Source organism: Sorex araneus, chromosome 3, assembly GCF_027595985.1.
Source record: "Sorex araneus isolate mSorAra2 chromosome 3, mSorAra2.pri, whole genome shotgun sequence".
Lineage (NCBI taxonomy): Eukaryota > Metazoa > Chordata > Mammalia > Eulipotyphla > Soricidae > Sorex > Sorex araneus.
The window spans coordinates 178,843,462-178,905,909 of record NC_073304.1 but is presented as its reverse complement, the minus strand read 5'-3'; the positions used below and the strand labels follow the sequence as shown (position 1 = coordinate 178,905,909).

Here is a 62,448-nt window from a genome sequence, read left to right as displayed (position 1 = left end):
CAAATATTACACATCGTGAGAAATATTCCAGATTAGTGGGAGCTGAGCGTTTTAATCATTCTGCTATCTCCTAAACCATCTGGTGACAGGGGGTGTATGTGTTAGCAGAGGTAAAAAGCTTCAGAACGGTACTTACAAATTTTCTCTTCACAGAGAAGCTTTTGAATTCTGAGTGGTTACTGTCCAGTTATATTCGTGGTATCTTTAGTCATGTCTGGTGGATAATAAATATTTCAAGAATAAGTAAATCTTTGTTTTAGTCATTTTGGTTTGGGGGCTACACCCAGGGTTTCTCAGGCTCTACTCCTGGCTCTGTGCTCAGGGATCAATCCTGGTGGGGCTTGGGGATGCAGGGATGAACCCCGGTCGGTGGCATGAAAGTTTGAAGAACCTGCTTTCATTTGGGGTGAAAGTACAGCTTCCAAGGTTTTTTTTCTTTTTGGGTCACATCCGGCATTGCACAGGGGTTACTCCTGGCTCATGCACTCAGGAATTACTCCTGGCGGTGCTCAGGGGACCATGCGGGTTGCTGGGAATCAAACCCCGGTCAGCTGGGTGCAAGGCAAACACCCTACCCGCTGTGCTATCGCTCCAGCCCCGGCTTCCCAAGTTTTTTTTTTTTTAATAATAAATTTATTTATTTTTAATTAATGAATCACCATGAGGGTACAGTTACGGATTTATACACATCTGTGCTTATGCTTCCCCCATACAAAGTTCGGGAACCCATCCCTTCACCAGTGCCCATACTCCACCACCAGTAAACCCAGCATCCCTCCCATCCTCCCCAATCCCATCTCCCCCCACCCCACCCTGTCACTGTGGCAGGGCATTCCCTTCTGTTCTCTCCCTCTAATTAGCTGTTGTGGTTTGCAATAAAGGTGTTGAGTGGCCACTGTGCTCAGTCTCTAGCCCTCATTCAGCCCGCAACTCCCTTCTCCCACATGGCCTTCGACTACATTATAGTTGGTGATCCCTTCTCTGAGTTGCCCTTTCCCCAGAATGTGAGGCCAGCCTCCTAGCCATGGAGTCAACCTCCTGGTAGTTGTTTCTACAATTATTGGGTGTTAGTCTCCCACTCTGTTATTCTATATGTCATAGATGAGTGCAATCTTTCTATGTCTGTCTCTCTCTTTCTGACTCATTTCACTTAGCATGAAACTTTTCATGCCGATCCACTTAAATAAAAAATTTGTGACCTCCTTTTTTCTAACAGCTGCATAGTATTCCATTGTATAGATGTACCAAAGTTTCCTCAACCAGTCATCCGTTCTAGGACATTCGGGTTTTTTCCAGATTCTGGCTATTGTAAACAGTGCTGCGATGAACATACATGTGCAGATGCCATTTCGATTATACTTTTTTGCCTCTCTGGGATATATTCCCAGCAGTGGTATTGCTGGGTCAAATGACCGGCTTCCCAAGTTTTTAACGTATCCTGTAGACGTGACTTGAGCAGCATGTCCTAGCCTGGTCATTTTACCCCTGTAACTTCCCCAGCAGACTGAGATTTCCCTTGGCGAAGCCGAAACCTGCCATTTCCTGTCCTGGGTTCCTCTTATTACAGGATTGCCCACACCCCAAGTCTGGCCCTCATCATGGACTGGCCTGAATGGTGTCACATTTCCAGACATCCAGACATTGCAAACATAGTAACAATACAGTCTTGTAAAATGGGACCCTAAGGTCCTTTTATCCTCAGGGACCTGGGTTTGGTACATGTCACGAGCCAGACAGAGCACGTTGACCCGGGGAGTGGAAGGGAAGTTCCTGGAAGGCTGTCAGGAGTGGGGCTGGGGGTGTGATGGGGAAGGTTTGGGTAGCCCCCACGCCCCCACCACTTCTCAGCTCCTCGAGGCAGTGACCAAGCCTGGCGCTGTTTGTGGCCAGGTACCTGGCTCCTTGTCGCCCGGGCATGCATCAGTACAGGGCAGTGGAGAGGGCAAGGGACTGGGAGTTTGAACTGTTGACTCAAAGGCAGTTTATCTCCTGGACAGCCCGCTCAGCTGCCTCCTGCCTGTCTCCTCACCTTTGAAACAGGTTCACAGAGGGGTCCTAAAAGTCTCTTGCTTTCAGTTCTCTGGGTTCCCCCCACCTCAAAGTACCTGTAATCTAGAAGAAAAGTCTGAGAGCACAACTATCCTAAGGAATGTCGCAGGATCTAGCAACTCTGCCCTGAGCGGCCAGCGCAGTGTCCAGTCAGTGTGAGTGTCCCCAAAACCATGAGCTGTCCTGCCAGTGAGCCCACACTTGCCTTCTGTACCCCTGCACAAAAACTCCGGAAGGGCGGGCCGAGAAAATCCACCTGCTGCCAGTGAGGAGGCGTCTTGAGAGCTCTGAGGGGGAAGGAGTGAAGGACCCCGAGCTTAGCGCAATATTCTTCCTTCACATGTGCGCGGGGCTGCATGTGTGAAGCCACAAGTTCAGTCCCTGGCACCATCTCTCCCAGCCATGGGGCATCCCTACCCTGCTGGTTTGCTCCTTGGTGGATGCATGTGGTCTGAAGCCACAGCTGTGTGATCCCAGCATGCTGCGACAGACGCCCAAAGTAGGGGCTGGAGAGGGAGGAGAGGAAACTCTCCCTCTTTCCTTCAGACTCCTGCATCTGCCCCTGCAGGGCAGATGCTTTTTTATATTTTTCATTTTATTCTTTTTTTGAATCACCATGTGGAAAGTTACAAAGCTTTCAGGTTTAAGTCTCAGTTATACAATGCTCAAACACCCATCCCTTCACCAGTGCACATATTCCACCACCAAGAATCACGGTATACCTCCCCCCAGGGCAGATGCTTTTGCGTGAGACCTCAGAGACTGCGGTCTGCTGACGCAGGAAGGCTGGAACAGATGCTCTCCTTCTGAGAACACCGCTCACAGCCTCTGTGGTCTGAAAGCCAGGGCCAGGAAATGGGACGTGGAGACGAGGGAAATGAAATTGATCCCCGAGACAAAAGATTAGGAACTTCCTATTTTTTTTTGGTCATCTTGAGAAGCATTAAAATCAAGTCTCAATTCAGAGCAGCAGTCAAGGGGAGGAGGGTACTGACAAGCGAGGGGACAGGCAGCATCGGGGATGAGAGACCTGGGTTGGGGGGAAACGGCAGGGCCGGGAGGAAGGATTGGGTGTGGTGCCCATCCATTGGCCACACACAGAGGTTGCCGTCTCTTCTGGCTCTAATGGGCCTCTTAGACCTGCCTGAGGGTGTGGACACCCCCACTGTCACTGGGATGACCTGTGGAATGTCCGCTCTGACGTGGACAACAGCCCTGCAAAGGCGACAGGGAGAATCCTGGTGAGGAAACGGGACTTTCTTCTGCCAGCGACTTCTCTGATCAGAGCGGTGCTGTGGGGGTGGCTGCCGGGACTGTGGTCCAGCACACAGGGAGAAAGCCCAGCTGCCCCAGGGAGTGCCCACCCAGGGAGCCCGAGGCCCAGCGGAGTCCCAGGGAGTGGCCAGTCAGGTTGCCCTCCTCCGGGGCCACTGCTGAGCCCGCGTGTGCTGTGTGAGGAGGGCAGGCGAGTCAGGGCTCTGTTCCAGGGGCTGCAGAGCCTCCCGAGGAATTCCCGTCAGAGACAGTCAGAGCGGGCATGGTCAGTCCCAGGGAATGAGGAAGCCATAAAAACTCGGGGCAGAAACCTCAAACACAACGAGAACAAAGGCTGCGGTTCCAGGAAGAGGGAGAGACACCGACTTTCTCCCCTGGGAAGGATAAAAGCCCCTTCTTCAGTCAGAGTCCAGGGGCCGGTATTATTTTACTGAACTACACAGAGCGATTCCTGAACAGGAGGCAGCAGTGAAGGAGTCCCCGACAGCAAGTTGCCCTGCTCCCAGCTTCTTGTCCCCTCCATTCCCTCCTGCCAAATCTCTAAATCTCGCTCTAGTCCCATCTATTATAGTCAGGCTTCAGGGACATCCCTAGACAGCTGGCAGCTGACTGATGAGCTGACAATGATTGATGAAGCTGACAGTTGACTGATGGAGCTGACACTGACTGAGGGAGCTGACAGCTGACTGAGGGAGTTGACTGACAGAGCTGACAGCTGACTGGGGGTGCTGACAGTGACTGAGGGAGCTGACAGCTGACTGAGGGAGTTGACAGCTGACTGACAGAGCTGACAGCTGACTGGGGGAGCTGACAGCTGACTGAGGGAGTTGACAGCTGACTGACAGAGCTGACACTGACTGCAGGAGCTGACAGTGACTGCAGGAGCTGACAGTGACTGAGGGAGCTAACAGCTGACTGACAGAGCTGACAGTGACTGAGGGAGCTGACAGCTGATTGATAGCTGTAGTATCCAATGAGGACATTGTCTGAATGCACCTGCTCTGGCAATAATGACCCTGAGCTAACTGGTCGTAAGCCTCACCCTGTCTCTGCTACTTTTCAGTTGTATCAGTTGGGACGAACTCACTGAGCTGGAAAATGAAGAAAACTAAGTAGTGAAGACTAAACAAAATGATGTGTGTAAAGCACCCACACAATCCTAAGCACATAGTATATGCTCAGTAAAAACAGCTGGTTTCCCATTCCCTTCCCTCCCCCCCACATTGAGACATGCATTTTAAAAAATTATTTATTTTTTTAATTAGTGAGTCACCGTGAGGGTACAGTTACAAATTTACCCATCTTTGTACTTGTGTTTCCCTCATACAATGTTCGAGAACCCATCCCTCCACCAGTGTCCATTCTCCACCACCAATGAACCCAGTATCCCTCCCACCCTTCAATCCCGTCTCCCCGCCCCCCGCCTCTGTGGCAGAGTATTCCATTTTGTTCTCTCTCTCTTTTTGGGTGTTGTGGTTTGTGATAGGGGTATTGAGTGGCCATCGTGTTCAGTCTCTAGTCTACTTTCAGCACGCTTCTCCCTTCCCATGAGGTATCTCCAAACACATTTTACTTGGTGTTTCCTTCTCTATCCGGGCTGCCTTTCCCCCAGCATGTGAGGCCAGCTTCCAAGCCATGAAGCCAACCTCCTTGTATTATATATTACTATTCTTGGGTGTCAGTCTCCTTCTCTGTTATTTTATATATTCCACAAATGAGTGCAATCTTTCTATGTCTGTCCCTCTCTTTCTGACTCATTTCACTTAGCATGATACTTTCCATGTTGATCCACTTATATGCAAAGTTCATTACTTCATCTTTTCTGACAGCTTCATAGTATTCCATCGTATAGATGTACCAAAGTTTCTTTAACCAGTCATCTGTTCTCGGGCACTCCGGTTTTTTTCCAGATTCTGGCTATTGTAAACAGTGCCATGATGAACATATAAGTACAGAGAAACATGCATTTTTTTTCTGGAGCGTCTGTCAGAACTATGCTTCTCAGGACACTTTGGTGTTATATATTAAAGCTGAATATGTGCCCAAATTGTAACCCATTGACTCATCAGTTCCAATTCCTAGGTAGGTACTCCACCCAATTTTTAACAAAAGATAATCATCATGGGAAATATTTTCTGGGTTCTGAAAAAAAACAACCAACAAAATGTTTGAAATGATATCCAATGATAACTTTGGCATGGGCTATACTATATTTTCTTAATAGTGATGTGGTTTAGGGCTTGTTGGTACTGAAATTCTTGAGTTTCACTCTGAAGTTGCTGGTACACCACGTGTTAGTCACACAGTTAGTTTTGGAATTTTGAGCTCTGTTATTAGAAAGATGATCAGCCATGGGCAGGCACTGGCTGACTTCCCCAACATAAAAGGACAATAGGCAGGTTCTTCTTTTTTTTTTTTTTTTACTTTTTTGGGGTGGGGGGAGGTCACATCTGGTGATGTACAGGGGTTACTCCTGGCTTTGCACTCAGGAATTACTCCTGGCAGTGCTCAGGGGACCATATGGGATGCTGGGATTGAACTGAGAGCAAGGCGTTTGCCTTACCCACTGTGCTATCACTCCAGCCCCACAATAGGCAGGTTCTTGGCATGACAGTGTTTAAGGAAACTGGCGGCTTTCACTGTTGAGGGAATACTTACTAGAGCGTCAATAAAATCTCACTCGGTGTTATTTCTCTCCTTTTTGGGGTAAAGGCCTTATCTGGCTATGCTCAGAGATCACCACTGTATGTTGGGGAACAACATATAGTATCAGGAATTCAACACTGATAGGCCCCAAATGCCCTTCCTACGATATTATTAGAATTCAACTTTCTCTTTGCTTCTGCTCAGTAGTATTTTTATATTTGGTTACAACATCTTTTACATAAGCCTTTACTAAAATGTTTTCTTTATATAATTACAAAGTTATCACTGTCACTGTATCACTGTAATCCCGTTGATCAATGATTTGCTCGAGCGGGCCCAGTAACATCTCCATTCGCCCTAGCCCTGAGATTTTTAGCAGCCTCTCTTTACTCGCCCTTCCCAAATTACAAAGTTATAGTCATATCAAAATTATATAATTATAAATTATCAGCCAATTCTAATTTTAGCCCTTCTTTCATCCCCTCTTCTTCATTACTATTATTTTTGGCTTTGGACCCACACCCAGTATTGCTCAGAGTTTACTCCTAGCTCCGAGCTCAGCAATCACTCCCGGCAGGGCTCTGGGGATGAAATAAAGTACCAGGGATAGAACCCAGATAGATCACATGCAAGGCAAGCACCTGTCCACTGGACTGTCCCTCCCAGGCCTCTCTTCTTTTTTATATTTCCATTGTGATCACTTTTTGTAATCTACATGCATATGTATTTACACATATATGTATCATCTCTGGTGGCTAGGGAAAGTCTCTGGCAGCTCTTCCTCTCACCATCTGATTTGGTGAGCCTCAGGCCGCTTCCCTACCCAGGGCAGCCAGAGGAGGAAACCAGGGCCAAGCCAGTTGGTGGTCAGTTGCCATTTATTCCATTCTCCCCACATGCCTGTTCCAGTCTCTCTGAGTCCCCCATTCTAGTCTCACACTGCACCTCATTCCTGTCTCCTGTCTCTCCTGCTCATCTCTCCTCGTTCCATCTCTCAGCCTGGGTTCTCTCTCCATGTGCCTGCTCCTGTATTCTTCTTCTACATTCTTTTCCCTCTGTCCCCCTTACTAGTCTCTCTGTGCTCCATCTTGCTGCCCTGCTCTCTCTCTCATCTCTCTCCAACTCTCTCCTCTCTGTCCTCTCTCTCTCTCTTCTCTTTCTCTCTCTCTCTCTCACTCTCACTCTCTCTCTCTCTCCAACTCCCCAGCACTGGGGGTAGATGCTACACCTAGTGAGCGGAAATACCGCCTTAGGTGTTCCTCTTCTCCTTAGTCCAATAACTTAATTAACATCTTAATTAATATCTTAATTCTAATTCTTAATATTAGTTATTTTGTATGGACACAGTAAGAGATACATTGAGCTTGTTGGGTGACTCTCCTGGAAACATCTTGCCACAGACTCAGACTACAGTGCTCAGGCCAGATTAATCTTTCCTAACCCTAGCTGGGTTCAAATCTAGTTATTACTTTTTGGATCATGACAGAATTTGTCCATGACCATACTTAACTTATAGTTAAGTATTATGGTACTTTGGCCAGGCCCATTTTGATGCCAGGGTAGCACATAGCTCACAGCTTACCCTGGTTCCATCCAGTCTCTTGTCAGGACCCTGCTTTTGGGGTGCTAGGAAGTAAGGGCAACTGAGTTTTAAGTTGAGAGAACAGATGTCCACAAGGTAAATATCATTCAGAGTCAATTAACTCAAAGCATAGCATTAACTGTCTTCTTGTGTCGACACAAAAAGGACGTTGCTCTGAATTAGCTATGCAAAAGACTCAAGGAGAAGAGAAAAACAATATTTACAAGTCAATAAAGCACAAAGAAAGAAGGTACAAATAAACACAGAGGAATGGGAGCACTGTGATGAGAATAACCCAGTAAACCTAAGCTCCCTGTGGCAAGGTGGAAAGGACAAACCAATGTTATCCTACACATATACACATATAAAAAACTACATACATAATATGCCTTACACATGATTTTCACTTACAGCATCCTCAGTTTAAAACCTGTCAACTAAAATCTAATCTGATAAAAAAATTGAATTTAAAGTACATTTAAATTTGAATTTAAAGTACATTATTTCAAATGACTATGCTATGAACCTATGTGACTCTACAGTTAAAACCTTGCAATAAAGAAAGTTTCCTGCCAGGCATTCTCACAAGTATATTTTATTAACACTTCAAAGAAATTCATAGACAGATTCCATCTTGTTGTAGCAGAGAGAAGCCTATACTTTTGACCTCATTTTATGAGACCGCCATAGAATCAAGAAAATAAAACTTCATAAAAAATTTTTAAAAGAAAATTTCAGATTGAGATACCTCATGTAGAGAGCTGCAAGCATTTTGAACAATATATTTGAAATATATAAAGATCATAACACATTGTGACGGCGACTTGTTCCAGGAACAAGAATCGAGTCAACTTAAGAATCAAAAATCATTTGGCTTAATTTATGGTTAAAAATAAACAAAAGAGTAAAAAAAGAAAGATATCGAGTCATTTCAATATGCAGATGTTTTTTTCAATAAAATTCAGTGCTCATTCATAACAAAATTCAGTACTAGTTTATAGTAGAGGAAAATTTCCTAATTTGACAAAACATCTCTATGGAAAATGTGCAGTTGGTGCCATACTTACTGCCGCAGAACTGGTCACCTTCCCTCTGAGGAAAGCAAAGGGGTGGGGACTGCTGGTGGCACCTTCAGTTAGTATTGTTCTGGAGGGTCAGGCACAGACTGGACAGGAAAAAGTAAAATATCTTTACAACAACATAACTGCATAGAGAACAAATGAATGCTGGGGCATTCATCCAGATTGGAGTCTTCTGGTCATCCAGAGGGACAAAACTCTCTTAGCAGGGACATTTATAACAATGGCCCCTGACACCCTCTTCCAGAAAATAGGACATTGGCAGCTCCCAGTTCGAATGACCTTGTAGACATAAGCAAATTCCTGTGCATCCGCAGGCACCTTGCCAGGACAGCGGGAGGAATACCTAGCTAGGAGTATTTCTAAATATTTTTCTTTGTCCTCTGTGAGCTAATCTGTAAAGCCCTTACTCTGACACAAACCTGTCACCCCCTTCCTTAGGGGCCGGGAAAACTCGTCTGCTCTGCATCCTTCACAACTATCCAAAGTGAAATCCTTAGAACTCACACTCTCCCTACTGCTCTTGAGTGTTTACCTATTTGATCTCTTCTCTGTCTTATCCATCATGAAGCTCTCTCCACATAAATATGAAATTTAAAAAATAAAGCGGACTGAATAAGAAAATCTAGTAACATCACTGAACCCATAAAAGTCAGTTGTTATTTCTACGTAGCAGCAATAGAAAATTGGAAATTGAAAGAAAGAATGCTATTTGAAGCAGGGTAAGTACTAGAAAGTACTTAGGGGTGAATATGATAGGACGGGTTAACACCTAAATTAACCCCTACACAGGGTGGGGGGCGAGGGAGGGAAGGAAGCAGCTGGAGGACCCCAGGGGATTTTGGAACCGCCCAGGCCTGTGTAGCCTGGGGGTCTGCAGTGGGGCCATTGACAGGGCTGTGACTTAGCCATCACATGTTGACAAGCAGTGGTGTCTCGAGAAGCTGATCTCTGGAAATTCATGGCCAGACACAAATGACTCTGTAAAGTCTGCCAGGAATGGTTGATTGGTACCTGAGCAGGCTGGACTCCCCCCAGGTAAGAAGTGTTCACGTGTCCGTGGGGGAGGGTCTACCCCTCTGCCCTGACAATGGGCTCTAAAACATGAATTTCAGAGTTTACATGAGCAAAGGCCATAAAGTTAACCATGTCCTCTAGAACATAAAATTTTTCTAGAACCCATGTCTAGAATAGGAGATATCTGAATTATTGGTATTCTTAAGTGGGAAAATAAATATCCTCATTGAATGAGTAAAGGAATCAATAAATGAATCGTTTCCCACGCCACCCCCAATATTGATAAAGATATAGCCGTGGTCTGGTGGTTTGAGGACAATGTGTAATAAAGATATATCAACAGATCCCCAAAGAAGAGTTGGATATTTTTGCTCTATACTTATTAGCTCAACCTTTACTTCCTACAGGAGCTTGAAGCCCATTCTTAATCTAGTGAACTTCCATGTGTGAAATTGCATGATAGGTTTCAGGGTTCTAAGCTAAATTTGATCTGAATGAACCCTTCTCAAAGTATTTTTGGTCATCTTACAATTAGCAAAGTGACAGAATGAGGAGATCCAGAGCAGCCTCGCGTGACTTGGTTTCTCTGCTCCTTAAAGACTATGACCCAGGAGGTCTACTAACCCATTTTGGCACCCAGAGACTTATAGAAATGCATCTAGACTGTGAGCTGAGCTATGACCCCATGCCACCCGGGAAGGGGGAAGGATTTTCTCTTCCAACACTTTCCTTCTACGGGGAAGAGAGCAGCAGCCGCAGCAGCGCCCATGTGGCATCCACCATTTTCTAGGACTCACAACCCAGAGGTACAGCTTGTAGTGGCGTGGCGTGCGAGAGATCATGGGAAGGGGGTGTTACCGGCACGCCCTCAGCCCAGATGAGATCCAGAGCAGCCGCGCACGATACGGTTCCTCTGCTCCTTAAAGACTATGATCCAGGAGGTCTACTAACCCATTTTGGCACCCAGAGACTTATAGAAATACACCTAGGCTGTAAACTGAGCTAAAACAACAGAAATCCAAAACCGCGGCCACGCGAGATCCTATAATCTTCATTCTCAGCAATGGAAAACAAACTATCAAATGATTCCTTTTTTGCAGGTTTAATTGTTGGGGGGTGGTAAATTCCAAATAATAATAGTCAGTCCTCTGTTGAAATATTGAATGTATCCAAAGTATAGAGAGAATAAAGTGAAGATCATTGGCTACTTGGGTGCGGGGTGGGGTGGAGGGAGATAGAAGGGGGGTATATTGGGGTTCTTGGTGGGGGAACAGGTGCACTGGTGAAGGAATGGGCATTTGATCATTATATGACTGAGACTTAAACCTGAAAGCTTTGTAGATTATCATGGTGATTCAATAAAATAAAATTTAAAAAAAAAGTGAGAGAGAATGAGCGAGAGAGAGAGAGAGAGAGAGAGAGAGAGAGAGAGAGAGAGAGAGAGAGAGAGAGAGAGAGAGAGAGAGAAGGAGATCATGCAGTCGTCTTGTCTGAATGAAGAGGTGGAAGGTCTGGCAGTTAAACCAATCAGTTAGAGCATCATGTTATGAAAATGACAGACAGGCAGCTGTGAAAATTGGCTCCCAACTCAAAAGCTTCTATTATTTATTATTGCAGTACAGGCCTGGGGCTCTCTGAGGATACACAAACGGCTATTTATACAGACATGCTTTCTCTCCAACTGCAGATGATCTAAAATGGATCTAAACATGACATTTCTCCATTTGTCTTCTGTAACAGTTCTCTCATCATTGACTTTTCCCATGCTCCTTTCTTTTGCTTTCTCTCCTCTTGTCAGAACAACATGCTGCACTTTGCAACTCGGGTCTACTTTAACCCTAAGGCTATGGAAAGATACATTGTATGTAGCACTGTCCTCTTGTTGCTCACTGATTTGTTCCAGCTGGCACTAGTAATGTCTCCATTGGAGACTTGTTACTGTTTTTTTGGCACATTGAATACACCAAGGGTAGCTTGCCAGGCTCTGCCATGCGGGCTGGATACTCTCCGTAGCTTGCCGGGCTCTCCAAGAGGGACAGAGGAATTGAACTCGGGTCGGCTGCGTGCAAGGCAAACTCCCTACCCGCTGTGCTAGCGCCCCTCTAGTGGAGCGATAGCATATTGTATGTAAGGAATTAAAATGATATGTTGATACTGGATGCAGATAAATAACAAAGACATAAGTTGAGGACAGGCATTTTCAAGAGTTCTCTTTGGGACGAAAAGTCGTTCTCTCATTTTCACCAGTGAGTTTTTTCACCAGCAGATGTCCCAGTTCTGTTCCTATCTCAATTCCAGGAGTCTTGGTGGTGGGAGCAAGGCAGAGATTAGGTATTTTGAGGCCTTCAGGATATACACTTTATTCTGTTCCCGTTGATAAGCCATTTGGGATGCCAGGGGACCACAGTCTTGGCAGATGAGAGATGATCAGAGGATACCACCTCTTCCTTTGACTGGATTCGTCAAGGAAAAAATGCAGGAAATCTTTGGACCTAAACTTTTCCATTATAGATTGAAAAACGGAAACTTTGTCAAATTACAGCAAAGGTAAAGATGTTTCCTAGAATCTTACAGCTGCAGCCAAGAGGGAAGAGCCAAGGAGCTGGTGCATATTGGGCTGGCTTCTCCAGACAGGGAGCATTTACAGGCAGGCAAAGGTGAGGTGGTTTGCCCGCAGCTCCATCTGCGCAAATGAGCTTTCCAGTCTGAGGAACTTTGCCGAAAAGTTGGTTAAGAAGTGATTGGCTGGAGCTGGAGTGATAGCACAGAGGGTAGGGCATTTGCCTTGCACTCAGATGACCTGGGTTTGATTTCCAGAATCCCATATGGTCCCCGTCAGGGGTAATTCCTGAGTCCAGAGCCAGGAGTGACCCTGTGTGACCCCCCCCCCCCCAAAAAAAAAGACGTGATTGGCTGAATTTCAATCCTGGGCGGTCTGTGTCATTCTGGATGTTGGTTCAGTACCTTTTCAGACTGGAGTGAGAGCACAGTGGATAGGACATTTGCCTTGCACGCGACCGACCCCAGTTTTATTCCTTCATCCCTCTTGGAGAGCCTGGCAAGCTACCAAGAGTATCCCACCCACACGGCAGAGCCTGGCAAGCTACTTATGGCATAATCGATATGCCACAAACAGTAACAACAAGTCTCACAATGGAGATGTTACTGGTGCCCGCTCAAGCAAATCGATGAACAACAGGACGACAGTGCTACAGACAGTGCTACCTTTTCAGAGGTCCTGTATTTGTGCATGTCTGCCCATGGCTGGGGATGCTTCTCAGGAGCCTCTCTGCCTAGTTATGAAGACTCGAAAGGCTCCAAATATTTCTTCTTTCCTATCACTATTCTCCACTATTAGAAGTTAAAAATCCAATCCGTTGATGGCAGTCCGTGGGTAATTTTAGTGATGAATGTTCACAAGGAAACTTTAATATCATTGCATGTAGAAGGAAACAATTGAAACAGGAACAGAGAGAGAATATATGAATAATACATGTATATATGTGTGTGTGTGTGTGTGTGTGTGTGGGTTATAAGTACCTCAGGACTCTGTGCTAATTAAATAAGTCATATAAAATTCCAAATTAAAAAAGAGCTATATAGTTTATTGGAAAAAGAAGGCCCAATTTATTTCCAAACAAACATTTGAAGAAAGAACAGAGAACTTTGCAGATGAAGTTGGGTCTGCCTTTTCACAAGGCTAAGGAAGAATGTCTGGCTCAGCCTAGAGAAGGTGATGTGGGGTTGCTAGGAGGATGCCTGATGCTGTGTGTCCATTCACCCTCTAGAGGATTTTCTGGTGCTTCCCAAGGGCCACACATGAATTGAGGTTAGCAGGACAGGTCACCGAGGTCAGTGAAAAGCAAACTGACCAGTTTCCTTCAGATCCCAGAAAAGGGAGCTCCATCCACATTTTGTTCAGAGCCTCTATGTAACAGACCATTGTTGGCATTCAATTATTATTCTGAAACCAAGTTGGCATCGTATATGAAACACTATTTGCACACAAAGTTCTGTTTCAAATGAGGATGTACCATAAATGTTTTGCCTAGGTTCTGGCCATGCAGTCCTACAGTTTGTGTTATCTCCTCGTCTCATCTTAAGGAAGACACACAAATCCTCACAAGTATCACGAATCATGAAATCCCGTTGATTGTCAAATTTCTTGAGCGGTCTCAGTAACCTCTCCATTTGTCCTATCCCTGAGATTTTAGAAGCCTCTTTCTACTCGGCCTTCCAAATGATGCCGCATTGGAGGCTCTTTCAGGGTCAGGGGAATGACACCCAGCTTGTTACTGGCTTTGGCATATGAATACACCATGGGAAGCTTGCGAGGCTCTCCCATGTGGGCAGGAAACTGTCAGTAACTTGCTAGTTTCTCCCAGAGGGAGAAGTAGTTTATAAGATATTGCTTCTGGGAGCTTGCTTTTAAGTCTCTGGATTTGGGCCGTTGATGGGATTACACACGCCTGGGTTCCTCTGCCGGTACCTTCATGCGTGAAGCTTGTCCGAATGTGTGAAGAGGGGCCTTGAGCATGGCTGTGGCTAGGTTCTGGAGGTCTTCGGCTGTTGGGAGCTCTGCTTGGGGCGGGGAGGGAAGCTGGAGCCCATCCCCTCCAAGGGGCCCCGGGGAAGACAGCCAGGTGTGCGGGCAAGAGACTCTGTATATCATCACAAGTGTATAAAAACAAAATGAATTCGAACTGCTTCAGAAACAATTATATAGTACTTGTTGGACACCTGGGACTCTTTTTATTCTGATTGCACAAAGGATAAAAAGGTGACACTGGGAAGTCTGACCAAAATCACAGCTAAACTCAGCACACTTTGAGCAGTCAGACCTCAGAGCTCACATACTTTTGCTTTGGCAATTTTCATGTGTTTGCTGAAGTGTCTCCAGTGTGAGCACCTGGGGCCAGCACTTGGTACCAGAAGGATGCTCGGCTGCTCAGATACACCAAGGCATCTGCGTCCTGCCCCAGTTGACCAAATAACATGGTTTTCACAGATCTACCTGGATCTCTTTGCATATTACTTAAAAAAAAACATAAGTTTATTGAGATAGAATTAATATACCATACAATTGAGTCATTTTCCATGAATACACTTTAGTGGCTTTTCTTTTATATTCACAATCACGCACCTGTCAGCACCGCCGCTTCTAGAAAATGGTCATCACCGCCAAAAGAGAGCCACATTCATTAGCTGTCACTTCCCATCTTTCTTCCTGCAGCTCCTGATGAGTGCAAGTCAGCTGTCTCTATGGAGGTCCCTATCTTGAAAACCCTGTAGAAATAGCATCATGCAAATGTGGCTTCTATTCCTGACTGCCTTCACTTAGTGTAAAGCTTTTTCAAGTTCATTTGTGCTGCAGCATTAATTTTCCCCCAACACCAAATAAAATTCCATCTTATAAGTTTACCAAATTTAATGTGTAATATGTACTTTAAAAATTTTAAAACATTCATTCACCATTTGGTGGGCGCCCACTCGAGCAAATCGATGAACAACGGGACGACAGTGCTACGGTGCATTCTACTTTAAGTCATTATGAATAATGCTGAACATCACTGGACATTTCTGAACATCTGTGGGTGTGAAATTCTGTAGATCCTAGGGCTCGAATGCCTGGATCTGATGTGGAGCCCTGCCGAAGACATGCCAGCCTGTTTCCCTGCCTTGCTACGTGCTAAGTTCTCTGCAATTGACTGTTTTGGCAAAGGCAACTTTCCTGCTATAGGCAGCTGATGTTGGGGAGCAGCGTGACTCGACTTTGTCTTCTTTAACACTCCAAGATTTAACATCTGGTCAGCTGTAGATAGCCACAGTCAGTAAAGGAAACCAAACTGAACACCCTTGTGATCTGAACATCAAGATGAGGTTCTTGAACAACGACCTCATCTCTGCCTGATGCTCAGCTTATTCAGTGAGTCTGTGAAACCAATGTAACAAGCTTTAGCAAACAATGGCAGCTACCACCAGTTGAACACTGGACATGTAGGCAGTCTAAGTAGTATTTTGAGTGTATTTAGCATCTAATTTTAGAAACACCAAATGATATTTAAAAAAAAATCAAAACAGACAGCTGTATTTTGTCTATGTTGATGACTACGTGGAGAAAAACAAGCTAGTCTTAAAGAAAAACTCAGAAGGAAGAGGAACTTCCCTCACTGGAATACTATTCAGGAAGATTCACTTAGATGAGCATAAAATACTCTGTGGCATTTTATTGCCAAGAAGCAGGAAACAGGGTGAGTTACTGTTGTCATGTCTGAGGTACACAAAATTTGTTGCTAAATAAAGTATAAAAGAAGCTAGCAAATATTAACTGAAAGAGAAATAAGGAATGTTCAAATCCAACATTTTTTATTGGTGTTTGTTAAATTCTTCTATTGCAAAATGCCCATCTCTTGCCTAGAATGAAGAGTCATTCGAATATTTTGCACACCATAACCTATTTCAAGGATGGCAAAAGCATGCAGAGTTAAACAAACCACTAGAAACAAATGTTATACAGCACTTTGTGACATGTTTAAAGTTAAAAAAAAGCCCAATATATTAATCACAACAAATATTAAGAACACAAAAGCCACCACTTACAGTGAGTAATCATAACTTACATGGTAATGACATTACCTATAAAAAGAATTCTAATGTATGTTACAAATGATAAGTAAATTTCTTCCTGGAAATAAAAAAAAAACCTAGCTTCAATTTGCTTCAGTATATTAGGTGGGGGAAAAAAATAAGGGGTAGCTAACTAACGAGTATATTGTGTTGATTCTGATTTTTGAATAAACTTGGTGAAATAGGAATTCCCCATTTGGATTACAATTCAGAATCCACAGCTATGTAAAAATGTAGAAGCATAACTAGTTTTCAGGGGACTTGGAATTGCCTTAGAAACAAAAGGCTGGGTAGAGTCCCCCCCTACTTGCTGCTCTCATCCTTCACAGCCCGTTATCAGCTGCGTGCAGGTGCCTTCAGTTCTGATGGGAGACTTGGCAGCTTCCTGTTTAGCAGCCAATCCAGGAGCTAGATTTCACCACACTGACCACATCCTCCTTCTCCACATCATATTTGTATGCTTTGGGTCCCGAGAAGAAGTAAATGTAGCCTAAACAAGAAAAACGATGAAATTGTGGTTGTTAAAAATGACTTGCAAGTTTCAAAGTGAGATGATTTGCAGTTGTAGCTTTCTAGAGGTGGCACCAAGGAATACTGGGACTTTGCCAGGAGGTCGTGAGCTGTCCCCTCACAGCTCTTGCCACAGCCTAGGACCTTCCACCGTCTCTCACTGCTCACTCTATTCCAGATGCTCCCTGGGGTCACTGACAGGACACACCCCAGGCTGGTGCTTCTGATTTAGACAGACAGATCACATGTATAAATACCCCTTCCCCTACCCTCTTCAACCCACAGACCACCTTTTCTATCACGAAGACTACCTGGCACCCAATTCAACACTCAATCATAGGTTCTCTTATTGTAGTGATTTCATCTGTGTGGGATGGAGGGGCCTATCCCACTGATATTAACCAGTCCACAAGAGCAGAGACCATGCAGGAATGCAGGAACTATTTGCATTTCTGAGCAGTGCCCTGTTATACCCTGAGAAGACTGTGTTGGCTTACTACTTCATTCAGGAAATTCAATCCAACTTACTCAGTTTAGTTTTATTCAATTCAATTTCCCATATTTCCAGGAATGGGGCAATGAAGTAAGGACAGACACCGGAAATGCTGAGAGAATGTGTATTCACGTGTGTTTTAAAGATAAACTTGGTCATTTTGATCTGGGTAAACTTCTGATGTAAATAGACTGAAGCTGCGCAATTAAAACATTAGATTTGCAAATGGAGATCCGCAATACAACTTTGTTCTTTCTAGAAGTTAATCTCGCCAAAATATTAGGAATTCCAGAGCAAAACAGGACCATCAGGGACTCTTATTGAAAGCCCATTTTTCTGCTTTATGAAAGCAGAGTCCAGACTTTTTATTACAGTTCCATGTTAACAGATTTGTGTGTCTATGTGTGTGTGTGTGTGTGTGTGTGTGTGTGTGTGTGTGTGTGAAAATACTCACCATTTAATTCTACAGCAGCATCTATTTGGCCATTTACTCCTGGAAATTCCTCTTCAGTATTCTTGGGATAATCTTTTTCCATTTTCCCTTTTCGTTCATCATAGCTGGAAGAAGTATTAACAGAAGGTTTCTTTTTAAATTGTAGATGACACAGTGATGATAAGACTCCCCGCCCCCCCCCCCCCCCACACACACACACATACTATTCTTTCTCTCTTAGATCTCTGAGGTTCAGGGGCTGCTCACTGGTTTAGGAATCACATCTAAAATGTCTCTTGTTATTGGAACCATACCCCACGGTGCTCCTGGTTGCATAGTTCAGGGCAAAGGCAGGGCTCAATGTGTGTATGTGAGTCATATGCCCCATCACTCAAGCTACATCTCTGGCCCTAAGGAATTTCTTTTCTTTTTCTTTTTCTTTTTCTGCTTTTTGGGTCACACCCGGTGATGCTCAGGGGTTACTCCTGGCTCTATGCTCAGAAATTACTCCTGGCAGTGCTTGGGGAAACGATATGGGATGCCAGGGATCGAACCTGGGTCAGCCATGTGCGAGGCAAACACCAAGATCCCCCATTTTCCAGTAGCCTGGCAGTCACACTCACAAACTGCCCCGGTGCCGTATAATTCCACCAATGGCCAACGTCCAGAGACTGTAAGACCAAACTCCCAGAAGAGAGCAACGCAGAGTCTCTTGCCCCTCGCACCTGGCTGTCTTCACCGGGGCCCCTCAGAGGGGATGGGTTGCCTTTCCCTCCCGGCCCCAAGCAGAGCCTTGACAGTTGAAGACCTCCAGAACCCAGCCACAGCCATGCTCAAGGCCACTCTCCACACGTCCAGATGAGCCTCATGTATGAAGGGACCATCAGAGGAACCCAGGTGTGTGGGACCTGGAGCTGAGATCTCTAAGCCTGCTTGGATTGGGACTGAGCCTTCTCCATCCAGACCCCCCCATTTTCCAGTAGCCTGGCATCCACACTCACAAACTGCCCCCGGCGCCATGTAATCCCACCAACGGCCAACATCCAGAGACTATAAGACCAAGCTCCCAGAAGTGTGGGGTCACAAAGTGGCCGCAAAACATCTAATAGCCTTGTTCTCCTTCTTGGAGAACCTGACAAGCTACCGAGAGTCTATTGCCCTCATTGGAGATCCTTGCAAGCTCCCCATGGTGTATTCATATTCCAAATACAGTAAAAGATATATACAAACCTCTTGGAGAGCCTGGCAAGCCACCAAGAGTATCCTGCCCGCATGGCAGAGTCTGGCAAGCTACCGGTATCGTATTCAATATGCCAAAAACCGTAATGCTAAGTCTCATTCCCTTGACCCTGAAAGAGCCTCCAATTGTTGGGAAAGATGAGTAAGGAAAGGCTGCTAAAATCTCGGGGCTGAGTGTAATTGAGATGTTGCTGGTGCTTGCTCGAATAAATAGACTAACAATGGGATGACAGTGATACAGTGATGATATATATATATATATATACATATATATATAAACTGAATGAAGGATTATAGGAAGTGTGAAAGAACAAAGGACTTTCATGAGAAAACAAGTAAAGCAACACAAGAGTTTTATTTGTTGGTTTCTGCCATGTCCAGAACATGCCAGGGACTCACACATTTGAGTCATGTGCTTTACCACATCCATGACCAAAAAATAAATTTCAAAGATAAAATAATGATTGATCCAATAGAAGTATTTGAGGATTTTTCTCTTTGAATGTCTGCTTGTTCATTTAAAGGGTGTTGGTGATCAATAGAAATTTATATATACTTATTCAAAGCATAATGGAAGTAATAATATAGGTAAATAAAATTTTAGAAGAAATTTTAGAAAACCATTGTTTAGCTAAGAACTTATATTATCAAGCACATTTGTAAAAACTTGGCCAACTGGGTAAAAGGGATCAATAGATAGACTTGTTCTTCTATAAATCACACCTTAAATCTATATAGTGTTCTAATACAATGTTTGTTTTTTTCTTTTTTAAAAAAAGCTAAAGCTACAGGTCTGGAGAGACAGTATAGAGGTAGGACATTTGCCTTGCATGCAGCTGACTGGGTTCGATCCCCAGCACTCTAGAGGGGCCCCCAAGCTCCTCCAGGGGTGACTCCTGAGCACAGAGCCAGGAATGAGACCTAAGCATCACTGGGTATGGCCCCAAAACCAAACAGGCAAACTAAGCAGACAAAATGGAAACGTTACCCTTTTGTTCCTATCTCTTTTCCAGAATTTATATATTGAATAATCCCTCTCTCTTTCTGTTAGAGCCGTCTGTCCTCCTACTTCTTGCCTTATACACCCCTGTCTTTTGCTTTCCAACGAGTATTAATGAATGATTCTGAGGGACTGCTCTAAATACTGTAGCAGCCCCCCAGACCCTGTGAACACTGCTTAGGAGGCCCTTCCCTCTAGAAGTGAAATTAATAAAACAAAGTATTTGTGTGACACAGAAATCACCATTTTGGGATATCTGATAGCATCATTAATAATTCATTTGGACCTTTTATGTAAGACAGAGCCTACATAACTAACAAAGGCTATATATTTTTTATTTTACCAACTAAGACCATGACTATCAAATCTTTTTTTTTTTTTTTTTTTGCTTTTTGGGTCACACCTGGATGCACAGGGGTTACTCCTGGCTCTGCACTCAGGAATTACCCCTGGCCATGTTCAGGGGACCATATGGGATGCTGGGATTCGAACCCGGGTCGGCCGCGTGCAAGGCAAACGCCCTACCCGCTGTGCTATCTCTCCAGCCCCTCAAATTATATTTTTAAAAGGTTCACCTATTTTCAACCTATTTGTAAATTATTATTTCATGAAGAAAAGAAACTTGAGGGCTAGGGAGAGCTCCATGGCCAAGTGCATGTTTTGCATGGAGGCACACAGGAGGACTGGGTTCCATCCCCGACACCCCAGGGTCCCTTGAGCACTGCAAGGACTGACACCAAAGCCCCGAGCCAGGAATCTCCCCTAAGCATTGCCAGGTATCACAAGAAAGAGTGAAAACAAAAACAAACAAACGCTTTAGCATTAACATAAGCAGACAGGATATAATCTCAGAATAAGAAGAGGTTCTTGCCAATATTGACACAGACCCTATACTTATTTATCCTACTGTGTTGTTCTTACACTGAAGTAGATTCGTGAGACTCTGTGAGAGCCTTTGCTTTGAGAACAGACTTGGGGATTTTTGTAATAGAGCAAACGAGCACAATCTGTGCAGGAAGTGCTGGGCTGGATCTTCACTGTTTCTGCTGACTCTGTAATCAGGGGAAAGTGCCTTGGTTCCAGAGAGTTCCTGGGGGGTAGGAGAAAACTAACACAGGCACAGTCTTGGGGAGCCTGGTGCAGGTAGACACCCAGGGCAAGCACGAGACACAGGACTTTGCAGTTTGTTTTAACCCCGAGAATCATTAACTCTGACTAGGGTGTCTGAGGTAGAACGGATTGTGTAATTTTATCTGAAATCCTAACTCCTCAAGGAATCTAATCTCTCCTAATCTTTAAACACACTTTATCAGGATAACATTGTGTAGAAGGCATGGGGAGGGTGGCAGGAGGGAAACCAGCGTCACCGGTGGTGGGAAATGTGCACTGGAGAAGGGATGAGTGTTGGGACATTGTGTGACTGAAACCCCAATCATGAACAACGTTGTAACTGTGTATCTCACAGTGATTCAATTAAAAAAAAAAACATTGTATAGGAGGAGGCAAAGTTGAGAAGGGTGAAGAAAGGAGGAAAAGAGAGTAGTGGAGGAAGTTCAGAGAACCAAGACAAATAAAGGAGTCAGATTTAGAAGATAGAGAGCTCAATTACGGATTTTAATGAGGGTACATGAAAAATATTCTAACAATGATTCATGAATACTTTAACTGGAATCATGAACAAATAGTTCAGGAATGAAGAATGACCACTAAGTAATAGAGGGAGAGAAACTTCAGAATTTAGACTCAAAGGAGAAGAGACAAAGGGGTACGAGAGTGGTCAAGGAACTTGTTTGGCAAGCTACAGATCCTGGTTCAATCTCTGGCATTATATGGTTTGCTGAACACTACCAGGAGTAATCCCTGAGCACAGAACCAGGAGTAAGCCCCGAGCACTGTGCCCCTCCAAAAAAAATTCAAGTGACATATTCTACAATTGTTTCTTTACCATGTGACCTTGATTTTGATCTCACTTAATTTTACACACACAGAGGCACACGATGTGCGCATTCCAAGCTGAAATATTTCACACATCCTCTGCTCATCCCATCCAGGTATCGGCCTGTGTCAGGGCTCCTTCCTGGAGCCGCATTTTTAACCAGTCCCCAGCAAAACCGGTTTTCAGCCTTGGTCTGTGGGGGATGGGAATTGAGCACACCGCACGTGCACCCCAAGCTGAAACGTTCCCGCGCATTCTCTGCTCATCCCATCCAGGTATCGGCCCATGTCAGAGCTCCTTCTCAGAGTTATTCCCTCCCCTCCATATCCCACAAGAACCATAAGTTACCCTCTTAGTTGGAACTTTCACCAGGTTAGCTTAACCACAAGAAACACATTAGCCAATAACTCATTAAGCCCATCTCAATTAATATTGTAGCATAAGCAGAATAGTAACAGTGAGTGTGAAGGGCTGAGCCACATAGGTCACAATGGTAAAGCAATGCAGATCCCCACCAAGCTTACTTATTGAAGAGGCTTGCCCAGAAGACCCCAACAGCAATGAAGTGCTATACAACCTCCCTGACAAGGAATTTAGAAGGGAGCTACTGAGGATGCTTAGGGAGCTAAAAGAAACAATGGAAAGCAATGCCAATAAAATACAAGAGGATTTGAAGGTAGAAATGTGGAAAATGCAAACAAAATTACAAATGGAAATATTAGACCTGAAAAACCTGGTAGGTGAATTAAAAAACTCAGTGGAAGGTCTCAGCAGCAGAGTAACAGCTGCTGAGGACAGAATCAGTGAGCTTGAAGATGAAGTCCAGAGACTCTAGAAAATAACAAAAAATGGAAAAAAGACTGATAATCAGGGAACAGATGGCAAGAGAAGATCATGATGAGGCCAAGAGGAGTAATATAAAAATTACTGGAGTCCCAGGGGGACAGGAAGAAAACCCTGATGAAGAAGAAACTGTCAAAGACATCATTGCTACGATGATCCCAGAGCTGAAGAAAACATGCGACCACATTCAGGAGGCCTGAAGGGTACCAGCTAGAAGAAATCCAAATAAAAATACCCCAAGACACATCCTGACCAAAATGACCAGAACCTTAGATAGAGACAAAATCTTGAAAGCAGTAAGATCAAAGAAAGAAATTGCCTATAAAGGAGCATCCTTAAGATTCACAACCGACTTGTCTGATGAAACCCTCACGGCCTGAAAACAGTGGTGGGATATGGTGAAAAAACTCAATGAAATAAACGCCTCACCAAAAATACTTTATCCGGCTAGACTCTCATTCATAACAGAAGGAACAACACATAGTTTCACAGATAAACAATAGCTCAAGAACTTCATAGACTCAAAACCATGGTTACAAGAACAACTGAATGGGCTACTTTAAGACAAAACAGGACCCTCAAATACACCAAATTTCAGCAGAAAAATGGGACAAAACCCCATAACAATAATCTCTCTCAACATCAATGGGCTAAATGCACCAATTAAAAGACACAGAGTGGCAGGATGGATTAGAAAATTGAACCCAACATTCTGCTGCCTGCAAGAAACACATCTCAACAGTCAGAGCAAACACAGGCTCAAAGTCAAAGGCTGGAAAACAATCCAACAGGTGAACAACTCCCATAAAAAAGCTGGGGTAGCCATCCTAGTATCAGACCACATTGATTTCAGACTGAAGAAGGTCACAAGAGACAGTGAAGGTCATTTCTTATTGGTAAAGGGATCTGTACAACAGGGAGAACTAATGATACTAAGTATATATGCACCTAATGAGGGACGAGCAAAGTACTTAAAACAACTACTCAGAGACTTGAAGAAAGACATTGATAGCGGATGAACCAAGAGCCGCGGCACGAGAAGCAGAGCCTCCCGCCTACTGACTGTGATCCTGAGGTCTCCTAACCCATTTTGGCACCAGAGCAGATTCTTGCAGCCATGCATTTTGACTGCGAACTGAGCTAAAGTATTAGAAACCCAAAACCGCGCGGCCGCAATAGCGGCCGCGCGGACTCAAATTCTTCACTTTTACCAAGGAAGAGAAATTATTAGATGATGCTTATTCAGCAGGCCTGATTGTTGGGGAAAATTTCCAATCAACAATAGTGAGTTCTGTATGGAAATATGAAATGTACTCAATATATAGAGAGAATAATGGGAATATCATCAACTACTTAGATGGGGGTGGGGTGGGAGGGGGGTGTATTGGGGTTCTTGGTTGTGGAACGGGTGCATTGGTGAAGGGATGGTGGTTTAATCAGTATTTGACTGTGACTTAAACCTGAAAGCTTTGTATTTTTTTTGTTTTCACGGTGGTTCAATAAAATATTTCTTTAAAAAAAAAAAAAAGAAAGACATTGATAGCAACACAATACTAGTGGAAGAGTTCAACACCGATTTATCACCTCTTCATAGATCAACCAGACTCAAGCTTAGCAAGGACATACTTCATCTGAGGGAAGAAATGGAAGAAAGGGACTTAGTAGATATATACAGGACACTTCATCCTCAAAAATCTGAATATACATTCTTCTCAAGTGTGCATGGAACATTCTCCAAGATAGATCACATGCTGAGCCACAAAACACACCTCCATAAAATTAAGAAGATATTGTATCAATATATATTGTATCTCAGCCCAACCCAAACAGGAGGAAGAAAATAAAATAATAAAACTCAGAGCAGAAATGAACAAGATGAAAACCCAAAAAACAATCCGAAAGATCAATGAAACCAAACAGGAGGAAGAAAATAATAAAACTCAGAGCAGAAATTAACAAGTTGAAAACCCAAAAAACAATCCGAAAGATCAATGAAACCAAGAGCTGGTTCTTTGAGAAAATAAACAAGATTGATAAACCTCTAGCAAGACTCACAAAAAAAGGGAGAGAGAAAACCATAATAAACTAAATCAGAAATGAAAGGGGGACATTACAATAGAAATTACAAAAATTAAAAAGATCCTCAGAGATTACTTTGAGAACTTTTATGCCATGAAACACAAAAACCTCGAGGAAATGGATAAATTCCTAGATTTCTATAGCCTCCCATGGCTGAACCAAGAAGACCTGGAATACCTGAACAGACCTATCACCATCAAGGAAATTGAAATGGTAATAAAAAGTCTCCCCAAGCACAAAAGCCCTGGCCCAGATGGATTCACTAGTGAATTCTTCCAAACTTTTAAAGAGGACATACTCCCAATTCTCTTTAAGCTTTTCTAGGAAATTGAAGTATCAAAACAACACTTCCAAACAGTTTCTATGAAGCAAATATCACCCTGATACCAAAAGCAGACAAAGATACCACAAAGAAAGATAATTACAGACCAATATCCCTTATGAACACAGATACAAAGATCCTCAACAAAATATTAGTAAATAGAATCCAATGACTCATCAGAAAGATCATACACCATGAACAAGTAGGATTCATCCCGGGGATGCAAGGATGGTTTAACATTCGCAAGTCAATCAACATAATTCATCATATCAATAAAAGAAATAATAAAACCCATATGATCATGACAATAGATGCAGAGAAAGCATTTGACAAGATCCAGGACCTGTTTATGATGAAAACTCTCAGCACAATGAGCATCGAAGGAACTTTCCTCAATATAGTCAAAGCCATCTACCACAAGCCCACATCAAGTATCATTCTCAATGGGGAAAAACTAAAAGCCTTCCCTCTAAGATCGGGCACAAGACAAGGTTGCCTGCTTTTGCCACTCTTATTCAATATAGTACTAAAAGACCTGGCCATAGCAGTTAGACAAGAAAAAGATACCAAGGGCATACAGATAGAAAAGGAAGAGATCAAGTTATCACTATTTGCAGATGATATGATACTATACTTGGAAAACCCTAAAGACTCTACAGAAAAGCTCCTAGCAACAATAGGTAGATATAGTAAAGTGGCAGATTACAAAATCAACACCCAAAAAAGTCCATGGCTTACAAATAATGAAAGAGAAAAGACATTAAAAAAAATCCCGTTCACAATAGGACCTCAGAAAATCAAGTACCTTGGAATTCAGCTTAATCAAAGAGGTGAAGGACCTATACAAGGCAAATTCCAAAACACTACTTCAAGAAATAAAAGAGGACACTAGGAAATGGAGACACATCCCCTGCTCATGGTTAGGGAGAATTAACATTATCAAAATGGCAATACTGCCCAAAGCACTATACAAATTTAATGTGATCCCTATCAGGATACCCATGACGGTTTTCAAAGAAATAGACAAAACATTCCTGAAATTCATATGAAACAATAACCCCCCCGCCCCACGAATAGCTAAAGCAATCCTTGGGGAAAAGAAGATGGGTGGTGTCAACTTCTCCAAATTCAAATTCTACTACAAAGCAGTAGTAATTAAAACAGCATGGTATTGGGTTAAAAACAGACCTGCAGACCAATGGAACAGAGTTGAATATCCTCTCACAGACCCCCAAATATATGGCCACTTAATATTTGACAAAGGAGCAAGAAATGCAAAGTGGAACAAGGAAAGCCTCTTCAACAAGTGGTGCTGGGAAAACTGGATAGCTACCTGCAAAAAATGAACTCTGACCTCTGTCTAATGCCAGGCACAAAAGTCAGATCAAAGTGGATTAAAGACCTCAATATCAGACATGAATCTATAAGGTACATAGAAGAAAACGTAGGCAGAACTCTCCATGACATTGAAGCTAAAAGCATCTTTAAGGATGAAACACCATTGACCATGCAAGTGGAAGCAAACATAAATAAATGGGACTACATCAAACTAAAAAGCTTCTGCACTTCAAAAGAAACAGTGACCAAAATATAGAAAGAGCACACAGAACGAGAAAGAATATTTACCCAATACCCATCTGATAAGGGATTAATATCCAGGATATACAAGACACTAGTAGAATTGTATAAGAAAAAAACCTCCAACCCCATCAAAAAATGGCGAGAAGAAATGAACAGAAGTTTCCTCAAAAAAGAAACACAAATGACCAAAAGGCACATGAAAAGATGCTGCACATCGCTAGTCATCAGGGAGATGCAAATCGAAACAACAATGGGATATCATTTCACACCACGGAGACTGGCACACGTTCAAAAGAACAAAAGCAACAGTGCTGGCGTGGATGTAGGGGAAAAAGGGACACTCCTTCACTGTTGGTAGGAATGCCGACTGGTCCAGCCTTTCTGGAAAACAATATGGACAGTCCTTCAAAAACTAGAAATTGAGCTTCCATATGACCCCACAATACCACTTCTGGTAATATATCCTGAGGATGCAAAAAAGCACAGTAGAAATGACATCTGTACCTATATATTCATTGCAGCACTGTTCACAATAACCAAAATCTGGAAACAACCTGCGTGCCCTAAAACAGATGACTGGTTAAAGAAACTTTGGCACAGTTAAACAATGGAATACTATGCAGCTGTTAGGAGAGACAAAGTAATGAAGTCATTGCGTACAAATGGATAGACATGGAGAGTATCATGCTAAGTGAAATGAGTCAGAAAGAGAGGTACAGACATAGAAGGACTGCACTCATTTGTGGAGTATAGAATAACATCACATGAGGCTGACACCCAAGGACAGTAGATACAAGGACCAGGAGGATTGCCCCATAGCTGGAAGCCTGCTTCATGAGCAGAGAGAAGAAGGCAGATGGAATAGAAAAGAGATCACTAAGAATATTATGACTGGAGGAATCAGTGGGGATGGGAGATGTGTGCCAAAAGTAGATAATGGACCAAACATGGTGACCTCTCAGTGTCTGTTGCAAGCCATAATGCCCAAAAGTAGAGAGAGAGAGAGTATGGGGAATATTGTCTGCCATGGAGGCAGGGGTGGGTGGGAAAGTGGGTGTATACAGGGGATATTGGTGGTGGGGAATGTGTACTGGCAGAGGGATGGATGCTTGATCATTGTGTGATTGTAACCCAAACATGAAAGCTTGTAACTATCTCACGGTGAGTCAATAAAATTAAAAAACATATATATATATAATAGTCAGTTATATTTAAAAAATCTTACACACACAAACACGCACACACACACATACACACACACACACATACACACACACACATATATATATATATATATATATATAGAGAGAGAGAGAGAGAGAGAGAGAGTTAGAGCCACCAAGTAGTGCTTATGCTTCACTCTTGGCTCTGTGCTCAGGGGTCACTCCAGATGGGCTTGGGGAACCTTATGTGGTGCTGGGAGTTAAACTAGGGTTGATCCAATGCAGAACAAGCATCTCAACCCCTTAACCCCTTAACCCCTTTACTATTTCTCTAGCCCCAATAGTGCTAGATTTCAACATGGATTTTTCTACGTCTATTGAGATGATCATATAGCTTTTATTTATTTGTATTCTATGAATATTGTTTATTACAGTAGGTGATTTTCAGATGTGAAGTCAACTTTTCAGTCCTTGGAAAGTCTCACTTAGTCATAATTTTCTATGATACTGGATTTTTTTGTAACTATTTTGGGCGGATTTTTTTGAATCTCTTAAGCAATGCTCAGGGGGTCCCAGGGCTACTACATGTAGTGCGTGACCAGCTGCACCAGGTGGCGTAATGTGAGGTCCCCAGATGTTGAGATGATCCAACTTTGTGGTGTGGGAGCAGTGTGTGGAGGCTTCTGTGGCTCTACCTAGAAGTGCTCTTGGGGGCCACATGGATCGGAGTCTGAATCAAAGTCCTAGAAGTGTGCAAAGTGCCCCCTCCTGACCACTCACTATTTCCTTTCCCCTTTGAAAGCTTTGAGTGTTCATTTTAACAAGAATTATTGGTCTGAGGTTTTTATTTCCTTGCTTCTTCAGTTGTTTTTTATTTATAAAATAAGCTATTCTTATTAGGGAGTAACACACACCTACAAACTGCCCCCGGTGCCATGTAGTCCCATCAATAGCCAAGATCCAGAGACTATAAAACAAAGCTCCTGGAAGAGAGCAAGGAAGAAGCTCTTGTCCTCGTGCCTGGCTGTCTTCACCGGGGCCCCTCTGGAGAGAGGCATGTTGAGTTTCCCTCCCCCCCTCCAAGCAGAGCCCCGCCAGTCGAAGATCTCCGGAACCCAGCCACAGCCATGCTCAAGATCACTCTCCACATATTCAGATGAGCCTCACGCATGAAGGAACCAGCAGAGGAACCCAGGTGTGCAGGACCCAGGGCTGAGATCTCCAAGCCTGCTCGGATTGGGACAGGGCCTCCTCTACCCAGATCCCCCTTTTTCCAGTAGCTTGGCAGCCACACCCACAAACTGCTCCTGGCGCCATGCAATCCCATCAACAGCCAAGATCCAGAGACTATAAAACAAAGCCCCGGAAGCACTTTGTTATAGACCTCGTATAGCCTAGTTCTCCCTCTCGGAAAACCTGGCAAGGTACTAAGAATATCCTGTCTGCATGGCAGAGCTTGGCAAGCTCTCTGTGGCATATTTGATGTGCCAGATACAGTAACAGTGATGGGGTCATTTTCCTTACCCTGAAAGAGTCTCCAATGTGGCACTCTGGGAAGAATGAGTAAAGAGAGGCTGCTAAAATCTCAGGGCTAGTGCCAATGGAGATGTTACTGGTGCCTGCTCGAGCTAATCGATGATCAACTATATGACAGTGATACAGTGATACAGTAATTCTTTTTAGGGAGTAGCACACACCCTGAGGCCCAGTGGCCACTCTCAGCACAGTGCTCAGGGCCACTCCTAAGGGGCCCAGCAGATCACGCAGGAGGATGCTGGGCGTGCGCTTCTGAATAATCCCCCTTCATTTTCGAGAACTGAGCCTCCAGAAACAGGGAAAGCTCGGCAGAACTGCGCATATCGTGTTCTCTGCTCTTACAAGAAGCTCCGAGTCTGTTCACAGAGCAAAAGCTTTCACAGAGCTTCCCAGCCTGCCTGACAGGCACACAGAATTTTGAATATGTTTCCCTAAAACTCTGTTTGTTTGTTTTTGTTTTGCAGTTACACCTAGCTGCACTCAGGACTCACTCCTGACTCTGTACTTAGGGATCACCCCTGGCAGGGCTGGTGGGGGGGGTATCTGGGATGCTGCAGATTGAATCAGGGTCAGCTGCATGCAAGGCAAGCACCCTCCCTGCTGTGCTATCACTCCGGCCCTTCCCAATAGTTCTGACTTACCTGGTTTCGCTCATTTTCAGTCTCATCTCTAATTGTCATATTACTCCCAGAGAGATAGGACGACAACACAGACAGTTGGGGTTGCTATGTTACTTAAAGTGTTTACCAACACCCACTTTTTCATGGAGTCAATCCTGATCTTCCTAGAAAGGCCCAGGCTGTCTCTGCCCTCCGGCCCGTGTCTCTTGTTCAAGCCCAGGCTGAGTCACAGCGAAAGCTTCCTGCACCTGCCCACAGCACAGCCATTCCATGCCTCAGTGATGGGGCTTCAGGCTGGCAGTTGCCTCTGCCCTCTCAAGGTGACAGGCAGCCTGACCGCCCCTCACTGCAGCCCACACCTTCGCCACCTCAGTGCTTTTCTTTGTTTTACCCACTTCTAGCAGGGTACTTGGGTTGCTCTTAATTTCTCGTTGGTGTCTTTACAAGCCTCAGCCCTGCCTGGCTGGGGTTGCTGGCGAGGGATAACTACCAGGTGGTAAACAGAGACGAGAAATAAGGGGGCAAGGCCCATCCCCAGTGAGCGTTGGCCTGTGAACACATGCTTGACAAGGAGCGGAGAGACGGCACCATTAAGGTCCCCACTTCCACACACAGGAAGACACTTTGCATCCCTTCCTCTCACTTGGGAAGGGCACGGCGGGGCCCGGGTTTCTCAGCAGTTCATCACAGCCGCCTTGTTGTAAAATACTGTGGGGTCTGCTTGGCAGGTACTGGGTGTTGGTAAGTAAATGGCTAGGACTGTCCCAGCAGGGATGGTTGGAAAGAAAAGCCATTGGCTTAGCAGTTCAAACATTGACTTGGGAAGGACAAGTTGTGGCCCCTTGTGAGGCTGGCAATGCGACCAGCACTCTTGGTGGCCCAGATTTGTCTGGCATTCATTCTTAAAAAGGAATTTCCTTTCTGAAAATATTTCTGTGTTTTAGATAGCTTCCTTCCTCTGCACAGTCTCGTCCAGGAAGATGACCAGTATAATCCATTCTCATCTGGTGGGCAGGGATAGAGCCCAGGGCCCCTCATGCGAAGCACGTGCCCTACCACTAAACAACAACCTTGTGCCTATAATTTTCTTTTAATAACCACTTAGAAGTACTGCAGTTCCAGACTTTTCCTTTTTTTTTTTTTTTTTTTTTTTTGCTTTTTTGGGTCACACCTGGCGACATAGAGGTTACTCCTGGCTCTGCACTCAGGAATTACTCATTACTCCTGGAAGTGCTCAGGGGATCATATGGGATGCTGACAATCAACCCAAGTCAGTAGCATGCAAGGCAAATACCCTCCCCACTGTGCTATCACACCAAACCCCGCGCCAGGCTGTCTTCACCAGGGCACCTCGGAGGGGGGCGAGTTGAATTTCCCTCCCTGCCCCAAGCAGAGCCCCGGCAGCAGAAAACCTCCAGAACCCAGCCACAGCTTCTCTCAAGGCCACTCTCCACATGCTTGGATGAGACTCACCCATGAAGAAACCGACAGAGGAGCCCAGGTGTGCAGGACCTGTGGCTGAGATCTCCAAGCCTGCTCGGATCGGGACTGGGTCTCCTCCCACCAGGTCCCCCATTTTCCAGTAGCTAGGCTGCCACACCCACAAACCATGTAATCTCATCAACGGCCAAGATCCAGAGACTATAAAACAAAGCTTCTGGAAGAGAGCAATGCAGAATCTCGCATGGCAGAGCCTGGCAAGCTACCCATGGCATATTCGGTATGCCAAAAACAGTAACAGTAATGGGCCTCATTCCCCTGACCCTGAACGCAACAGGGACAAATGAGACATTTACTGGTGCCGCTTGAGCAAATCGATGAGCAATGGGACAACAGTGATACAGTGATACAGTGAACCACTTAGAAGATTATTAAAAATAGGTGATATAAAACAAAAGCCTTGGGAAGCTGGGTGCTCTCTTGCTTTCATAGCCTAGATGAAAATGTTAGCATAGTCACTTGCTTGGATTCTGTTTTGCTTCTCTCTCTCTCTCTCTCTCTCTGTTGTTGACTTATTTTTCTTTTTGTGCCACATCTAGCAGTGGTCAGGGTTTATTCCTGGCTCTGCACTCAGGGCTTATTCCTGGCGGTGCTCAGGGGACCATATGGGATGCTAGAGATTGAACCCAGGTTGGCTGTGTGCAAGGCCCTTCCTACTGTACTATGACTGCAGCCCCACTTTTCTTTCTTTTACAAAACTTTAAAATTGTGATTCTGTGGTTTCAATGCTACTAATAATGGTTTCTCATGACATAATTCCAATGCACACCCTTCATTTGCTTCTCTCTGTTGGAGTTTAGACGAACAAATAATATCAATGTGAGAATGGGAATGTAGGGAGGGACAACGTGGCAGAAATTGGCAGCAAGGCACAGTTACTCCTCAATGCAGTTAATGAAATATAGAAATGTATCCATGAGAGGGTTGATCCAGATGAAGTGGGGAGCTCTTATAATAGGCCCCTGCAAGAGAGGACTGATGTGACATATAGTCCACATGGGGTTGAACGCCTTCGTGTTCTACACCAAGGCACAGGACTTAACAACAAGGCCCTTTCCAGCTAGCAGAGCTTCCCTTCACTGAGTGTGCTCCTGCCCTTCTTCCGTACAAAATCACCGGGACTCTGGAAGCATCGGTATTCACTGGCCCTGGGGCTTCTCTCACACAATTACTGCCAATGGATAGTTCTGTGCTGTGTTGGGAAGGCTACACCAGGCCACAGGGCAATCCAGTTAATGAGTGTGCACCAGAAGATAAGGGTATTCTTTCGCCTGGGGACTAAGCAATGCGATTCTGGAATGAACACTTCACCTCTTATTTGGAAGATGCTGAAGATGGCTTCAGTGATCAGGGCCTGATACTCCCAGGAAGGGTCAGGGTACCTATTGAATTTGCCTGCTGTTCTTTTATTCTCACAAAGTTTTGTGTTTCCCTTGGCATACACGTGCACCGTCGAGAGTAGAGGAGGCTGTACCTGTAGTATTCATCTCCCACGAAGAAGAGGGTCTTCTGTGTGTCCGGGACGTAGACGGCAGCATCGATCCGCTGCACGTATCTTGGGAACCCGAAGTCATAGATGGTCCGAGGAGGACCCTGCATTTGGAATCCTCTCGTTATCCAATAATGGGGCCCTGAAAATAGAAACCAGAGTTCGTAAAAACTCTGTACCTTATGGCGATGCACTTCACTCAGAGGATGCTATGGAGGGCCTGAGGGATGTCGAGTCTGTGTGATATCTGTCATGGTGATACCCAACAGGAATTATAAACTCCAAATCAGCTCAATAAAAGACTTAAAACTTGTCCTGAAGGCAAAACAAAACATAACAAAGGCTTTGTGATGCTTTAAGAACAGTAATACTATTGGTATTACTGTTCTTAAATTTAACACAGTATTATTTTTCATGATTCCTTTTACTTATAAATCTCAGTTTAGTCTCTAGCATATGACAAAAGGTTCAAGTATCATGGAAGTTCTATGATTCTGACTTAAATTAGTCCAAGCCTTTTGGGGAAGGTGAGGGCCACATCTGGCAGTGCTCTGTGCTCTTCCTTCTACTCTGTGCTCAGCGATCACTCTTGGTAGGGCTCACGGGACCACATGGGGTGCTGGGGATCGAACCCAGGTGGACTGTGTGTAAGGTGAGCACCTTATACATTGTACTCTCTCTCCAGACCCTAGACCAAACCTTTAATAAGCTAAAGTTTATCAGTCAATTTAAGCTAAAATTGGCAATTAATACTTCCTGCCAGCTCGCCATTCTTGTGTCTCAGGGTTGATAGTACTAGAATCATTTTGCACAGGATGAAATGAAGGCCCAGAGCACTTAGATAACTTTCCAAAGTACCTCAAAGAGCAATGGGCTGTAGCAGAGACTGTCTGCGAGTCCCCCTGCAGCCACAGGAGTCCCCCAGGAGCACTGCACAGCAGCAGCTGGACTCCAGGTTTGATGAAATGCATTTGAGCCTTTCAGAAGAGACTCTGAGCAGAAGTCCTGGCAGTCTGGGCCAGGTTTCCAAGCCCGTGGGCGCTGCCACTGAGCGACAGACTTGTCCTAACATGGTAGGTAGCATTCCTATCCAGCAGGGGGAGGGGGACACACACACAGACCCTGATCACTGAGCAGATGCGGTCTGTGCCATGAGTCCCCATCACATGAGCATAAGCACATGCCCGCTGTTCCCTCCCAAGAGGGGTTGGCCAAGTACCTTTGAAGAAGTAGGCAGTGCCCCGCTCAGCCACTTCATAAGCTGCATCCACGTTGGACATAAGCTGAGGGAAGGAGCTCGTGATGGTGCTGGGCCGGATCCCTGAGGGCAAGTGAACCTGTCGACGCCAGAAAATCCTATTGGGCAAGTCCAAGAGAAGTCAGTCAGGGGCTGATTTGGAGCTTAAACTGAACACGGATTAGAATGGGTCGGAAGCTTCTCTCCAGGGGCCATTTTTGAATACACCTTGCGCTCGGCTTGTTTTAAAAAAGAACACAGGTTTTCAGTTTTTGGTTTTGGTTTAAAGAAATAATTTTACCTTCTCCCTCTTTGTCTTCTTGACATCTATGCAATCCCTTTCATTTAATGAAGACCACTCACACATCCAAAAGAACAAAAGCAACCAATGTTGGTGTGGATGTGGGGAGAAAGGGACTCTTCTTCACTGCTGGTGGGAATGCCGACTCGTTCAGCCCTTTCGGAAAACAGTATGTATGATTCTCAAAAAATCAGAAATTGAGCTCCCATTTGACCCAGAAATACCACTCCTGGGAATATATCCCCGAGAGGCAAAAAAAGTATAGTGGAAATGACATCGGCACTTGTATATTCATTGCTGCACTGTTTACAATAGCCAAAATCTGGAAAAAACTTCAGTGCCCAGGAACAGATGACTGGTTAAAGAAACTTTGGTACATCTACACAATGCAATACTATGCAGCTGTTAGAAAAGATGAAGTAATGAAATTTGCATATAAGTGGATCAACATGAAAAGTATCATGGTAAGTGAAATGAGTCAGAAAGAGAGGGACAGGCATAGAAAGATCGCACTCACCTGTAGAATATAAAGTAACAGAATGGGAGACTAACACCCAAGAGTAGTAGAAATAAGGACCAGGAGGTCTGCTCCATGGCTTGAAACCTGCCTCATATGCTGGGGGAAAAGGAAGCTGAGATAGAGAAGGGAACACCAAGTAAAAAATGTTGTGAGGACCCATTTGGGTTGAAAGATGCATGCCGAAAGTAGACTATAGACTGAATAGGATGGTCGCTCAATACCTTTCTTGCAAACCACAACACCCAAAAGGAGAGAGAATAAAAGGGAATGCCCTGCCGCTGAGGCAGGGTGGGGTGGAGGCAAGGATGTTGGGAACATTGGTGGGGGAGAATGGGTACTGGTGGAGGGATGGGTAAACAATCATTGTATGACTGTAATGCAAACACAAACGTTTGTAAGTTTGTAACTATACCCCATGGTGATTCACTAATAAAAAATAATTTAAAAAATAATGAAGGCCATTCAAGACATGAAGGGATAAAGCATGAAGATGTCAGTGACTTACACTTTTCATTTGGACCTCCCTAAGTGTCACTTCATACAGACCTTCCTTACCATTCTGTTCTTTTGTTTTTGTTTTTGTTTTTGTTTTGCCATACCTAGCAGTGCTCAGGGCTTACTCCTGGCTCTGTGCTCAGGGATCACTCCTGGCAGGGCTCAGGGGACCATATGTGGTGCTGGAGAGAACCCAAGCCAGCTACACACAAACTCCCCTAACTGCTCTATTATTTCTCCACCCCCAACTCTGATCTTTAAAAAAATTAAGATCCCATAGATAAATATAATCTAGGTAAACATAGAAACGTAAAAATGAACTGTGGATGGGAGATGCTAATTATTCCTGTAAAAATAGCTAAAACGTTAACAATTATAATTCTCATGTGGCCATTCCTTTTCAATCACTAGTCTGCAGACTAATGCTGGTCTGAGGCACAAAAGGATTGGTAACCACTGGTCTAGATCCTCATCACTTGAAAGTATTTGTGTCTTTGAACCTGATGACTAATTAACAGAAATGTGGCACGCATAGTTAACTTGAAGCTTAGTATCTCATTTATCCAATCTTATTTTCATAAACTAGGCGCCATAGCACAGCGGGTAGGGTGTTTGCCTTGCACGCAACCGACCTGGGTTCGATTCCTCCGTCCCTCTTGGAGAGCCCGGCAAGCTACTGAGAGTATCCCGCCCACACGGGCAGAGTCTGGCAAGCCACCCGTGGTGTATTTGATATGTCAAAAACAGTAACAAGTCTCACAACGGAGACGTTACTGGTACCCACTCAAGTAAAATCCATGAACAATGGGACGACAGTGCTATGACAGTGCTACAGTGCTATTTTCATGAAATCAATGTCCTTCTACATGTATTGATGGAAACATTGATGCATATGTGACTCACCTGAGTCATGTCTCTGATGAACCTCAGCTGGCATTCTAGCAGCCATCTGAACACCCAAAGTTGGGGTGAATTTTCTTTTATGTTAAAAATCAGCAAGTAACTCTAGGTAAAGATTAAGCTCCATCTTTTTTTTTTAACTTACAGGACATTGATGTTCTTTCAGATTTAGTGTGAGAGGTGATAAAGTGTGGTGACTGGAGCCAGCCAAACTGAGCACAGACCACCTTCGGGAGATCCGGGTTTGATTCCCAGCATCAGAGGGCCTCTAGAGCATCACCTGGAGTGGACCTCAGAGCTCGGATTAGCCACGGAGCAGTGCGTAGTGCGACCACCCCCCCAACCCCCGCAGAAACAGCCCCTAAACCAAGAAATCAAAAATGCACTTTTCAACTTCTTATATACACAGACTCTTAAATCCCTTAGGAATAAATGCGAATATAGGGTGCTGTGGATGCTGTGAGAACTAGAGTTGGTTGTTCTAAACCCACCATGCATTTGTGCCCCATGGATTCTTAAACCTTTTCCCACTGGTGAATCCTTCCCACCTGAGAGAAATGCATCATGGGCTGGCACTGCCAGAAACACTTCAGATTCATTATGTGATTGGCTTGAATTAATTATTGGTCGTTGCACTTTCAGAAACCTTTTACTGTTGCCAAATTTTTTATGACCTCCCCACATGCAGCTATGCAGCGGCCCCCCTGAGTTGTGAGTCACAGCTTAAGAAGTTAGGTCTTAGGGAATTTTGGCGATGTTGGTGAGATTCTGGTTGTTGCAATTGAGGGTGGGCAGGATTACTGAAGTCTAAAAAAAGATTGTTCAAAGTGAAAGTAAAGTGAAATTTATTAGTTACACAGGCGGGGGGGGGGCTAAGGGTGGGGGGACTAGGGGCGTGGGGGGGTTAGGGGTGTGGTGGGGCGGGGTGGAGCTATACTGGGATTCTTGGTGGTGGAATATGAGCACTGGTGAAGGGATGGGTATTCGAGCATTGTATAACTGAGATTTAAACCTGAAAACTTTGTAACTTTCCACATGGTGACGCAATAAAAAATTAAAAAAAAAAAGACTTTCTTGGAATAAAAAAAAATATTCAAAAAAAAATAAAAAAAGATTGTTAAACATACTATAGTGCACAGGAAATGCCAATGCAATAAGGACTAATCTTTCTCAGAATATCAGCAGTGCCAAAATTCAGAAACTTAGTTTAAATGCTGTTTTAGCTTCTATGTTACATAATATATGATTGTAAATGTATATAATATATTATATGGTATGTTGTATAACATAATTTATCTATAATATATAATATGGTATATAATATGACATATAACTACATATTAATTACATATTATATGTCATGTAATTACATATAATTACATATTATATGTCATATTATATATATTGCAAATAAACATTACCCATCACTGAAATGGAGGATCGCTATTTCTAAAGGAATCATTGGAACATTTACACTACTCTGGAGAAGAAAAGTTATCTCTCGTGTAATGAAGCAATAGTATATATATCCAAAGGATTTTTTTTTTGTTTTTTTTCGGGTCACACCCGGCAAAGCCAGGGGTTACTCCTGGCTCTGCATTCAGGAATTACTCCTAGCAGTGCTCAGGGGACCATATGGGATGCTGGGAATCGAACCTGGGTCAGCCGCATGCAAGGCAAACACCCTACTCACTGTACTATCACTCCAGCACCCACCTCCAAAGGATTTTTAATCTTAGGGTTTAGATTATGGTAACAAAAGCATTACAATTGACAAATAAGGTATAGCAGGAGACCTCCTAGTAAATCTATAAATGGATTTAAAATGAGGAAAAGAGTCGTCTAGAGGCTAAGGATACGTAAGCTCCCTCCAGCTCAGCATGGCACATGCCCAGCATGTGTAAGGCCTTGGATTCCATCACTGGAACCGCACACCTCACCCCAGTATGTCAGAGAGTTGACCTTGGGACCACTGTCCCCAGCACCACCATTTAAAATAGGTGGCCCCATTAAAAAAAAAAATCAATGAGCCTATTAGAAAAGAATAAGTTCAGATTGTATTTGAACCAGACAATGAAAGTAGATAAACCAGACAATAAAAATAGATCTTGTATCAGTGCTTTGTAACAGGATCTTTGATAAGGAGAGCAAAGTAAAGGTGTGTCTTGAGAATACAGCCCTGCAGTTAGGTATTTATCTACAGGGTTTATCTTTGTGTGCCTCAAGCCCACTTGTCTCTCAGAGGCAGGCAGAAACCCCACCCCATACCACCACACAAATACATCTATGTCCCCCCCCCACCATGTGAGCGACTGAGAATTGATTGATTAGAATTTACTTGATTATTGATTTTCATATTCTCTGAAGTTTCCACTCCCTTTTATTAAAGCACACAAATCGATCATGGAGTTTGTGGTGGGGTCACTATTGACCTCAGCAAGGCCTCTTGCGGCTCTCTGCCAGCCTCTTGGTGTGGGCCAGGCCACTGGAGTTTGAGCCCCGGGTTTACGGAGTGCCAGGTCTGCTTAGGGACTTGGTCTCTTTTCGTGATACTTTTGGTCTTTCTTCTGTCTTCCCTAGCTGTCTTTGGCACCCTCCTGCCTAAGGTGACCTGGCCTTTCATTCTTAGGAACTGCTTTTCCGTCTGCTTCTTCGACTCTCAGGGTGCTTTGGTCTGAGTTGAATGAGCCCTTTCATTGTCCGCCACCTCCCAGCCCTTGCTCTCCTAGACTCTTTTTAATCTCGCCCTGTTCACTAAGGTCAGGTGGAAAGGCCTCTTTCTCTTTGATGCTCCCAATTGCCACTCCTCTTCCCTGAGATAGAGCAATGTGGAATGGGAGAAGAGACGTGGTAAGCTTGAAGCTTGTCTTATCACTGAATGGGTGACCGTGTGTGAGTCATTTAAGTTTTCTGAGGCTCAGTTTCCTTCTGTCAACTCAGAATGAGAATAGTAACACCTTGCCAAGACTTCAAAGGACTTTCAGTTGAGAGAACATATACGAAGACATTTTATATGCTCTGGAATATTCATTTTTCTTCTGAAATGTTATTTATAGACAGTTTAAAAAAGACAAAGTATCTCCCTGACCCCATTTTGTTGTGTTTATTTGGGGAGGGGGCCACACCTGGGATGTTCAGGACTTACTCCTGGCTCTGTGCTCAGGGATCACTACTGGTGGGGCTTGGGGCATAATATGTGGTGCCTGGGATTGAACCTGGATGGGCTACATGCAAGGCAGGTGCTCTTCCCATACTGCTATTGCTCCACCTCCTATTGTTTCTTAAATTAAATAAATTTTTCCATTGTATAGGTTTTCTATAGTGTCTGGACAAGAGTTTTGACTGGGAAATCTGACAAGGATACATGGACTGAGCGACCTAAACTTTAATCCCCAGATTTCCATTTTTGTTGTTGCTGGGGATAGATCTGGTGCCTCAAACATGCAGGCCAAACATTTACCACTGGGTCTCAATTCGGATCCTAGATTACTTAGTTTTTAAATGAAGGACTTGAACATGAATGACCTCTATGCTTACTCCCTTTGTAAGATGCTATTAGTAAGTTCTATAGTTGATTGTGATGTTCTTGTTTTTATCCTTAAAGTTATAGTATATAAAACCCAGAGATATGCAAACGTAATTTTGGTATGACTGCTGTTTCCTTCTTCTCTCCCTTGAGTGTCTAAGGAATTCTCAAGTCATCTTAATACTTTGGATTTTTTTTTTGGTTTGTTCTTTGGTCACAACTGGCAGTGGTCATGGATTACTTTGGCTCTGCACTTAGGGATCACTTTTGGTGGGGCTTGTCGGGGCCAGATGGGGTGCTGGGCATTAAACCCAGGTTGACTGCATGCAAAGCAAGTACCCTACCTGCTGTGCTATTGCTCCAACCCCATGTTTGGGATCTCTTATATGTGAATTAAATATTTATGGAAGTTTTGACTTTCAACTTAAGTTCATTTCTCTTCAAAGAGAACATCAGATTGTACCAATACACTTCATACACTAAGGAGAATACGTGACCGTGTCAAGGTGACTTACAAGAGTACTGCATTCCATTTTTCTTTGGAAACAAATCATGTGGTTATGACATCCACAGCGTGAAACATCCCATCAATAGGTCATTGTTAGTGATGGGGAATTCCAGGCTGGTGGGTGGCAGGGGACAGACAGGGAGCTCTTTCATAAGAGCCCCCAGGTTGCCACGAGACTGAGTCTCAAAAGAACTCCTTTGTTTTTGGTCCAGGCTCCCCAAGCACTTTGGGCCTTTGGTGACAGCCAGTAGGGGATCAGAGAGAGAGAGAGAGAGAGAGAGAGAGAGAGAGAGAGAGAGAGAGAGAGAGAGAGAGAGAGAGAGAGAGGAGAGAGAGAATTGTGGGATTGTATCTCTTGGACACAGCAGGGTAAGTGTCCAGGGAGTGAGCACTGGGCATCAATGGTGTGGCAGTGAGTCCTGGCTCCCCCATCACTATGTGTTACTGAAAAAGTGACAGCAGGATGGTGCTTGCCTTGCACACGGCCAACCTGGGTTCTGTCCTCAGCCCTCCACATGGTCCCCTGAACCCCTCCAGGAGTGACCTCTGAGTGCAGGGCCAGCAGTAAGTTCTGGCCACTGCCAGGTGTGTGCCCCATCAGATGAGTCTTCACTCAAAGGATCATTAAACTTTTCGAAAGAAGCCCCAAAGCAAAATTCCTAATATTAAAAAAGGCAAACCTTGAGGTATCTTAAGGAGCTCTAGTTGTATATCACTATATTACTGTCATTCCATTGCTCATCGATTTGCTCAAGTGGGCACCAGTAACGTCTCCATTGTGAGACTTGTTGTTATTGTCTTTGGCATATCAAATTTACCCCGGGTAGCTTGTCAGGCTCGCCATGCAGGCGAAATACTCTCAGTAGCTTGTCAGGCTCTCCGAGAGGGACAGAGGAATCGAAGCTGGGTTGGCCGCGTGCAAGGCAAACACTGTGCCTGCTGTGCTATCACTCCAGCCCCTAGTTGTATTTAACTAGAATTATTCATCCCTCTTTTGTCATTCTCTGTGCTGTCGACAGCTGACAGGTGGGGAGTTACAATTCTTGGGAAAGAGTGGTTTGGGCAGAGTAGTGACTCAGAAATAATTCTCCCTCTAATTATCCATATGACTATCAACCAAGCCAAATGACCAACTGCCCCTCTACCCATCAGACTGTCTATTACACCTCATCACTGAGCATTTGTTGAGCATATGCTATATCCTCTCACTGGGCAAACAGAACACAGCAGTAAACGGAACAGCCAGCAGAAAAATCTGGGCTGGAGTCATAACTCAGCCCCTCGATGAACCCCTTTCACCTCCTGAAAGTTACTTGTTCTCTTTCGGCTTCTTTCATCACTGTAAACTGGGGATTCTCTTCTCTACTTCCCAGTGGAAAGTGTTGGAAGAAACACAGTGAATGAGAGGGAAACGGTGCAGTGCCCGGAACACAGTAGGTACTCCTGAGCTCAAGCTCCGGAAGCTCCACATCTCCTCCCGGCCCCTCCCTCTCGCCCTTCAGCCCAGGATAGTGTTTACTCATGGTTCCCATCAGGCAATGGCAGAGACCTGGGACTCTTGGGCCCCCTAAATCAGAGCTGGAAGCCTGTTCTGAACTTACCGGTCCCTGAAGAACAGCAGCTCTTTCCCCAGCATTGTCACGGCATCGAAGGATGAGGTGGAGTCACACAGGTCGGGGTGGTGAGGGGGTGTGTGCGGTGAGGTGGGTTTTCCCAGGAATGGTTTTCGAGGTCCTAGGAAGAGAAATGGTCAGGACTGAGCCCGCACCCCCATGCCTCTCACTGTGGCAGGAAGGTAGATCTGGGTTTTAATCTGTTTGCTTGCCCACTGATTTGTGTGATCAGAGCAAATGATTTGACCTCTTCAAGCCTCAGTTTCCCTAGAGTGGGGAGGAGCAATATTAGCACCCATCTTAGAAGGTTTAAATTACATCATTTCTGAGAAGCATTTAGATTACAATTACATTTAATTAATTTGCTAGCTGCAGGTACTATCAATGCATTTAGAAGTCACAGGGATACAATATGAGCGTGGCTAATCCCACCACATTAAATATTTCAATGTTGCTCAGAGTAAATCTTAGCCCTGGGCAGAGAAAGAGAACAAAGGTTAGGCTGCTGGGCCCCTGGGTCTGTCCCCAACACTATCTGGGCCCTGCCTTATCCTCAGCACTGCCCTTAGTGCTCTGAATACAGAAACAGGAGTCAGTCAGAGTAAGCTGGGTGGCCCTCCAAACTAATTCCCCTCCATCAGGCTCCCCTCCCCCTGCCCCAAATCTCCAACCCTTTTCTGCCTTTGTTTGATTACACAATGGTAATTAGAATGATGATGATCAGTTATTAATGTTTAAGCAGTATGAACTAAGATACCATTATGTTGTGCATCTAAACTAATAGGATGTTTCTATGTCAATTATAACCCAATTTTAAAAGGTGAAAAAGGTGTTTCCACTTGTAGGTGTTGCTTTGTCCCCCTGTAGGTGTTGTTTCTGGGCCGTGCCTCTCCTGGAGGCCCAGGAAAGCCCTTGAGACAGTGTGGTCTTGACCGTGTGCTGAGACAGTTGCAATTCTAAGGTGTCTCCTGGCGAGGGGATCCGATAGTGCTCAGGGCCTGTTCCCGGGGAGCAGGTTGGAGAGTTTCATCTTTTTATGTCCTAGGGACCATTCTCTAGCTATGGAGAGCAAGCCGTCTGCCCTGACAGGTCCCTACTCTTGATCAAGTCTTACACCCAGAGGTGAGGGTCAGAGAAGGGCCGCTGGGAGTGAGAGATGATGAGGAGTAAGGCCAGCAGTGGGTGAGGCTTGGGGGAAATCAGAAATGGGAAAAGATGGGAAAACATCCCAGATGATGAATCTACAGTAGGTGTTGAGCATTTCAGGGTGGGCAGGGGTGCAGGCCAGCCAAGGAGAGAGTCTCTATGGCTCCTGGCAACAGAACATGGTTTTCTATTGTGTTCACCTGCTCTAGAATGACCACGAGAGAATGAATGCCCCCGAGAGACCTGGGGTATGACGAGGCTCCTGGCATGAGGCATGGCCTGGGGAGGTGTTGTTGGACTTGGGGCTTGATTCTTCTTGGCCCACCAGGACAGCTTCTCTCATGGGATCTGGGTCTCTGGACCCCTTGGACAAAGTGTTATAAAACAGACTCGTTTCAAGAATTTTCCTTATCCCTCACCTAGGAGGAGGACAGCGCCTTCCTGCTCTCTGAAGTGAGGGAGCTGCCAGGACACACGTCTGGACACCATTGCTTTCCCACATAACAGGAAATCTCACTGCAGAATTGTGTGCTAATTTCTGAGCAGCTGATGGAGAGGCTGATACATGGAAGGCAAGGGTGGTCGGACCACTGGGCTCTCCGGGTCCTTCTCTAGGCCGAGAGGATGGAGAGAAAGAAACTCCATCAAGGATTGACTGAATAAGCAGGCTTTGAAACTTAAGGGGAAAATCAGTTTTCCTTTTTCCCATTAAAGAAAAAGCTCCAAGGTCTAAGGATGTTCTAAGATTTCTTCTGGCCAATAGTTTTGTTTTTCTGTTAGAAAGATTAGATACAGATTTTCTAAACATCTTTGATTATATTTGAGTGAATGCTAATGCTTGAGATAATCTGGGATATCTTTCAATATGTAATGTCTGAGCCTCGACTTTTTTAGCAATTGAAAGAAGAAAACACTTCAAACACTATAGGATAACACTGGGTTTGTCCTTTCAGCCTTGGCAGAGAACTTAGTTTACCTTAAAGCAATGTCTTTTCTGTATGGACACAGGAAGACAGTTAGTACTATGCTTTGTAACTTGGGAGCTGATTGACTCCAATAATATTTACTCTTGGCATCTGCTTTCTCGACTCAGTTGTCCTTAGTTCCTAGCACCCCAAAAGCAGGGTCCCGGAAAGGGACGGAATGGACTCAGGGAAAGCTGTGAGCTACCTGGCATTGAAATGGGCCAGGCCAAAGTGCCACAATACTCAACTATAAGTTGAGAGCATGGTCATAGACACATGCTGTCATAATCCAAAAGTAATGACTAGACTAGGACCCTACTAGGGTTAGGAAGACTAACCTGGCTTGAGGACTGTGGTCTGGAATATATAGTGAATGTCCTCAGGAAGAAACAAACTTTAAGTCTGATATATCTCTTACTGTACTCATACAGAATGACATTTCTAGAAGTATTAGAAGTAAATTTACTGTAACTATTTAAGTGGATTACTAGCTGAGGAAAGAAGAAAGTGACACACCCTGGATGGGACCCCGCCCCTGAGCAGATCTCCTAGTAATCTGGAGTAATCTCTTTAGATGAGATTTTGTTAATCTCCTGGAGAAATGGTCTTACCTCTCTTTGTTGATTTGTTAATGTTCAACCCACCTTTGTGTCAACACCTCACATGATTGCTATATAAACTGATTCTAAGACAAGTAAGGAAGAAGACACAGAAGCAGGAGAGAAGACACAGTAGCAAGAGAGAAGACACAGAAGCAGTAGAGAGAGATTAGAAGAGGAGAGATTGGAAAACACCAGAGGAGAGACGACAGAGGCAGAGAGAGGTCGGAAGAGACCAGAGGAGAGTCTATAGAGACTGAGTCAGAGATAGAGAGACAGAAGAGTGCACAGTGGCACACACAGACGCGGAGCACAAAGGAGGAGCCATCCCGATCTGGTCCATACACAGTGGCTTGAGAGTACCAGATGTGAGTGGTGTGAGAGAGAGAGAGACAGAGACAGAGAGAGACAGAGAGAGAGCGCACCGCCCCCAGAGCCTGGGAACAACACAACACACACATCACCCCCTCCTGCGCACGCATTTGTGTTTTGTACAAAACACCAATAATGGTCTGAAAGGACTCATGTGAATGGCATTGTAAAGTGCATGCTGTGTAAAGGTCTGGGTGATGGATTTTTTTTTTAATCATCATCATTGTTGTTTCTAAGATGAGAGGGTAACTCACCTGCAAACGCGTAAGCGAAATAACAAATGGTTCCCAGGGATCAATATGCCCTGGAGAAAAAATGTGAATACACATCCTGTCTTAGGAAGCAATATTTATATATTGCAAATATGATCTTCCCAAGGGGACCTGGTGGAGACTGTGAATCTCTGGCCTAACCATCACCTCTGCAGGGATTTCTGATAAAGAACGTTTTCTCTAAGTTGCGGACCAAAACCTTTCCCTCCCCGTGCTAAGGTCAGAGTAACATCTGTACCGTACAGGGCTTGAATTCCTTTCACATCGTCCTTGGGGAGGTGGAACCCGTAGGGCCGCTGATACTTATAAGTTGGGTACATCAGGGCTGACGGGTCCGAGGAATGGGCCAGCCCCAGCGCATGGCCAAATTCATGAGCAGCAACTGTGAATAAGTTGAAGCCTAAACAACATAAGAAAGAGAAAGACAGCATCAGTATGGGGTTTCGTTTTCAGCATCATCTGTCTTCACTGGAGAATCTACATTCAAATCACAACACTTTCTTTTCACAACTAGACTATTACAAGTGTGGTGGGTTATTCTGCCCTGACCCTACAGACTTCAGTTTACTTCTTATCCCTTTGGCCAGCAGGGGCTTGTTAATGGTTCTTCCTTGACTGATGATGAAGGAAGGACTTGGACCTTGCAATGTCAGGAATACAGGAATGCAAGTCCATATTGTTACAGTCTACTCCTCAAGTCTACATCTTCCACAAGGAAGATTTTCAAATGTCCTGTGGCATATGTCAGAATTTTTATTTCCATCACCAGCCTACTTCCTCAGAGAGGATTGGCTCCCTTAGGTTTTTGTCTGCATGGAGCCTATTTGCAGAGACAAAACAATGAATACTATGTCATTGAAGAAACAAAAAAGAGCTGTGTGTTGAGAAGGAGATTGTGGCTCCTTGAGACCATGCAGAAGAAACAAGAAATAGTCAAGTGACAGCAAAACTGAGGGTAGCTCTTTCCCTTATGTGTTCCCTTTTGGAGTTTGAGCTTACTTGTTTGTCCTAGCCAGCCTCCCTAATTAAAGGGTGGCTTGGGACGTTGGACCTGAAGCTTCCATGAGGGAGGCCCAGAAGAAGGTACAAGAGTTTCCGGGTTATGGTGAATTGTGCATATATACCATTCGTTCCCATCGTCCACTTCTCAGCATTGTCAAAATGTGTATCTCCTCCCAGGCCTTCTCCAGGTGCAAAGGCATGGGCCAGAGTCCCTCGAGGCCCATCGAATGGGTAGGAATCCCCGTGATCTAAAAGAGTTGGAAAATGCCAAGGATTTAGTTTTTCTAGAAATGTTTGAGTGGTACCTGACAGTAGATAACTTCTCATATAGTTTTATTTCTTAACATTTCTTTGGAATTACAGAATCATACATATGTGAATAATCTTGAATTAAAATAAAAATGGTTTTCAGTATTTAAGGGATATTAAGTATTAAAAATAAAAAAGTTATTTTGCTACTATTATTTTTGTTTTGTTTTGGGGCTACACTGTCCATGGCCAGGAGTTACTCTGAGTGATGTTCAGGGACCAAAGGGGATGCGGGGATCAAACCTGGGTTGGCTGTGTGCAAGGCAAGCGACCTACTTGCTGAACTATCTCTCCAAATCCCCTTTGTGATTATTTTTAATGTGATGTCTATTAATTGACATATATTATTGACTATGTCCTAGGCTACTAAAGGAGAAAGATCTCATGCTCATTTGATGAGTCTCATCCACTGATTGGGATGTAATGTGTTGGTGGAGTGTGGCTTATGATTCAGCTATAAGATTCATAGTATAATGAACATGTATTTGCTTTCTGTTGCTACAACATATTTTAGTATCATTTAAAGATATGCAAAAAAATCTTATCCCTATTTTCTCTCTCTGTGTGTATGACTGTGTGTATGTATAAAAGTCATGAGTCATAAAGGTATTTGTAAGCCTATCATTCAAAAATTTACATATTTTGGAGCCAGACAAACTTACAGGGCTTAAAGCACTTGCCTTGCATGCAACTGACCCTAGTTCATTCTCCCACCCCGTGTATGGTCCTCTGAACCACCAGGAGAGTTCCCTGAGCACAGAGTCAGAAATTAGACCTGAGTACCACTGGATATGTCTCAAACACCACTAGCACTGTAGCACTGTCGCCCCATTGTTCATCAATTTGCTGGAGCAGGCACCAGTAACGTCTCCATTGTGAGATTTCTTGTTACTGTTTTTGGCATATCGAATATGCCACGGGTAGCTTGCCAGACTCTCCTAGAGGGACGGAGGAATCGAACCTGGGTTGGCTGCGTGCAAGGCAAAAGCCCTACCACTGTGCTATTGCTCGAGTCCCCAATAATTCAGGTTGTTACACTGGGTTCAAACACCAAAACCAGAATTTTACACTTTTAGGGGGCAGGATGTGTAGGCCATATCCAGGTGCTGGGCTCAGGGATCCCTCATAGTGGGGCTAGGGATCAACCCAGGGCCAGCTGCCTGCAACAGAAGTGCCTTAAGTCCTTTACTACTTCTCTGGCCCAAGATCTGCATGCTTCTGCTCTATTGGCTATATTTTACTAGCAGTGCATTACAAATAGAGTAGAGAAGGAGTAAGAGCAAGTCAGGGCTCTCATGGGAACTCTGCTGCTCAGTTTCTCATTGGCACACTAAAAGCCAAGGACGTTCTGGGGACTGTCCCCCGGGGCTCAGTGCAGGCTCCGATGGGCGACACTCCCTGACAATCTCGTGCCAGGGCAGCAAGAACCCAGTGGGAGCTGGATATGATGCGCTGAATCTGTTTGGCAGCTGAAAGGAAGGATATGTGAATTCGGGGGACTTTTTTTTAGCCCGCTAAAGATTATGACCTGGTCACGATCTTGGCCTCTGACTATCATGCCACCAGGTAAAGGGGAGTCATGCTAATAATGTGGATCAAAATTCGCATTGTGGGCTGGAGCGATAGGACAGTGGACAGGGCGTTTGCCTTGCACGTGGCCATCCCAGATTCGAGGTTTGATATCTAGCATCCCATATAGTCCCCGGAGCACTTCCAGGAGTAATTCCTGAGTGTAGATTCCCCTCACACCCTGCCAAAAAAAAAAAAAGCCAAGGGAAAAAAATTCCCTGTCGAAGGCAAATACTAAACATTTTCTCTTCTGGATTCGTGGACAAAATTCAATAAGTACCACAGTACCTCCAGTTTCGAATGATATCATGATATCTGCTTCTCCCGAGTTGACCCTGACGAAGCTCAGGGGCACGGCGCTGCTCCACGCCTGCAGGGCCATCTCCACAGCCTTGTCCACCTCAGCAGGTGTCATGGAGGACGTGTACTTGGATATTCTAGGAAAACAGAAGCAACACGTTGCCTTTTGGAAAATTCTCTGCAGAAAAGTAAGAACTGTTGTATTGTGGCAGTAAAAGAATCTGAATATTGGATATAAATTGACAATTTAGAATAGATTTAGGTCATAGTACAGTTACAATAGAATTTTCCCCCTCCAAGACAATAATTCTCCTTTACTTGTGGGAGTGTGGGGAAGGGGTATGGAGCTGCACCCCCAGCAGTGTTCAGGGAGTAATCCTGGCTACGGAATTGGGATCACTGCTCTCAGTGATCAAGGGACCAAATGGGGTGAAAGGGATCTAACCAGGGCTGGCTCTATGTAAGGCAAGTGCCTTATCTACTATACTTAGTTCTGTCCTTCATCCCAACCAGAATTTTTAATTTTGTTGTCATATTGGAAAATGACCTAAATATATTAAACAAAAAACTGGAAGGAAGAGGTAAAAGAGTTGAGCAAATCTGGTATGAAGTGATGTGAGTCTTATTATTATCACTACTTCTTTTGATTTTGTTTTTGGACCACCCTGATGATCCTTAGGGGTTACTCCTGGCTCGGTACTCCTGGTGATACTCAGGGTTCACTTCCGGCAGGCTCTAAGGACCATGTGTGGTGCCAGGGATGGAACCTGGGTTGGCCACAAGCAAGTCAAATGCCTTACATACTGGTTTATCACTCTGTCCCCATTGTCACTCTAGTTTTAAAGCGTGCTGGTCAGTCTACAAGTAACAGGAAGTTGTGTTTTCCTAATGTGATTTTAATTGAGGAATATCTTTCCCTCTAAAAAAGAGACTGAAAACTTTCCACTGTGAAACATAAAAACACGGAGTTTTGAGGTTTTACAAATTTATATTTAAAGGCTATCAGACTTTCCCCAGAGCTGTGGGAGAATGCTGTTTTTAAAATGTATTTATTCTTTTATTATTTTTTAATATAGGATCCACACCAGGCAGTGCTGGGGACCCTGGAGCTACTTCAGGAGTTATGTGATAAAATAATATATTTCTCAAAGTGCAAGTTCTAATTTCACTTTTAATTTTTAAAGGTTAGGCACTGTGGTTTACAGTACTGTTAACGGTAGTTTTTTATGCATAGACACCCCAGCAGAGACTTCCCGACACCACTGTCCCAGTGTCCCCCAACCACTTCATCCTGTTCCCTGCTCTCCTACGGTTGTAAGCTTCCAACTGTCTTTGGGTGTCTGTTGCACCTCTGTTTCTTTTCTTTATATCCCTTTTAGGTGAGAGATTGTTCGGTGTCTGTCCCTCTCCTTTTGACTAGGAAGCTCTGACTTTTATTTATTTATTTATTTATTTTGCTTTTCAGGTCACACCCAGTGATGCACAGGGCTTACTCCTGGCTCTACACTCAGGAATTACTCCTGGCAGTGCTGGGGGGACTATATGGGATGCTGGGAATCGAACCCGGATCGGCTGCGTTCAAGGCAAATGCCCTCCCCACTGTGCTATCACTCCAGCCCCAGGAAGCTCTGACTTTTAAATGTGCTCACTTTGATCGAGAAAGGCTTGAGTCCTGCATTGAATCTTGATGTGACAAGGATATCTGAAGGCAAAAGAGTATAATATTTTTTGACAAATAGTGGGTAGAGTGGGCAGGAGCAATAGCATAGCGGGTAGGGCGTTTGCGTTGCACGCAGCTGACCTGGTTTCGATTCCTCCACCCCACTTGGAGGGCCCAGCAAGCTACCAAGAGTATCTCACCCTCTCTGCAGAGCCTGGCAATACCTGTGTGTATTCAATATGCCAAAAACAGTAACAAGTCTCACAATGGAGATGCTACTGGTGCCCACTCGAGCAAATCGATGAGCAACGGGATGACAGTGACAGTGACAGTGGGTAGAGACAGTTGGTGTGTACAGGATTGGCTGTTTGGGACCCCAGGGTCATGTAGAGGAAGGGAGCAGGGATGCTGCTGCCTGAGCACTGGCATGAGAGTCCATGCTGGTGAAGAGCTAGCTCTGTGGAGTCGGCTCAGAGCAGGGACCTGCCTACTGTCTCCAGCTCCTGGATCTTGCACACAGTATGTCCTTAGTCCATACCTGACAAATAAACAAACTCATGATAGGGGCTGTCCTTAGAGCTTACTCAGAGAGTCTCACTCTCTAGACCTGGCTCACCACTAAATATATAGGTATGAACCCGAAATATGCATTTAACCAAATATCTTAAATGAGTTTGACACAAGTGATGCCATATTAACCATAAACCAAGAGCAGTGATCCTAGGAGCCCCAAAGGAAATAGCCATGTCCACCAGAGAAGAGGGTCAACATTAGCCCTTGGCACTGGGGAGGGATAGGTCTTTTATTCCAGAGATGGAGGCGAGTCAGAGTTGCAGTGCTGAAGGGGGAAACCAATTATTATTTGGGTTTGGGGGCACACTTTCCAGTGTTTAGGGGCTACTTTAGGCTCTGTGGTCAGAGGGTGCTTGGGAGGCCCACGCAAGGCTAGGATTATTCCAAGGTCAGCTGCACACAGAGCAAATACTTCAGCTCCTTTGCCATCTCTCTGGCCCAAGAAGAACCCTTAGGGGCCCCTTTAGTGCTTTCGAAATGTGCACACTGCATGTGTATCTGAGATGAACGACGACTCTAGAATGAACACCTGTAAGTCCCCTCACACAAACTTGTCCAAGTTCACTGTGTGGGCGGTGCTACCATGAGCAGAAGATGGTACTGGAGAAGAACACGGAGAAGAGTTCTCACCTACTGTCACAGGGTTGATAAAGCAATAGCAATATTTACATGCTTTGTGCACATACTAAGTGCAAGATACTGTCTGAAGGACTTTTATTATTTTCATTTGTCTGTTTGTTTTTTGGGTCACACGCGGTGACGACCAGGGCTACCCATTCCTGGCTTGGTGCTTGGGCGTGTCGTCTCTGGTACTATGGGGACCATGCTGCACTGGGATTGAACCTCAGCCTCTGGCAGCAAGAATGCGCCTCAGCCCATTGAACTATTTCTGTAGCCACTACCTGGAGTGCTTTGACTGTGGCGTATCAAGGACTCATCACAGCAACCCCTAGGTGCAAATGAACTCTATATCTTATGATTATTCCAGATTTGGACCCAGATCTACACAACTTCAAAGCTTATGCACAGAAACAGCAAGCTTCATATATGTATGTATATAATTATTTGGATGATGTTACAAGAAGTTGTTCTGAGATCCAACTGCTTGAGAGAGTGCACACTGAGATAATCTTAGGGCTGTTGTTTTTATTACATGAGGGGGGAGAGGAGAAATTGTTCAAGAGCAAGAGTGAATCAGAAGTATGAGAATGCTGAGGGAGACTTGGGGACTTCCCTCAAATATTTATCACAAGAGTATTATAGTTTGCCAAGTTCCAAATGAACTTAATCAATTCCATCTTGTCTTTGTAATGCATAGTTGCAAATTAAAATTCTATGATATAGTCTAAGAAAAATTGGAAAAAGTCTATGGGTTTATACAGAATTTTCCTATATAACTTTTAATTATCTCAGGATTGATTGTGCCTTGTTCCTAGTGGGTGTTTCTTTCCCGAATGCTTTTTGTGCAATTCTTTTGCTTAAGGGGACAAATAATGGTGTTTGAGCGCCTCCTTATGGACTCTTAGGGTCATAGCAGTTAATTCAGGCGCTGGTTCTTCCTGGCCTTCAGCCCTCTTTTGAGCACTAGGACTCAAACAAGTGTGCTGGTCTAGTTTAACAATTGGTCCATCTCTGAAAACCTTTCATTTGTAGCACATTCAGCTTCCACATTGTATATACTCTCACTCTGGCCAATTTCAAGGTACCAAGTGTTGGGGATCGACCCACGGTGAGACGTGTGCAATGCAAGGGCCTTACCGTCATGTTATCTCTCTGGCCGGTCATTGCATTTTTAGTAATGACTAGCAACCAATTTACACAATTCTGAAGGTACTTAACAAATGGCTCAGAATTTCAGAAAATTTCCAGATGACTCCTGTGCACTGGTAGGACTGGCGCCAGCAAACCTTGTTTGCGCTATTCACTGCGCACCTTTCCCAGACTAATGCCCAACAGATGTGCGCATCCAAACAGTGAAATCTGATCTTGGCCTGGAAGGCTCTTTGACACAAGTTCGGAATCCTTAGCTGCAAGTTCTGGCTGTCTTAAGGCCATATCTTCACCCTCATTTTGGGCCTTTCTCCTCCTTGACCTGCTTCTCTGACTGCACACAGTGCAGGGGTCTGGGCTAGTCTCAGAGGTGGGTCTGGGCTCTTGGGGTCAATTCTGAAATGAGTCCCCAATAAACTGTGAGTTGGGTGGAGATTCTTATTAGACTTGCCTCCTTGTCCAGAACCTTTCTTCCGTTTTGGGCAGGAGGAGACCAGAAAGACCAGCTAAAATGTAGGGAGGGGAGAGAGTAGGGGTTTGGGGAAACTGGGGATACGGCCCCCTACTTTGGCTTAAAATCAGGATCAGATGTCACTTCCTGGTCTCTAAACAAGCAGGAAGTTCCTCCACAAGTTCCCATAAGTTTCTACTTCTATCTCTAGTTTCACACTTCTCACACAAAACTGCAAATGGCTGCTAATGTGTGTGTCTCTCTCCAAGGACTATGGTCAGGGATGGTAATATATCATTGTTATCTCCAGAATTAAATTCCTTTTGGGGGCTGGAGCGATAGCACAGCGGGTAGGGCGTTTGCCTTGCACGCGGCCGACCCGGGTTCGAATCCCAGCATCCCATATGGTCCCCTGAGCACCGCCAGGGGTGATTCCTGAGTGCAGAGCCAGGAGTAACCCCTGTGCATCGCCAGGTGTGACCCAAAAAGTAAAAAAAAAAAAAAAATTCCTTTTACTAGGCACTTACCAAATCATCAATGACTGATTTCTTGAATTAATGAAAAGGTGAATCTTTTTTAGTATTTCTGATAGATATTAAAATAAACCAACTTGCTGGAGACTGGAGCTCTATGTAGTACAGAGGGTAGAACACTTGCCTTGAACTCGACCTACTCAGGTTCAATATCCAGAACCCCATATGGTCTCCTGAACATCGCCAGGAGTAATTCCTGAGTGCAGAGCCAGGAGTAAGCCCTGAGCATTGCTGGGTGTGGCTCAAAAACCAAACACGTTTTAAAAAATTGAAAAGAAAACTGGTTGGTACCATAGATTATTAATCCTACATTATTTTATTTGAAGACATATGTGCTGTCATTAACTGGTCAAATTATAATGTCAAAGATAGCTAGTGATTTTAACAATATTAAACAGATTTTCTAGTGAATTTTTCAATTGTCATTGTCTAAAAGTTAATCTTAAATTCATATTCTTTCCTTACTGTTGTCATGAGTTGTGCTTTTTATTGAGATCAGAAGGGAGATGCTGGGGGCTGGACCAATAGCACAGTGGGTAGGGTGTTTGTCTCACACGTGGCCGACCCGGATTCGATTCCCAGCATCCCATATGGTCCCCCAAGCACTGCCAGGAGTAATTCCTGAGTGCATGAGCCAGGAGTAACTCCCATGACCCAAAAAGGAAAAAAAAAAAGAAGGGAGATGCTTTTAAGAGAAAAAGGAGAGAGAGAGAGAGTTTTCTCTTTGAATCTGGAAAGACTATCTCATTACCTGTATGTCAAAGTATTTTTTTTCCATTTGGGTTCACCTGGGAAGAGGCGATAGTTTGCCACATCAGGAACTCCACAGCGAGGCCTCTTGATCACATCCATTGTGGACTTGTCTAATTTCCCAGTGACTTGGAGGTTGAAGAATGTTTGCAGTTCCTTAATCTTCTTGACCATGGAGTTGCCTCGTCTTGCTACCAGCTCACCAATCTGATGTCCACCTTCCTTTGTGTAATACTTGTCAAGATATGCCTGAAATAGAGAGGCAGGCTGACATGTCAATGGCAGTCTCTAGGGAAAACCATTTCAGGGAAAACAGGGAAGATATCTTTGATATGCTAAAATTGATGTGCATATTCCCATTTTTTTAAAAAAGAGATGTACTTGCAGAGATATAGCATAGTCAGATATATGTCAAATTACAATACCAGTGTTTCTCTTTGGGTGGTAGGGACTTCAGATTTTTTAAGAAGATAAAAAATTTTAATCACTAGTATTTTACTTTTACAGTAAGTTGTCATTTTAAGAGGACCAAAGACTGGAGGGAAAATGATATGAGCATTTTCCCCATTGATCATTCATATCATTGGAACAAGTGACAAAAAATACAATAGTGAGAAAACACTCATTTGCAAATCAAAAAATGCCCAATTTCTCTGAGAAGCAGTTATTAGTATCATATTTTCACTATAAAATGTACATCAGCATGTGTTTTTTTTTAATCTCAGAGGCCTTATATTTCATCCTGTTATCTTTTACAAAACAGAAGAAATAGAGAAATTCAATTTCCTGGTAAAGCATCTGATGAGATGTATTCATTTGTAGGGTTGAGTGCTTTTGAGGGGCAGGTCTTCTAGACCAGATTCTTTGACCCTTGAAACAAATGAAATTAACTTTTATAGACTATAGGTGTCCCGCGGAACATAAATACTTAAAAGCCTCAGACAGATCCTTGAGAACAGATCCTTTGCTGTGATTCTGGGTGAAGAAAGGTAGAGTCACAGAAATGCAGGCTTGGGGCTGTTGCTAGCCTAGGAATTTCACCTACCCACCTGATTTCAGGAAAATAAAAGCAGCTAACAAAGTGTGTGTATTACATAGTATAAAATTTCTATCTTATCCAAGGTATTTAATTGTGTTAATTTTGTCATATTAACTCTGTATTCCACATAAACTATGTATACTGTTTGTTAACAGTAGCATTTGGGGGGGGGGCTGTACTCAGGGCTCAGTTCTGGCAGGGGTCTGGGAACCATATATGGTGCAGGGAATCGAGCCCGGGCCAGCCCTCCCCGCTGTACACGTGCATCCTTAAGCTCGCAGCTTCAGAGGCTGGGATGGCCAGACTGATGGGGTTCAAGCGGTCCCTTTCGATGAAGTAAAAACGTTAGCCAAGGACACGAGAACGAAACCTGCCGCAGAGGATACGCGTCTAGTGGCACCCCCCCCCCCTCCGCATTTCTGTTTCCATCTGGCAAGACCACATCGCGCAGGAAAACCACCTGCAGACACGTTCCCTTCGGAGACGCACGCAGCCCCACGACCCGAGGAACGTATGGGCGTGGTTTGAAGCAGGAGAGCGTGGTTTGCGTGAGGTGGGCGTGGTTTGCAGAGGTGACCGAGGCTTGCGGCAGGTGGGTGTTACTGGCAGCAAGCAGGCCTGACTTGCGGCGGATGGGCGAGGCTAGCGGCAGGTGGGCGTGGCTTGCGGCAAGCAGGGAAGTTTGCGGCAGATGGGAGTGGCTTGAGGCAGGTGGGCGTGTACTTGCGGCAAGCAGGCAAGACTCGCGGCGGGTGGGCGTGGCTCGCGGCGGGAGGGCGTGGCTCGCGGCGGGTGGGCGTGGCTCGCGGCAGGTGCTCCTGGTGGCGGTGCATCCTCGTTGCAGGGAGGTCCGTCAGTGGATGCTCGTTCAAGGTACGATGCTGGCTTTGCCTAAGTCGCGGGCGTTGGTTCCGTGTCCTCCGGCGTAAGGTGGTGGTGGTCGGCCGGTGGGGGCTCCCGGGACCCGCTGTCCGTCTACACTCGCTCCTCACTCGCGGTGCTCGCCGCCCACTGGACGGTTCCCAGAGGTAAACCCCAGCCTTTGGGTCCTGAAACTTGATCGTTCCGGGCAGGTGTCGCCGGAGCCGGCCCGGCTGGGTTCTGTTGGGGCGACGGAACTTTTCCCCAGCCCTGTTGGGCCCGCGCCTGGCCGGGGCGCCCCCGAGCCCACCAGCTCGAACCCTGGTGGGTGAAGGCTCAGGGCGGTGGTCCGTCCTGGGGCACCCTGACAAGTGGGACTCAACGCCCCCCTCCCCCGTGGGCGGTTCTGAACGTTTTTCCGACCTTTCTGTCCAGTCTGGCACAACCTGTCCCGCGAGGACCCGTGTGAAGAACCTTCGTGCCACTCGTGATGAGGGCACAGGCCGTCCTTATTTGGGGTTCAGCTGCCTCTTGCTGCAGATCTTGGGCCCGTGCTCCACCCTAGCCCACCTGTAAGACCTGGGCCCTGTTCTGGGCATGGCAGGGAGTCGCGCTGGTGGAGGGCGAGGGGCCCATCTTGGGTCAAGACTCCCGTTTCACATGAGGCGAGACCCCCCCAGAGGCCAAACACTAAAGCAAAAACCCAAACCCAGAGGCCAGAACTGTAGCGGCCCTCTTACTCATTAATCCCATTTCTAGAAAAGTATACCGTGAAAAAACAGCCCTTTAGACGAGGCGGCGGTGCAGAGATGCTCGCACACACATTGCTCACCTGTGTCTGATGGTGGTCGCTGTGCCCACGGAACCTTTGCTTTGCTATTTACAGTTTGCTGCGCTCAGTCCTGCTCGGGACCCGCTCCGGAGCACGCAGCATAGCCCCAGCCTTTTGCGCTATCTCCCAAGCGCCCAGAACTATCTTTAAAAATAAATGATAATTTTGAAATCCGTGACTTGTACTTTGGAATACTTATAACTTCAAAATGTATTTGATAGGATAATTCCCCCCCCCCCCTATTGCATAAGGACGGGCATCGAAGAACTGAGGGCAGGGCTGGGCAGACAATGGCAGAGGGTGTGCAGGGAGAATTTGGGTCCTAAGTTTAAATGATAGTAGTTTACAATTTATCCAATTCTACTTTATTTTGAAATGAAGTAATTTGTTTCCATGTCCGCACTCTCTGGAGTACCCTTAAGTATAGACCTGGAGGCCCCCCGAAGAACTGCTGATAGGACTCTGGTGGTCCACAGAGCATAGCAGCACCACTTTGCCATTCTGGGCTGAGAAGGGTCAGGAGCACATTTGTCAAATATTTCTGTAGTGGTCCCCGTGCTCCCAATATTGTACCGCTTACAGGGCCTCCCCCAAAACAAGTCCTCTCCCCACTTCCAGGGCTCAGGGTCTCCCATATGCTCTATCGCTGGTATGTCTTGACCTAAAAAGAAAATATTTGGGCTAGAGAGATAGTAGAGTGGGTAGGGCATTTGTCATGCACAGGCCGACCTGGGTTTGATCCTCGGCATCCCATATAGTCCCTTGAGCACTGCCAGGACTGATTTCTGAGTGCAAAGCCAGATGGAATCCCTGAGCATGACCAGGTGTGGCCCCAGAACAGCAATAATTAAATAAGAAAATGTTCATAAGACATAATAGGGAGGGGGCTGGAGTGATAGCACAGCGGGTAGGGTGTTTGCCTTGCACGCGGTCAACCCGGGTTCAATTCCCAGCATCCCATATGGTCCCCTGAGCATGGCCAGGGGTAATTCCTGAGTGCAGAGCCAGGAGTGACCCCTGAGCATTGCTGGGTGTGACCCAAAAAAGCAAACAAAACAAAACAAAAAGACATAATAGGGAGATATTATGGTAGGAATCAAATATAGTAACAATGAAAAAATATCTTTATGTGCAGAAATTGAAATGGAAGTAAAAACAGCACATGTGGGATGGTGAGCGAGCTTGTGTGGTAGTGTCTAGAGTGTGTGAAGACCCCATTTGGTCCCTGCCAACATATGGTCCCCTACATGCCAGCCAGGTGTAGTTCTGGTGGTCTGTACCAAAGGCTGATCATGGTGGACCCCTGAGCCAATTAGAGTGTCCTGACCCCTCCCTCCAGCACAGCTGAGGGCTGTTGATATGAAAGAAACAAAACAGCTCATTCTGGAACTGGCCTCCATGCAGCTAACCCAGGTTCAACCCATCTTTGTCATTGCATATAGTCCCCTGAGCACAACCAGGAGTAATTCCTGACCATCACTGTCTGTGGCCCCAAATTGTTTTTAAAAAATCACCTAATTCAGTGGTTTTTGTCTTTGAAAGGTTTTTCTTCTCAGTTAATAGTTATGTGATAATGAAAATTTATACTATTTTAAAGATAATTTAATAATCTACTTAGGTATAATGCTATCATTTATGAAAAATGTAGAAGTAAACTTTTTATTATGAGACTAAATAAATATCTTGACATTCCATCTTTAAAAAGTCTTCATCACTGTATCACTGTGTCACAGTCATCCCATTGTTTGTCGATTTACTCGAGCGGGCACCAGTAACATCTCTATTACACTCAGCCCTGAGATTTTAGCAGCCTTCTTTACTCGTCTTTCCAAATGATTGGAGGCTCTTTCAGGGTCAGGGGAATGAGTCCTATCATTACTAATTAATAAGTCAGAATTTAAAAGATGAAAGTGAGCGTCAAACAAGTCTACTAAAAAAAGCCAATTTTTTCATGTGTATATTATTGCATTTCTGGGCTCTTGAAGTGGTATGTGTCATTTGGAAACATTGCTAGGAGCCTTTAGTCTCAGACACCCAGCCTCCCTCTCTAGGAAGGAAATGAGAAAGAAGAAAGCAGTGTGTCAGGTGCAAACCCGACCTGGGTTCCAGCTCCCCAAGAGTCTGTGACCTGGTTGGTTCATGGACCTTACACCTTCTTCCTGTGGCTCTCACAACTAGCTTCCAGCCTCCTGCTTTCATTCATGCTTTACCCTGGGCTGCTTCACACACTCATTCCTATTCCTGACCTGCCATTCCCAGATCATCACTTGTCTGGTGCTTGAACATGGTTCATCTCCAATGTCACTTCTTCTGAGAAGCCTTCCGGGACTGCTCAGTTGAACCCATCATTGTCTGTCATCCTAGTTAGTGTTTTGCTATCTCTTAATAACTTTTGAAGTAACCCTGGGCCCTGGTGAGTTAGCTTGCCTCCCAGCACCCACTTTGTGTCCAGTCATGCCCCTGCAAGAAAAACTATAAGGACGAGTACTTTACCTGTTTTATTCACTGATGTTTCTCCAGTACTTATGCATCTATTTTGGGTTCTAGATTCAAACCCATATATGCAAGGCATGTATGTGCTCAGCTGAGCCACACCCTCAGTCCCTTCAGTGCTTAAAGCAGATCCTGGAACACAGCATGTAGTAAACATTCAATAAATACTTGTTGAGCCAGTGTTCTTAAAATAGTGATTTCTGTGTTTCCATTTCTTTTCTGTATTGTAAGATGCCAATGTTTAAAAAATGTCTATTCTTATAAACTCTAAGGTGTGACATTAATTCTTTCTAGTAACTGGGATCCACTTTGGAGGTTTGTGTGGTTTTCCAGGGAGGCTGGGTGTAACCAGGTGGAGCATTGCTGGGAGTTGCCCTTATAAAATAAACAAAAGTTCTAAAAGGGGAAGGGGGACGGGGTGGGGGAGAGGGGAATGGGATGAGGGATTGGAGAGATAGCTCAAAAAGCTTTGTATGCTTTACATGTAGGAGGTCGGCTTTGATCATTGGCCTGGCATAGTCCCATGAGCACTTATGCGGGACCTCCAAGCACAGTTGTGGGAAAGTTCCTGAGCAATGCTGATCTAAAAATACAAAAAAAAAGGAAGGACGGGGCCAGAGTGATAGTACAGTGGGTAGGGTGTTTGCCTTGCCTGGGTTCAATCCCCAGCATCCCATATGGTACCCCAAGCACCACCAGGAGTAATTACTGAGTGCAGAGCCAGGAGTAAACTCTGAGCATTGCTTTTTTCGGTGTGACCCTAAAAAGCAAAAAAATAAAAAAGAAGGATGATTATTAATAATATTCAGGCCATACTCTGCCACGGTGGTTTAGAGGCAGTAATAGATCCTGAGTGAGTGAATAGGCATGACTGGTTTTGGCCTAAATGTCACAGTCTGTCAAAATCTGCACTAGGATCACAATCATAGGTCCCCTTGGATTAATTTTTGTCTCAGTATAATACACCTTTTTGAATTCATAAAGAATCAGAGTGGCGTGAACTACATGAGCGAACATTGTAATTGGAGAGAAAGGACCTAAAGCGAAATGACTCCAGTGAAAGACAGCTTAAAACAGACCCCAGTGTTCTATGTTATTTTTAAATTTGTTCACCTAAGACTAGGCTCGTGTCAGAGGAAGTTGAAGTTGAGTTCAATAGTCCTGTACTTGGTCTCTACCATGCTGTTGATCTGCAGGGTTGACATTCAGAGTATTTAATGACTGGCGTGCATGGGTTGTGGGCGCAAGGGCTGTGTTGGAGGGACCAGCCTGAACGGATGAGTTGTATAGCAACTGGTGAGAATACACTTGTGAAAACCAGCTCCCAATGCAACTGCAAAGTGGGAGAAAGCTCTAAAGCAGGACTGGAAATCACAGACGTGCTGTCATTTTGACAGACTGTGAAAGAGAGGCTTTGGTGAAAAATATCCCATCTATAACACATCTTGCAATGGTGGGAAATTCCATCATGGAAAACTCACGTAAAGAGTGTCACTTTCTTTTTAAATGCAAGATGCACTTGGAAGTACATATACATCGAATCACATTTTGTTGTTGTTGTTGTTCATTTTTGGGAGTGTATGTGGTAAGGGCTAGGCCAGACCTGTGATACTCAGGGCTTACTCCTAATTCTGAGCTCAGGGATCACTCCTGGCTGTGCTCAGGGGATCATATGAAATTCTGGAGGTTGAACCAGGGTTGGCTGCATGCAAGGCAAGTGCCCTAACCACTGTACTATTGCTCCAGCCCCTGAATCACAAACTTTAACATGAATGATTTGTATCAGGTCCAGTAGTTCAAAATACGGAGAGTCTAAATAAATAAGGTAGTTGGGACATACATTGTGGAGGAAAGACTCAAATAAGAAGTGAGTAGACACCCCCAAAATTTGACTTACATTAGGTTTCGACCACATTTGTCTTGCATACAAGAACCATTTTCTAAATTGCGAATATAGGAAATCTATCAGGTGAATCTTAAACCTTGATTTTTAATTTTTCTGCTTATTCCCCCCTCCTGCATCATTCTTTAGATACGGCTTCTGTGTTTTTGTATTGCTTGCATTTTAGCAAGTAGCCGCAAACTGGAGCAAGAGGCCTAGATGCATGGTTATTCATTTATTTATCTAGTCATGCAGCATGTGCTGCTGATGTGCATGAGAACGTAGTCTTTGACTGTGTTATCAAGTTTATACTTAAACTCCTTCAAGGCACGTATAAGCTGGTGTAAAAACCAGAGCAGAAGTTTCCTTATATTCTCTTTGTCCCAAATAGCATTTTCCGTGCAGCAAGGGGAAGGAAAGGGGGGGGGGGGTGGAAAGATTCACAAACCTGTGCGAGGTGATAGTTGTTCCATGAGGTCCTGGGGGCAGCGGCGAGTAAGGAAGAGGCTGCAGTGGAAAACTTGAGAGTCGCGAAAAGGAGGACAGCAAAGCCAGATGCGGGGAGCACCTTCATCTCCTCAATGCGGCAGGGTAATTAGAGCAGCCCAGGGACAGTCAACAGTGCATTTGCACTTCGACCTTGAACGGCTTTTATAGAGTCAAGCAGGTCTGGGCCCTCTGAGCAAGGATGATTCATGTCTCGAAAGGTAATTATACAGTGCACTTCTCTCCCTGATGACGGGGTAAGGCCGTGATGCGCAGAGGCAGGATGGCCTCCTTCTCTGCAGCTTAGCAGCTCAAAAAAGGAGAGAGAAAGTCCCTTTTAATGAAGTTCATACAAAGTGGGCCAACCGGAGTGATTGGAGCCTAATTCCATCAGAGCATCTGGTCAACCACCAGGGGCCTTTCCCTGTTCTGAATGCAGAAAAAGCAAATGATCAGAATGTAATG

At 44.7% G+C, this 62,448-nt stretch overlaps 1 protein-coding gene across 1 annotated transcript; it reads right to left on the bottom strand.

Moving 5' to 3' along the window:
• Nucleotides 1-16,420: 16,420 nt before the first annotated feature.
• Nucleotides 16,421-62,077, bottom strand: MMP20 (matrix metallopeptidase 20). The gene is made up of 10 exons (XM_004604811.2): nt 61,946-62,077; nt 54,392-54,639; nt 48,642-48,790; nt 46,598-46,723; nt 45,712-45,873; nt 42,108-42,240; nt 34,239-34,375; nt 33,005-33,161; nt 17,733-17,836; nt 16,421-16,765 (listed from the first exon to the last, which is right to left on the bottom strand). The coding sequence occupies exons 1-10, from the start codon at nt 62,069-62,071 to the stop codon at nt 16,665-16,667; spliced, it is 1,443 nt and encodes a 480-aa protein (XP_004604868.2). The 5' UTR covers nt 62,072-62,077; the 3' UTR covers nt 16,421-16,664.
• Between the last annotated feature and the right edge of the window lie 371 nt (nt 62,078-62,448).

Coding starts and splice junctions, on each gene's coding strand:
- MMP20 (XM_004604811.2), bottom strand. CDS start 62,071: ATGAAGGTGCTCCCCGCATCTGGCTTTGCTGTCCTCCTTTTCGCGACT. Junction 45,874..46,597: donor GTGGACGATGGGAACGAATG/GTATATATGCAC, acceptor TATGTTGTTTAG/GCTTCAACTTATTCACAGTT. Junction 17,837..33,004: donor GTGGGAGATGAATACTACAG/GTACAGCCTCCT, acceptor TACTTCTTCCAG/CTATGATGAACGAAAAGGGA.